At 36.0% G+C, this 54,575-nt stretch overlaps 1 protein-coding gene across 2 annotated transcripts; it reads left to right on the forward strand.

The window, feature by feature from the left end:
- Positions 1-13,349: 13,349 nt before the first annotated feature.
- LOC120330225 (BMP-binding endothelial regulator protein-like) lies at positions 13,350-42,722 on the forward strand. Of its 2 annotated transcripts, XM_078118587.1 has the most exons (18): positions 13,350-13,703; positions 16,593-16,678; positions 29,024-29,117; positions 29,679-29,764; positions 31,141-31,234; positions 32,036-32,118; positions 33,410-33,509; positions 34,847-34,956; positions 35,254-35,403; positions 35,980-36,093; positions 36,348-36,399; positions 36,873-36,954; positions 37,215-37,333; positions 38,462-38,640; positions 38,882-39,057; positions 40,041-40,163; positions 40,683-40,813; positions 42,063-42,722. In XM_078118587.1, exons 1-18 carry the CDS (start codon positions 13,370-13,372, stop codon positions 42,368-42,370), a joined length of 2,421 nt encoding a protein of 806 aa, XP_077974713.1. In that variant the 5' UTR covers positions 13,350-13,369; the 3' UTR covers positions 42,371-42,722. The 2 variants fall into 2 exon arrangements, 1 of the variants encoding a protein (XP_077974713.1); XR_013479612.1 differs by lacking the exon at positions 42,063-42,722 and having other exon boundaries at positions 38,882-39,061; positions 40,683-40,694.
- Positions 42,723-54,575: the final 11,853 nt, after the last annotated feature.

The raw sequence follows: 54,575 nt of genomic DNA on the forward strand, positions 1-54,575 counted from the left end.
TGCGAACATATAAATCCAGGTTGTGATTATTACATAATGCGGTGCGACAGTCAGGCAACAGTTTCGTCCGGATAACGCTCAATTAGGTTGGTTTATCGACAGTACGTGATTATGTAGAAAAACACGCTTACGGTTCCGGATAGTCTATAAGTTGACTCCCGACACCGAGAAATTTGAAAACATTCAACGAAGGATGCTCTTCCTCATCGGCGTAATGTTATCTATATTCTGGTTTCCGTGTCGCGAACCCTAATGGGTCTCATACTGTTTACTAATATGATAAGTCTTGTGTAAGCACTTAATATGACATATTAAACATATCTAAGCACGGCTGGTTTGATGTTTGACTGTATGAGTTATTGCTGCAAAACGGTGTCCGATATTTGTGTTGGTGAATTTTTGTTTTACGAATAAGGAATGGTCTTTTCGGCCCTTGTTAGAAATTTTCTTGCCTGGCTTACCTTGGCACAGCTTTAACACAGGGTAAGTGTGCAGATAGGGACGATATAATGGCAAGGTATGTCTGCGTAGTTAAAATCTGGAGATCTTAACCACGTACACAAAGTGAACCCATGTATGAAATCTTTATCATTTTGTATTTTTTTTTTCGTTTTGTTGTGAATAATCGCTTTTCTCTTTAACTACAGAATCAACTGTTTGATTGGGATCTATTGAATTTGTTTTTAACTTCAAATTTCTGTGTGATGACGTCGGCAAAAATAAAAAAATAAAAATTTTGACGTGGTTCCGTGACCTCATTTCAGCGATCTCGTCAGAATACCTTACTGTTAGAGATTTGATGCTAGTTCGTTTTTGGCGTGGCTTGAGATTGCTCTATCTTGTAGAATTTTCTCTAAGCAAGGAAATCCGTAGATAACTCAAAAGCACGGATACTGGAGGCCATTGAAGTGCCATGAGATACCGAATCTGTGAGAAATACAGGGTATCAATAAATAAATTCCATTTGCAATTTAAAAAATTTAGGACTTTATGGCCAAAGTATATAAAAATGATTAAGTGCGCATCCAACCTAGCATAAGAAAATCAGGATTTTTCGGATAAATTGCTCAAATTTAGACTAAAAGTAGTCACTTTTGAGCAAAGTTACGGACAATCGCCAAATGTTAGGGGAACGATAATCGTTACAATATAAGTTTTGTTTCGGCTCATTTGCATTCTAAACCGGGCGAGACGGCAAATGGGGTGAAATACTCGTAAGTAGTTCGCGATCGACGTGAAACTTGAATCAGTTCAGTATGGTCAAGGAAACAGCTATGAAATGCTAAATTCGTATCTTTTGTACAAAGGCCCCGACACTAATGCAAAAATGCAAGATTTGAGTATTAAATAACACGCTTTAAATAACAAATTAATGATTATCCAGTTGAGGTTAAAAATAATTTAAAAATTTCAAGCGCAACCTGCATTCCTAACCAAAACCTAAACTGGGTTGTACAACAAATATGTCACAATTGCATTTTACAATAACCAAATTACGAATTCACCTCCTGCCTTCGGCGAACAAAAAAAAGATGGCGGCCATTCAAAATTTTCATTTGAACCGATTCGAATCATTTACTATTCGAATCGAAATGACTAGCCCTATGGGTAACAAAAGGGAAAAGCTATACGGTGTTACATATTAACTTGTATGCAAGTGGGTAATTCTACAGACTCCTGTACGGAATGAAAACGTAGAAATCTGGAAACTACCTTATCCCCACCTGCGTATAAGTCATTGTTTAGAATAGATATTCCCATATTTGTTTAAAATTGCCCTAATTCATATATGTCTATTATCATATTATGTCTTTTTCAGATTTTTTCTTTCCTACACTCTATATATTTACGATAGTGTGCTTTCCATATCATTCCCTGATGGAGTTTTTCTGTAAAGAACTTTGAAACGTCGGCAATTACATCGTTTTGCTAACACCGGTTGCGCTGTACATATCCTCAACATAAATATACCTGGTGGCAATTATGCGCTATGTGAAAATTTATTGTCGGGAAACACTATTACTAATATTAAAGCAATCCTAGTAGCATGGCAAGATAACAGTAAATTTTCCGCTTTTCTTAACAGTATATAAGTACCATCGGAGAAGGATTTTTGGTGAAACCGTTAGAAATGAGTTATGAGACCGCGGGTACGGGTGCAGATATATGGAAGGTGTGTAATCTATTTTTAGCGCTATTTTGATTCCAAGTTTATGTATTTTGGAGTGCTTTGCGGTTTTGAAATTGTGTAACGTTGAAAAATAGACGCGGTTCACTGGTAAAATGTTTGTTAATAAAATTAATCTTCGATAAGTACTTATATGCTGTAAAAAATCTGAAAAATATAATTTAAGTTTGCATTGATTTAGTATAGCCCAGTAGCGCTCATTGTTAGTCTTACTGTATTAGAAGAGCGAGAGACATTGGTTTATCATATAATTGCGCCGCCTATCGGCTTTTTTCTCCCCAAAATAAACATGCTTATTCTAACTTTATCGCGGATTTTCTAAAAAGTGTTCTGTGGTCGTATTGTTGCACACCGAGATTCAACGAAATAACACTAAATAAGCCGTTTTATCGGCTTTCCTTTCCTCAACAAGGATTAATGTGGAAAATGGATAAGTGAGATTAATCACTTCTTATACAAATTTTGCAACGGTATAGCTTTAGATATGTCGTTTCAACGGAAAACACTGAATGCGCCATCCTATTGACTTCCCTTCCGCTAGATCAGTACATATGATAATCCCATCAGGGTTTCAATAAAGTCCCTTTACAATTTCAATTCTTGTATGAAGTTTCCAGTATATCATAACCAGGTTTGTTGTTTTTAATCAGTAATTGTTCAATTATTTTTACTTCATTCGATACAATTGTGAGGGCTGAGATATATGGTATTGATAAATTTCCTCTGCAATTTTAAAAATATTCAAGATTTTGAGGACACTCTAAGCTATTTATTTTAGGTTTAGGCTGTTGATGCTTCCATTCACTCCTTTCCGTTTTTTTTTTACTAGCATTTGCTGCTGCCTTGGTTACTTTCTTTTATATAACTAACACAAAGTAGGATTTCAGTTAAATAACACTAATTTAAACGTTATTTTTAATAGTATAATACAGAAATAAAGAGTTGGTAAAACTTAGATCAACTTCTCTCGTTCCAGCCCACCCAGTTTAGCTGAAAAAAAAAAGAAATAATTGTTCGCCATTTCTTTAGAGTGGTTTACGCGTGAGGGTCTTGTCAGGGTTTACTTAGGCTTTATGTAGTGGGTAAGCAAGGTTATTTTGACGTAATAATCAGTATAAAAGCAATACATGAATGATGAAAATAAGAATAAAAGCATGATTTATGGAGACAGAAAAGCTCACAGAAGTTTTAATTAAAGTTAAATTTGCAAGGTAGATTTTGTGAAAAAATTTTGAAATGCAAACAGGAACGTTATTGCTCACAACATGCGTGGTGATATTGAAATAAGAGAACCTATAATATTTCTTATTCATTTTTATGAAAATGAGGAAAACAGCCATCAAATTTAGCACTCGAACTTCTGTGTGTGTAGGATCGTTCCCGAAAGTTATAGTAATGTAGAACGCTTTACACAAAAGTTATGTTCTCTCTCGAATAAATTCGAAATGTCCTGGGTGCTGTTTGTTTGGCCTCCATGTATATATGTTATATATATGAAATACTGCTTTGTTTTTATTTATATATTTTAGAAATTTTGCAATTTTTGCAATGCGTAGAAAGTGTTGTGATGGGTATCAAAATTGCGTCGAGCATTTTGTTTCGTCTTGAGGTCGGTGGTTTTTGTTATTTTTTGCCTATAAAAAAGGTTTGTTTTTCGGGAAAAATGAATTTAAAACACCGATGTGGAATTGGTATCCCACATGTTAAATTTTATTGTGCATGTATTATTTAAGTCGGTTATGAGCCATTTTTTGTGTGTTGGAGTAATTTTTATATTTTTTTGAAAATTCATCATTATAAACTTTATAATTTTTATATTTTATTATAATATAAATGGTGCACTTGAACAAGAAGATAAACTAGGGAGGGGGATTTCCCGCAAATTCAAATTCAATATTCGTAGCAAATACTGTTTCTCATTGATGAGTGAGGCTTTGTCAGTTTATCATCGCGCAATACAAAATACATGAAATTAACATTCGGCCTGCTTGGAGGATAATAGGGTATTCCCCGATTAAACAGGATTACAAGAAGTAAAAATACTGAACTGAGTAAATTAAACGAAAGAGCTTAGGTTGCAAGTTATCGCAATTAACTTAGTGTCTGCTTCGAGGGGAGGTCACGACCTGTAACCCCTTTGGATACGACCCTGGCGGCTAAGTCGGGGTTGTCAGGAGTCGTATTTTCAATCTCTCTGAAGTCAGAGTTAAATTGTTTAACCCACAGGAAAAAAAATTGGGATGTCGAATTTGGATGTCTAAATCGATTTATGTAAATCGATCGTAAATTTGGTTCGATACCGCATCTTCGTGTTGAATGATGCGGATATAATGATACCTTTATGATTTTTTTAACAGTGTAATTATTGATATTCAGGATCTGAGTCACAATTGACTTTTCCACTCTCGACTGTTTGCAAACAATGAGTTTAATATTAGTATTTGTGATGTCATAAATTTATAGCTTCCTATTTTGTGGGCGTTACCCGTAATACGAAGATGCATTTTTAGCGATTTTAAATTGTAGAATAAAATATTAATATTTTTTTTTCATGATCTTTTTTTTTTTGCGTTTTATTTATAAGAGTTAGTGCAAGATAGCATATGTAAGAAAATTCAGTCATGGCTTCCATTACCATTTTACTTACATACACTTTACTTAGTCTTGCACCAGACTTACACCAATTTTATATAAAATCATATACCGGAATAGCTATATATACTGATCTTTTCTTTCTGTTTGTTCATTATGGGATCCGTACACACTGACTCCATGTATACCAGGGGTCGGCAACCTTTTGTCGCTCGCGGGCCAAAATAAAGGTTGCACGTCATTGGCGGGCCGCACATATTTTTAGAAAGTTTAAAACCGAGCAGATGGCCGATGAATGATATTTTTTCACGCAGATCAGAAGTTAAATTTTAATCAGCGCGCGAAGACTGACCATTTGAATATTTTTTGCGCCATCAACTCATTTGTACTTAGCATCAACTTTGCCGCGTTTTGTTGCCATTTGTCTAGTTATAATTAAATTATAGGCCCATTAAGCTAGTAATTGTGAATTATATATACTTGTTAGGTTATAATATAATTTAGTCTACACGCGTCTCAAAATAAATTCTGCTACGTAAAGAATATAATCGTCAAAACAGCAGTTTTGTTACTATAATGAAGTGAAGCTTCGCGGGCCGGATTATAGTACTCCGCGGGCCGGATCCGGCCCGCGGGCCGTAGGCTGCCGACCTCTGATGTACACCGTAGCAAGTATCGTAAAGGCTATTTTGAGTGTTTGAATACATATCTTTGTGTTAGTTCGTGAATCTGGCTTTGATCAGACCCAAGGTTACGGAGTAAAAATTGTGAAACAATGATACAATTCATTTGGAACAGTCAATACAGTATTTCGAAACTTATTACTCGTGCTTATCCTATACGATTGCTCAGAGTTGCGTGTGTCTAACTATGCTATGTTTTCACTCTGCCTTAGTGTTAGAGAATGGGTGTACACTGAGTGCAAACATCATGTATCAAGAATCAAAGCGGTTTTATTGAAGGGTTTAAACGTCTTGCATCCTACTTTTACAAAATCTATTCTATTACGCAAAGTGTAACCAACGTCAGACTTTTTTCATATAATCAGTTTACAGCGGTAATGGGAAAGAATATATATTGGGGGAATGGAAATAAATAACAGACGTTCATACCACCCAGAAATCTTATAAACGGCTATAAATCGTTTTGCGTCTTATTTTATCGCTTTTTCCTTATCTGAATAGAAGTTTCCAATATGGCGCCAGAATAGCTATATCCGTGTAAACATTGATGTCGCGTGTCGCTGAAATTTACAATTTTCACATTTCCGAGGCGGACATGATGAAATAAAAAGTGAATTCGGAATAAGACTTGCAAGCATACATTTGCAATTTTTCTAATTTCATTTAAAAATTAAATTTGCATGTATAACGAGATTGCACTAACACTGGTAGTCGTTTTGGCGTGCTACTAATATTCATATTTTTTATTGTGCCGAAGTTGCAAATGTTTCTTTTAAATCAAAAATCAAAACATAATCAAAAATGCTCTTAAATCCAATCAAACTTGACAAAAATTAGTTTCTTTTTGAACCTTCCACGAACGCAAGTAATGTTTGAAATACTAAGCGGAAAATTTTAGAGAATTTTTAAGAAAACATTTAATGTCTCTGAAAAATTTTAATTTTTATTCTCATTTTGCTTCAATATTTTATAAGAAAATACAACTTGAAACCTTTTTTCGAAATTCTTTTTTCTACGATGCGGCGTTACCAAATATAATAGCGAAATTTCCGCAAGATTGAAAAAATGACAAATTCTAAAAAAAAATGCGTTTGTTAATTGCTTTTTCATACTTCAATTTTCAAATATGCACCAAATTACAATTTATTTAAACTATATATAATAAAAAAAACTTGGACGTTTTTCATAAAGATACAAATTTCAACAAATATCATTATTTGAAATTTGATAATGAAATAATTTAAAAATCATAAAAAATGAAGACAACAAATATTATAATTGAGCACCGGAAATTTAGGAAAATGGATATTCCATAAAAAGTGTTATTTTTGCAATAAAAATTTAAAAATTGCACTAAAATATACTTTTTTTTAAATTCCTTTGAACGGAAAAAGGGGACGTTTTCCATAAAAACACAAAACGAAATGATTATGATAATATATTAATAGGAAATCGACTTTAAAGCCGCGAAACATTATACAAATACAGATAACCATCAATAGATATAATGGTCACACACACCGGCGCCATTCCTGTTTGCAAGACGGCGTCGAAGGGAATGTAGCTTTAAACTCACAACCTAACATGTATGGGCCGATGATACCCAGCGCGTTAAACGCGCTGGTTATCATAGGCCCGTACATGTTAGATTCTGAGTTCCGATGCCAGTCAAAAAAGCCGGCTCTTCGTTGGCGTCTATAACCCGGCGCCGTCTGTACGAGTAATAACATACAAAAACATAGCTTGGCTTTCGCCCAAATAAGGATCCGTGTGCTTATGGTTGTAACATTAGGCTTTGAATTGTAAACGCAGATTTGTGGCTTTTTATGGCATTTAAAAAAATCTGAGACATTCCGTTTTTTTTTAGTAAAAAATTCTAAAAATTGCATTTTTTATGTGGATTTTTATGACTTTGAACACGGTAAAATTCCATTTTTGAACAAATTCAAGTTTTATAATTAAATATTTGTCTACGGAGGAAATATTTGAAATTTAAAAATATAATTTTTTCCAAATTTGAAAGGAGTCTATGGAATTTTTTTTCAAATAAAAATAGAAAATTTTGGGTCAAATTAATTACTTATTTTCAAGTTCGTAGATTTGTTGATTTTATAACATTTGGATAAAACAGTTGGAAAACTCGTTTAATAACAAAAACTTGGTTAGAGATCATATTTTCGGCAAATTATCTAGAAGAAATGAAATAATACAGTTCAGAATACAAACAGGCCACTGGCGTTTGAACTATCATCTTCATAAAATCGGACTCCACGACAATGGACTTTGTGACACGTGCTTGGAAAACGAAACCATCGAGCATTCAATATTACATTATCCCCGGTATGATTCCTCAAGATCTTTTTCAATTAATCATTGCAAAGAACTGAATATATGCCCCATAAGTATTATCAATTTTCTAACAAATCTCAGAATTATATCTTTTGTTATAGGATACGTCCTCATATCGGGTCGAAGCAATTGAACACCCAAAACGAGATATCATAGTCAGGGTACACAAAACTATGCCAGTTATATGCATCATTAAAAGAATAATAATAATATTAAACACGTTATAAAAACAGAGCTATATATATTAAACTAAATTCTGCGAATGACAAGCTAAGCTTTTAATCATTTGGCAAGACACAAGATAAACTATATCTCTAATCAGGGATAATTACCCGAATCAAATCGCCGCTTTGTCACGTACCTGTTGTCAGACCTCAAATATACATTGTTTGATGTGGCTTGAGTGTTACATTTATGTCCCTTTGCATTTTTCCGCTGGTATCCAGTCTTGCCCGATATCCTGTAACCCTATTATAATAGTCGTCTCATATATAGGAGGTTGGTGCATAATCCTTGTCCGGCTCTTCGGAAGTATGTGTACAAAGATGACGCACAACGTGAACCCTAATCTGGTACACATACTATGTTCAGGTTGTGCGCCATCTTGGTTCACTTACTTCGGAAGCGCCCTTTGTTCTCGGAGATCTGGCTTCTGTGAATCAAAGTGGTCAGTTTATTTTAGAAGCAGGAAGCATTCTTTGAAATGCGAGGGGACACAGGGGATTTCACGTTCTAAGTCGCAAGCGCTAAAAATCGCATTCGCATTAAAAAAATTTAAGTTTGTGAAAACTTTTTTTTTCAAGTTTTAATTTGGTTTCATTTAGCCATAGACTGAATTATTGCATTAATGCATCATTCGTATTTCATTCAGTTTCTTTTTAGTGTAAACAGGATTATTGCATCATAGTGACTTTCTGAAAGTTTTATTAGTCACTGACATTAGAGTAGATGTGCGGCTCCGTGTAGGTTTGAGTTTGATTGAATGGAAGCTAAATAGCGCTTTCAATGCTAAAGGTTGTTGAACATTGGGTTAGGGCACGAGGTTGACCATGGAGGACACTCAGCATAGAAAAGAGAGCGAGAGAGCTAGAAAAAAGAGGTCACATGAAGAACATCGCGATAACTTCCACATCCTTCAATAAATAAATTTTAAAAATTTGTTTAAAGCAAGACCACGATCTGTAAAAGCTTCAATAGACCGTCATGTTGTGACGTTATACTATCTGGGACATGAATAATTACTCCCCTTTTCCCCCGCCACCAGCCGTCCTGGTTTAGATTTATGGTGATGCAACACATCTCTGTAAATACCCATTGATGTAACAATTGTAGCGAACGAATTTAGCAAAAGTCACGTTTTGGATGTTGGAGGAACAAATACAAACAGATCACGATAACAGGTTTTATATGCAGATTATTTTATAATGACAAACCACAAACAGTGCTTCTGTTTAGCTGAGGAGTTTAGATTGCGCTGTGTCGATATGGTAGACATGGAGACGCCGAATTATAATGAGTTTCATTTAAAGTCCTTTGCAGAGCATTCGTGTATATCTGTTAACGATGTAAAATTAGATCACAGAAAGTGGTTCAGCAAAAGCGATACGAGCGGAGCCTATTCTTTCCTATCCCTATTATCTCATTCATGACAATTTCGTGAAACCAGGGACGCCACGCATGCGCGCAACCGGCATTTCTAGATCCGCTCGAGTAAGCAATCGATTGTGCTAGTTAATATATGTAAAATAAGTGGTAATATATGGGGAGACGGAAGCCGATAGGACGACCTAATCACATAGCGAGCTTTTTACCATTCACTGAACAAAATATATTAGCTCCTCGCTCAAGGTGTACTAAATCAGAGGCATAGCTAGGGGTTCTAAATTTTTTAATCATCAAGTTAGATCGTAACAGGTATCGGGTCCGGCCGGGCCTGAAAAAGCCTGTCTGCATCAGCCATGAGGGTCTAAAGAGCATTTCTGGCTACGAAAATTGATATTTATGATAAAAGAAAATCATTTTTTTACATTTTAAAAAGGGGAAGGTTGGTTCCTGCCCCCAAACCCCATGGGTACGCCCCTGTATTCAATGGGTTGCAGGACTGAGGTGCCTTTCAAATTATGAGCATTTGCACCGGTAGTGGGGAGGATTCGATTTATTGACTCGACTTGAATTGAACTCGAGTCATAAATTAGCAAACACTCGAGTTATCTGAATGGAATAGCTCTAGCGAAACTAACCGTCAGTGAGTCTCAGCCATTGACTCGACTAGGGTTTTGATAATTAATCTTATGACATGCGCTGTTCGCTTCGCACAAGCTATCTGTTGGGGCGTTGTAACGTCATATGCGTAGATAATTACTCAGATATAAGCTTCGCAAAGCAAAGGCATTGGAGTTACCCACACGTACCATATTAAACTAAAATAAAAAAAACTCGTTTCATTGGCCGCCCGCCATTCGAAATTGGCACTTCTTCGCGGGCCACACAATTTTAATTGTGGCAGTTTGTAATGCTTATGCTTTATATGATCACCATTAAATGACTAATATGAAACAAACATTTCTATATAAAATTCATTTCCCCATGAATTTATCCAAAGTGGGAAACTACGTTTATTTGCCATAAGCACGATTTTGAAATCGTGGCGTGCTTTATTTGAGCAAAATAAATGCTTACAAGTTTTTATGCGGAGATACTTCCCACAATATACACTTACTACTGAGTAACAGTTCAATAAAAGGCGCTCCCGAAGTATGAAGGCGCACCTGAATCTTAACCTGGTACACATACTATGTTCAGGTTGTGCGTCATCTTGGTGCATATACTTCGGGAGCTCCGAATAAAAATAAACTTGGGAAAAAAAGCAGTAACTTTTAGTTTTTTGTTGGAAAAACAATCAACCCAAGAAAATTTCCAGACGAATCAAAACTTCGGGTCGCGACTAGGGCTGGGCACTTGGAATCGAATATTCGAATCCATTCGAATAGTAAACTATTCGAATCTGTCCAGAGCAAAATTTCGAATCGCCGCCTTCTTGTTTTTTTCTCTCCGCCAATGGTTGAGATGGATTACCCAGTTTTTTTATTGTAGCCATATTTTTTCAATGCAATCCTGACATATGACTATTTTCGGTATTGAGATATTAATAAATAAGTGTTTTGTTATTGTGTGTTAACGCCCAGCAATCTGTCCTAGTGATGCATTCTATGTTTTTAGTAATTCATTTGTTGACAGGACCAATTACAATAAAAAATTGCATACAATTACATACCTCCCATCGACTATCGAGTATTCGAGATTCGATTCGATTCGAAAAAAATATTCAATTCGATTTTGAAATCATCAGGTATTCGAAAATGCCCGCCCCTAGTCGCGACTCATTGGCTGGGGAACACAGCTACAGTGCTTTTACCTGGTACAGTGCCTTCTGAGTGAGTTCGAATAGAATAAAGTATATAAAAGTTAAACAAACAGAACGGAAGCCGCCAATAAAACAGGTCAAATCAGAGATGAAAGAAGTCGCAAAATATTATTTGGTTAATATTTGCTGAAGTATAGTTTTATAGACTTCTGAAACAGCGTGGTAAAATATACTAAAATTGATGATAATTTTGAGCCTCCCTTGACGGGACTGTTTGAATTTATAGCTGACATTCGCAAACTACGGCCTGTGGGCCAAATTCAGCCTGTTTGGTAATTTAATTTGACCCGCCTGATGCTGCCAAAATCAAACTAAAACTAATTTTAATGTTTAAGCTAATACTAACTCAAGAATTTGTTAACATTGCTATTAAATTTAGTTTTGACACCAGGCTTATTGTTTTCGATTTTTGCTTTTGTAACACTGTAAATATTGTTCGTAGGTATAGATGCCCAGACCACAGGTCCAAAACCTTGCTCACCTCTGGTTTATAGGGTTATCCAAAAAAAAATTCATCTAAATATACCAAGACTGAATGGTAATTGAGTTAAACAGCAAAAGCGAAAATTTGGACCTCCTGAAGTATGCGCACCAAGATGGCGCACAACCTGAACTCGGGTTGTGTATCAGGTTAGGGTTCAGGTTATGCGACATCTTGGTGCGCATACTTCAGGAGTTCCGAAAATTTTGTAACGTTACGAGTACACATATAACTAACTACACGGTTATAATGAACTGGTTTACCGTCGTGAACCTTAAAATGTTTACTCAGTGGATAAACTGACTGGTAATCCGTAAACTTTTATCCTTACAATAAAAATGTGAATTTTTAACTTTTGACCGGATAACCGGTACGCGAACTAAAGTTTCAGAAATATTTATATTCTCTTTAAAATTTAAATACAAACAGTATCTCGCGATAACTCGAAGATTGAAAGGAAACTATAAAACGTTATGAATAAAGTATTATTTTGGGTGAATGGCTGTAGTGATAGTGGAGTTTAATGATGCTTCTTTGACCATTAACTATGTGGTTAATTGGTAGCGTTACTTGACCATTTAACCGTTACCTTTAACTAAGCAAAATCAAATAATTTATAACAATAACAGAAGTGGTGATAATTTGAATGTCATTTGACAATTATCGAGCCTAATTAAATGGTTAACCGTTATGGATAAATTTGAAAGCAGAGGTTGAAATGTCTTTTACCCATTACCTAAATATAATTTACCACTTAATCGTTAATTATTAATCCTAGAACAGAGGAAGGTGGACATTTAGAATGCATTTCAACTTTTCCCCAAACATAGCAGCCCGTATGCAGTGCAAACAGTAGCTCACAATAAAATATACATCGAACATCGAAAGAAAACTGTAAAAAGTTATAAATCAAATATTATTGGAGGTTTGATAGTGAAGTTGGGCGTTTGGTGACGATTTGCCGGTTGCTGTTTTCAGCCGTTATCTGGAAGAATATGACCGACTCAACCGTTACCGTTACGTAACTGGCTAGCCATTACCGTTTTAAAGTTGAAGATATTTCTTCGACCATTAAATGAGCAACATCATTTACAGGGAATGGTAGAAATTTGAAAATGTTTTTTTAATCCTTACTTGCGCAGAAGAACGCCTATTGTGGGTGCTCGAGACAGGAACGTAGACAGGAATTTTCAGAGCGGGAGGGGGCTATAATATTTCTACCTGCCAGGTTAGACTGTAACAGCTAGCAGGTCTGACCAGAGACCTGAAATCGTGAGTTCTTAATAGTCTTGAGGGTCGGATCAGCGTTTCAAGCTGCGAAAAATTGCTATTTATGATACAGAAAAATGTTTTATTTTACATTTCAAGTTGGTGTTCCGACCCGCAAACCTTCTCGCCTTGGGTAAGCCCATGACTCGAGACCTTGCTTTGGTGACATTTACAAAAAATCTTATTTATAGCTTTTTACCGAGTTAGTAGTTGCATTTGAAACTTGCGCCAGTGCTCTTTCTATGTTCTGTTGAAGGTTCAGAACCTTACTTTGCCTTAACTTATTATGTTTAATTTAATAATAACAATTTTTTTAATCTTTCACTCTCTTTGTAACATTCAAGAAATAGAACGTTTCAATGGTATAACTATATACTCTTAATATGGAATTATCTTCCCACACGGACAAAAGTGTGCACATAAACTCTCATATATGTGCACATGGGAAATATACGCATAGGAATGGAATATATTTAACAACAAAGCATATCGGACTTGGATTATGTAAAAACTGCAGGTCAAAACAGCGACCGGGACATATTACACATTCTGCGGGAAATTACCTCACTTCCCAGCGGCGGAAATTGTTTTCGTCATCGGCCTTATCTACCTCAAAAAATCAATTCTTTCGTCACAATATTTCTACATTTGTATTATTATTCAGCATTATTCATTTGAGCCAGTCATCTAGACAGATATTCGGACAATTAGTTGTCGGTAAGTCGTTATGCTTATTTTTACCCCTTCGGTCAAATTGCTATTTGACTCACGCTATAATGAGAATAGGATACACTCTTTGATCTTACACTCCGGAAAATCACTAATTATCCTACCAGGGGGGTCGTGATGTTAATTAGGAAAATTAATATTGGACCGACCTATGGAAATTGGTTTTAGTTATTTCTTGTTTATGTGGTTGCATGTGGTTGTGAAAAAATTGCCTTTTTTTACAATTATTGAACTAATCCAAGGGTGTGCAACAGACGGCCCGCGGGACACATATCGTCCCGCTAAGCTATTTAGTGAAGCCCTCGTCAAAGCTCAGATTTCCCCCCATCAAGTATAAAATCCTAATCCGGCAGTTTATGTTTAAAAAGGCGTTCACGTGAATAAAAAATGAATAATACTTTTGGCTCTTTTCGCTGCGTTAAATATTTCGCCGTTTTGCCGAGTGCATTTATTACTTTAAGGCTAAGCGATAGCAGCGTTCACATTTTTTGTGTGGCACAGCTAAATGTCTGAAGTTGGTTGTATGGCCTAACGACAAAAAACGTTGCACATCCCTGTAATCGATTCAAAATTATCAATGCTTGTAGATTAAAGCCGTCACTTTGTCGTCAGAGGCTCTGTGCACGTAGAACATAGGTGCCCTTTGTTCAAAAATAATAAAAAACTAGTGTTCTATGCCGTCTGAAATTTAATAAGTTTCAATATCCATTGCTAATTGAAGGCCAAGTTACAATTAGTTTGCATGACTTTTTGTTTTAAAAAAAGTTCCTATACAGTACTTACAGGTTCAAGATGATATACAAAAATTTTATTTTAAAGGCGCCAATATTAGGGTCTTTGTTGTCAGCAATGATTAGCTATGAAAATTTCTATGGTGCCGCTTTTCCCTTGGTGCCCAAAGCACGTGCTTATTTTCCTCAATGTTCAATATAGCACTGGCCTAATGGAAATGTTTTACCTGTCTCCCGCTATTCGCAACCATAATGTAACTTCTGAAAAGCAACTGTGGGTAAAGGTTCGACGCTGGGTCAAGTGCGGACAGATTTTACTCTGTTTTTAAAGTAAGTACATCCGCACGCAATGCGGTGTTCACTCAAGTTTATTTTTACTTTGAAATTTGAAGATTCATCAAAAACAAACTCGCTGTGGTTTTGTTGTATAGTTACTTTTGACTTTTCTGTCTTAAACCAAACTTTCAGTTTCTTGTATTTTACAATCAATCATTTTGTTTCGGTCTCTCTGGCTTGAAACAGCAACAAACAGACAAACTAACAGCAAAGATGTACCTGGAAGGCGAGCAAAACTTAGAACAAATTTGAAACGTACGCGCATGTCAACCGAAAACTCAATCTGTTACATCCTGTGTGTGAGGTGGTTCGCATGAACAGTGAAACCTGACCTGCAAAACCAACACATTCAAGTCGTTTGTAAAAGTCTTTTTGCACACCCTGTAAATCAAAGTGGATCAGTTTACGGCCCGCGGGACGGATTCGGTCCATCGAAGTGTTTTATCCGGCCCACTTGTGTCTGTTGAAATTATGACTATAATTTTTATGAATATAAATTTCCGTTGAGAATATCGATGAAAATAACGTCATAATGACCACGATTGCTACTCTGTGATTCTCATTGTTATATAAACGTTAGCCTAGCTGTTGTAAATGAATTTTTTTATACACAGTTTGTCATATTCAGTTTCGATCTTCCGGTCCAGTAGCCAAGTCTATTATCTGCAACTGACGAGCTCAGAAAAGTAAATTCCCACCTTACTGTAAATTTACTTCTATTCAACTATTCGATTCGCTTCGGCTCCAAAATGTCGAACAAAAAAATTGTTAAAATTCAACGATCACTCAACGGTGCTCAAAATATCCCATTTCCTATTTGTATTGTTATGTAACAATACACCCCATTTATTGACTCAAATGAGAACAAATCGAAGGTCTCCCCACAAATTTGTGACACAATCGTTTACTAACTGACCCAGAAAATCAAACAAAAGTTTCTTAGGTAAATGATTTCGAAACTTGATATGTTTTGGAAACAAAATACGACTTCAAATTGTCTAAAAACCTGTTTTTTGACCCAAAAATGACTTTTCGTTTTTAGATTTTCATTGCATTCGGCATGCTTCAAATCCAAAAATTTTTGAAAAATTACCCAACTTTTGATTTTTTACGCCATACTTTAAATGCATCTGAAAACAGCTTCATAAATTAGGGCAAACTGACTCAAAATTGTATAAAAACCTGTTTCAGGCTCAAAAATGGCTTTTCGTTTTTTGATTTTTATTCATATGCCATGCTTGAAACGAATCCCAAATTGAAAATTTTTTACAAATCACCCAAAATTACATTTTTGAATATATTTATTTTGCCAAACAATGCCTAAATAACACTCCATTTGCGTAAATTCGACTCAAAATTTGCCCTAATTCGCAAAAAGAACATTCTTCTATGACTTGCTTGATTGAATTCTGAAGATCTTAGAAAATATTACAAAAATTAAATTTTCAAAATTTAAGGTTTGGTATTTGCAAGAATTTGTTGAAATTTGAAACATTTGATAGGATAAGGACAGGGGTTCTCAAACTTTTGGTGTTATGGAGCCCCTGAAAAAGTTGACTATTATTTCCGGATTCCCATAATAAATTTATAAAAATAAAAACAAGAAAACACATTGTTTTTACTGATTAATCTTCCCGAGTAAATTAAAATTGAATGGTAACCTTTAGATAATGTCTGATAATATAGATAATATCTGAATTACCAGCCTGATGCCACATTCCATACACATTTTTGCTTTGCCTATTGAGACCAAAACACTTGATCTTTTTAAACCTCGCAAATCATTAATTTTGTTCTTTTTTTCACTCAGGAGAAGAAACAAATTGCACGAACGAGGGCGAGAAAGTTGAAGTAGATTTAATAAAAGATAACCCTTGTTTTCAATGTGTGTGTAAGGTGGGTACATGTGTATGTTAAATCTTTATGTGTATGTGTGGGATATATTTATATGTGTATGTGTATATAGGTAGCACTTGTATGTGTAATTGATATGTGTATATGTAGGTAACGCTTGTATGTGTATTTGTACACATATATGTGTGGGTATATGTGAATATAGATGTAGATTTATATATTTAGAAGATTTTCGTGTTGAATAGTATTTCGAATCATAGCAACCAAATTAAATTTATTTTCCAAAATGCAAGATCTAAAAAGAGGGACAGCATGAAAACCCTGTATTGTTACGCCAGATTTTTTTTTACAAAAGGGCTCCATCATTCTGTCATCGTGCTGTTTATGACCCCTGACCCATCCGTCATTGTAGCGGTTTTACATAAATGTATCGGTTTTACGCCAATTAGGCACTGCAGGCATTGATTTATCGAGAAGGGGAGTTGGGTTGTTTTTACAGGCGGTCACGAAAAATTAGAAACTTCGTCTTGTGATATATATATATAGAAAATATGGCGAATTCAGTGGAATTTTTATGTGATTAGGTTAGATTGAAATTTTAATTGAAGAATGTCTCTATTATTATTATATATATATATATATGTGTGATTAAATATAACCAATATACCCTAATTTGCAAGTGTATGCGTATAACGCAAGGATTCTGTAGCAGGAGTAAACATGACTATTCGATTTAATTCAAGAGTTCAGCTGCACACTAACACAAATATATTTCTACAAAAAAATACTTTTGAATTAAAAGAATATTCTGTTTTGTGATATGAAGGAATGAATATGTAATTCAAGTAAAATTTTGCTTCGATTTTGGGAGTGGGGTCTGACCCCCAAATCAAGGCCTTAGAAACTCCCTGGTGCCCGTCACCTCGTGGATGCCGAGCCTTTTTTTTAAACTATAGGAGCTTGCTTTATATCAGTGACATCTGGAAGATTTCCTTTGTTTATACAGGCGTTCACGAAGAATCAGCCATAAATTAGTTGGCCGATCAATCAGTCCAAGGTCTGGGTGTCCAGTTTAGTGGATCAGCCATTTTCTGTGTTTACGGTACACTAATCAAAACCCGGGTGGTCTAACCTCATTTTAATGTAACAAAATATTAAATCATCAATCAGTGACATCTTTGTCGATGTCGTCATTATTTTCATAACAAAAATTTCTTGAGATATATTGATAGAGTCCACGCGAAAATGATAGAATTAGAATCGCATAAAAAATATTCGATTCGAATCAAAAATCATCAGGCACTCGAAAATGCCCAGCGCTAACTGCAATGCCAACTTAGTTATTCACTACGGCCAATAAAACGTGGACATCGTAAGGTGGGAACTATGTCCCGTGAATCCTTTACTTGTTCATAAACATAATATTATTTTATCGTTTGGCCAAACAAGGGAATTAACGCCGATCAATAGGTAGAGAACGCACTATACATCAAAGTAATGTGATTAAAAATAAACGTAAAATTATCTTAAATTTTATGTTGTCAACCAGTCATTTTGAATTCAATATTGGAGCTCTTGACACTTCACTGCTCAGAGACGAGTCTCTCTCAGTTGTTAAAGAGTGCGACTTTGCCGTGAGAATATCACTTTGGGGTCACATTACTATGGGGGCATGGACAGCGTTAAAAAGTGTAATAACTTTATTGAACAAATATTTTAAATTTTCCTTATTGCTATTGCGTTCCACATGTCTTTGGGTTCTTTTAATAATTTTAGTATTTTTATTTTTTCTAGTTGGTAAGTCTGAATATATGCCATTGTGCAAGGGGTTCTCAGTCCACTTTCTTTGCAATTTTCTATTAAAAAAAAAGATGTGGACTTCTGGATTTGTGGTAGTTTCCATAATCCATGCAAAAAGTCTATCTGAGCGAGTTCAATTTTTCTGAAAACTTGTAATACCTGGCACGTTGTACGTGGCCATATTTAAAGTAGGCAATAGGCGAAAAACGAATCATTGTTTACGAAACACACCCAAAATAGTTAAATTTGCGTCTTATTGTATCGTTTTTAAAACAAACAAACATTTATTCTCACGTCAGAATAGGGATTAAATGACAATTGACTCTTAGTACTACGAATTGTGACGACAGAATTTAAATTTATTTTGTTACGAATTGCTCGTAACTTTGCTCGGAGAAGAGTCTCATTTACTTCTGAGTGAGTGCCCATAACTTTGCTCAGAGATGAGTCGTCTTTACTTGTGAGTGAGTGCCCATAACTTTGCTCAGTGATGAGGCTCCTTTACTTCTGAGTGAGTGCCTGTAACTTTGTTCAGAAATGAGTCTCCTTTACTTCTGGGTGAGCACCTGTAACTTTGCTCAGAGATGAGTCGTCTTTACTTATGAGTGAGTGCCCATAACTTTGCTCAGAGATGAGTCGTCTTTACTTGTGAGTGAGTGCCCATAACTTTGCTCAGAGATGAGTCGTATTTACTTCTGAGTGAGTGCCCGTAACTTTGCTCAGTGATGAGTCTTCTTTACTTCTGAGTGAGTGCCTGTAACTTTGCTCAGTGATGAGTCTTCTTCACTTCTGAGTGAGTGCCCGTAACTTTGCTCAGTGATGAGTCTTCTTTACTTCTGAGTGAGTGCCCGTAACTTTGCTCATTGATGAGTCTTCTTTACTTCTGAGTGAGTGCCCGTAACTTTGCTCAGTGATGAGTCTTCTTTACTTCTGAGTGAGTGCCCGTAACTTTGCTCAGTGATGAGTCTTCTTTACTTCTGAGTGAGTGCCCGTAACTTTGCTCAGTGATGAGTCTTCTTTACTTCTGAGTGAGTGCCTGTAACTTTGCTCAGTGATGAGTCTTCTTCACTTCTGAGTGAGTGCCCGTAACTTTGCTCAGTGATGAGTCTTCTTTACTTCTGAGTGAGTGCCCGTAACTTTGCTCAGTGATGAGGCTCCTTTACTTCTGAATGAGTGCCCGTAACTTTGCTCAGTGATGAGTCTTCTTTACTTCTGAGTGAGTGCCCGTAACTTTGCTCAGTGATGAGGCTCCTTTACTTCTGAGTGAGTGCCTGTAACTTTGTTCAGAAATGAGTCTCCTTTACTTCTGGGTGAGTGCCCGTAATTTTGCTCAGTGATGAGGCTCCTTTACTTTTGAGTGAGTGCCTGTAACTTTGTTCAGAGATAAGTTACATTTACTTCTGATTGATTGAACGTTACTTTGCTCAGAGATGAGTCTCTTTTACTTCTGAGCTATTTCTTTGAGCAAATTTTTCATAATAAAATTATTAAAGAACTCGTGTTTGCGCTCCTTCATTTATAAAAATTAATTCTTTCCGTTAAATTCATCCAAGTCTCGACATCTCGGTCTGTCTCTCTTATTGTTTGAATTTCAATTAGTTCGATGGGATTGTCCATTTGTCCGATTATTTGCTCATAGATTATCTCTTGTAACATCATAATCCCTCTTAATGTGCTGTTAAGAAAATCGTAAAATTTGGAAATTTGATTCTACTCAGAGATGAGTCTCCTTTACTTCTGAGGTATTACGCACAATACACAACCATAATATCGTCATTTCCGTGGTCGCCCATAACTTTGCTCAGACATGAGTTTCATCTGTACTTTTGGGAACGTTTCCTAGCGACTGTTCCGGAGGTTTGACAGTGAAATAAATAATGTTACCATAATTGGTAGTCTTGTTTTTTAAATTATATATGCAACAAACCATACTATATTAGTAAACGACATAGGAATCTTTTTGTCGGCTGCGTACGCGCATACGTTTAAAATCTCGTCTTGATGTGTACGCGGATGTCTGCAATCAGAGGTTAGGGTTAGGGGAATTTCATTGTCTGCTCTGTGTTATTTCAGTGGTTGCCCGCACATTTTACTCACGCTAGAGTCGTATATGTAAACTTACATTAACTCCTGTTTTGGGCAAATGATGCGGCTTAAGACTGGACTGTAAAATTAATATTGTTACCACAAATGTTAGCATTTTCTTACATAATATATACAATGAGATGCATTCCCCGTCGTAAAGCGAAATTGGATTATTGTCAACTGCAACCGCGCGGTTCTCTTTTATCTTGAAGTTCGTAACGTGTGATAACATTGTTATGTAACAAAAGCCACTATGGTATTTTCACCCCAAGTTCCGTGTACAAAATAAGAATTACTGGAGCCCGCCCTTCCAGAGAATACCTGGATAAGGGGTGCTCCCGAAGTATGTGCACTGAGATGGCGCACAACCTGAACCTGATATGTGTATCAGGTTGGGCATCCTGGTACACATACTACCGGAGCGCTCGATAAAGACCGGATAACCGGACGAGAGATCGTCGTTCGCCCTATGGTTGAGCCATTTTATCGGATTTCCGCTCAAGAGGAATAGTAAATATGTAAATCCTGTTCCCATATTTTACTCTGCGAACAAAACTGCAAATGTACCGTTCAACAAAATACAAGAGCGATGCTCAATGTGTAGTAATACAATGAAATACCTCTGACTTAGAGCTTTATGGGTGTTTCCCCGATCATCGATTTCCTTGTTTATTTCCATACAATGACCAACCAGCAAAAAGTCAACGTTGACGTAACAATTGTAATTTTCGCAGCCACTCAGACATTTTGTTCGCTCAGATAGATATTCATGCATGACTGTAAACATTGCTTTTTTTCACAATTTTGCGTGTTATTTGTCAGTTTCCACTTGTGTTTCCAAAAATTAATTGTAAATTAAGTATTTTAATTGTCATTATGTCTTCCGATGAGCTTTAGTTTAGTTGCAATAATCAAAAATTATTCTCGCAAACGCTTAGATACACTAGGTTAAAACTTGCTATTAGTACATGTAAGCGGCACACGGTTGTTTATTTTGATGAAAATGTTGGTTCTGAACATGGAAACCAGTTTGTTAACGTCCACTCTCCAAAGCACTCAAAATACTTTGCAAATCGTAAAATTTGCAATTTTTCCTATTTTACGGCTTCGTAATATTTTCACCCCAAAAATTCCGCGGCCTCCCAAGCTGACACCCAAAATAAACGAGCAAATCACAGAGCTCAAAGGCTTAAGCAAATCCTATCAAACCAATTTAGCGTGAACGGCTGTTAGTTAGGGCAGCGGTGCGTGAATGAAACATCGGTAAGCGTGTATATATGTAACAATGTTGTTCGTTTGTAGCATTTTTATAAGTGAAAGAGGGAAATAAAAAGAAAAAAAACGGGACGTAATAAAAAAAAATTGGCGTCATAATACCGAAATTTGCGTCATAGCGTCATAATGTAAAAAGTTGTGCCATTATATAATAATCCTGACGTCACAATACAAAACATGACGTTTTAATAGAAAATCTTGTTGCCATAATATGAAAATTTGTGTCATTGTACAATAATCTCGACGTAAACATGTAAAAATTTGCGTCAATATACAATAATCTTGACGTCACAATACTAAACATAACTTCATAATTCCCAGAATTAGCACAATAATCCAAAAATGGCGCCATTTCACAAACCTTTTTTTTAAACATAACACGTCCAACACTCCCACTTATAATGACGTCATAACGTACTAAAATCAAATATAAATTTAAGCGCATAGTCGTATGAATGAATTGAAAGAAAAAACATTGCTAGCGTATACTTTTTGTGTGAAGTATAAAATTGTTGGGGGTGATACCGTTGGCTGCATTTCGACTTAACTTGAGGAGAAGAAACGATCAGGCGGACAGATTGCTGGAATTAATTACGATAACATGTTAGTAGATTTTCAGACCTCTAAAACTTGACTAGCTATGTAAATCCTTGTTAAGAATGAAGCCATGTAACTTCTATTGAAAAAGAGAAGCTTAACTACCTCATTCTGTATATCTAAATTGGGCGCTTCAGAGGTATGTTGTGCCAATATATAGGTAACTAATCTTGTTCGCCTACTTCACACCAAGTTGTGTGAAGGGATGGAAACCTATGGGCAGGGGGTATATTCACTTGGCTAACACAGACATTCCTCAAACTCGTAGTAGAACTAAAATAAGGAAAATCGGAATTATATATGGCGTAACCCTAACCGGGTACACATACTACGGGAGTACCCTAAATTATACTATGCGCCTTAGCGTACGAGTTTTCGTCAAAGAATTTTGAAATAAGACCTTCAGGTCGGGTTATCTCTGGGTTTAATCAAGAATACATAGACAATATGTCTGGTTTAAGCCAAACTATATTTATCTAACGTGGGGATTAACCATTTGGTAAACTTTACTTTAATCCTGGTAATGAGATTGACCTATTTAAAGCATGCTGTTAAGTGAATGAAGAAATTATACTGAAATCTTAGGGTTTTTTAATCAGCAAGTGATGGGTCATTCCATTATCAGAACTTATTGAATTACGGTCTCTCACTCAGAATTAGTGAAGGAGACTGGTTTACGAGCAAAGTTACGTGGATTCACTCAGATATGAAGGAGACTCATTTCTGAGCAAATGCATATTACGGGCACTCATTTAGAAGTAAAGAAGACTCATCTAAGAGCAAAGTTATGAGGACTTGCTCAGAAGTAAAGGAAAAATATCTCTGAGCAAAGTTACGTGGACTCAGTCAGAAGTAAAGGAGACTCATTTCTGAGCAAAGTTACGGGCACTCATTTAGAAGTAAAGAAGACTCATCTAAAAGCAAAGTTATGGGCACTTGCTCAGAAGTAAAGGAAAAATATGTCTGAGCAAAGTTACGTGGACTCAGTCAGAAGTAAAGGAGACTCATTTCTGAGCAAAGTTACGGGCACTCATTTAGAAGTAAAGAAGACTCATCTAAGAGCAAAGTTATGGGCACTTGCTCAGAAGTAAAGAAGAAATATCTCTGAGCAAAGTTACGTGGACTCAGTCAGAAGTAAAGGAGACTCATTTCTGAGCAAAGTTACGGGCACTCATTTAGAAGTAAAGAAGACTCATCTAGGAGCAAAGTTATGGGCACTTGCTCAGAAGTAAAGAAGAAATATCTCTGAGCAAAGTTACGTGGACTCAGTCAGAAGTAAAGGAGACTCATTTCTGAGCAAAGTTACGGGCACTCATTTAGAAGTAAAGAAGACTCATCTAGGAGCAAAGTTATGGGCACTTGCTCAGAAGTAAAGAAGAAATATCTCTGAGCAAAGTTACGTGGACTCAGTCAGAAGTAAAGGAGACTCTTTTCTGAGCAAAGTTACGGGCACTCATTTAGAAGTAAAGAAGACTCATCTAAGAGCAAAGTTATGAGGACTTGCTCAGAAGTAAAGAAGAAATATCTCTGAGCAAAGTTACGTGGACTCATTTAGAAGTAAAGAAGACTCATCTAAGAGCAAAGTTATGGGCACTTGCTCAGAAGTAAAAGAGAAATATCTCTGAGCAAAGTTACGTGGACTCAGTCAGAAGTAAAGGTGACTTATCTCTCGGCCATTCAAATGGCGGTTGGGAACATATATTGATCCCTATTTCCAACCGTCTCTAAACACGGATATGTTTCAGCTATACTCGGCCACGGTTGGATCTCTTAGAAAGCCAAAGTAAAAACAAAAAAGCAATGCTTTAATACGTATGCACAAAAGTTGGATTGCAACATGGTGTCACTATTTTTCTAAATAAACAAAGTTTGTAAATCTTCCTCCAGAAGAGTAAAAATGAAAATAATAGTGACAGTGACTAGAAAACAGTCACAAACTGTAAATGCGACATACTAAAAATGTACACCTAATCAATCCAGTAATTGAAGAGAAAATCACTTTATGCACCAACAACAGCAACCCAAATTTAGCCAAACCGCTGTGATTTATGATTTTATGCACCGCAAATGTTTAGAAATTTCAAGCCGACTTTTAACTCGACAAAACATAAACTAATAACCTTTGTTATCTATAATTCTTCAGTCAAATATTTTCTCATTAGCCGGGATGTTTCGAATGAGTTACTTATCTCTGTTCTTGATGCCTTTGATTGGTATATCCAGGGCAAAGTTTTGGGACCAAAGTCCTGAAAATTTTGCCCACTCATTCTGGCGGGCCATGTCAGTGTGACGTAAAAAGTTACATTTTATGAACAATATTTACAGTGTAGCAAAAGCAATAAGGAAAAACAATAAGCCTCGTGCCAATACTAAATCTAATCTCAACTAATTCCTTGAGCTATTTTTTAGCTGAAACATCAAAGTTGGGTTTTAGTTAGTTTGTGACAACATTAGGTGGGACAAATTGAATTACTCTTTATGTACTCTCTTTTGTATCTTTATTGTATTTCTGGAAACTAGCATTTCTCAGATGACTGATCATGACCAACCAGCCGTGAAGGTGACGTAGCCATGAGCTTTCTGTACTTGAAGGCTGATTCCTGTTGGTGTGTCTTGGGAGTTACTTTGGTTATGTTTATGTTTACTAAATATACGTTTTTACTGAGTTAACATTATGGGCCGAAAAAATCCACAGTGGCGTTCCAAGTCAAAATATGCATTTTTGTCAATTTCTCCCTTAGCCTATGTTGGAATCTTTTATTCCTCATCAATGGGCATATACTACTTTATTTATTCAATTTTCATAGTATCTTTATCCAGTGATATGTGCAAGCCGCACTTCGGTTTTTATACAATTTTATACAATTAGGTATTATAGTAACATTAAAAAATATTAGAAATACTATAGCAAAGACAAAACAAATTCGAATTAGCGACATTTATGGCCCGCGGCTACGTTACCCCTTTAACCCCCATCTCTACCTAATAAGTCGCAGAGGAAACCGGCGCCTACGTTTGGTATCGCTTTATATTTTCTTTCTACTTTTAGTTGATTGTTTGGGTATTGCTTTGAGCAAATTTGGATGAAAAAAATATATAATATAGAGCTGTTAGCACGTTATTGGTATAATCGAATAGGGTTTACATATTTTTCCCAGGGGAGAGAGAGGTAAGCCAATAACATGGCTTAATCATATGGTGAACCGCGGCCTCTCGTCCGGCTATCAGTCCATGTCGGGTATGGGATTAGTTAGCCAGTTATTTTTCTCAGATGCACGGACTTGTTTAGCACGATTCGCCACACCGCCGAGCTTGGAACCCATTCTTCTTCTAGTTGATGACCCGAGAAGTTGCGTTAGGAGAAAAGGATTCTGTAAAAGTTCATTTCGAGTACTCGAACCACTTCGCCGTGCTTAAATTTGTGTACTTTAGAAATAGCAAAACCGCTATCGGAATAATTTTACAAATTGACTAAAACAACAAACTAATGGAAATATGTAAAGGAACCGCTTAACCTTATCATAATGGTAACTTTTGATCTTCAAGTGTGTTAAGTTCTAACGAACCAAAGAATGATAAAAATGTTTTTTTTATAAAAATAAATTGTAAAATCAACATTGATATTATGAAATTTGTCTAATAATAGCGGAAAACGCAGAAATATGTATTTTAAAATAAATTTTTTCCAACGAATGAAAGAATGATAAAAATGTTTGTTTTTCCAGTAAAAACGTAAATTCAATCTGAGAATATTGTAAAATTTGTCAAAGTTATAATCCAAAATACCGAAATAACGGTTTGACATCAAATTTTTAGAAAATTACGATTTAACATTTTAAAATTGCATTTTTAGTAAAAAAGCTAAATTCGAATTTTACTACAAAATGTAATATTTACCTTTAATATTATATCAAAACGTAAAATTCTACAGGAATTTTTTTTGTAAAATCAGAAAATTTTACAGGAAATTTTTAGAAAAAAAAAAATTAAAAAAATATGTAAATTCAATCCTAATACTAAGAAATTTGCCAAAAAAAGTTACCGAAAATGACAAAACGTTTAGGCGTTCCAGACACGAAACCGAAGTATACACCACAGTTTTTGTCAAAAATAGAAAAAATCACATTTTTGTGGTAAAAAAAGAAACAAAAATCCACGAACTCGAAGTTTAGCAGCTAAATTTATCATTAAGTTTACAAAATCCTTAAAGATCTTTAAAATCTGCCTAAAATTGCAGATTGATGGCGCCAAAATTTGTCGTCTACAGACAGTTCACCCAAATATTGTCTGCAGTCGCGACATATTGAAAACAAACATAAAAGTTCGGAAACGAAATTCTACAAAGAAAACGATGTTATTTTTATCGCCGATTTAAAAAACTAAAAACACATTTTTTCAGTTTTTTTCACCTATTTTGTTTCTGCACGTTTATTTAAAATTAACGCTGGTACATTTGTCAGTAACCCTGGCCTCCTTCAGTTAGTGCGTTCAGCATCACAATGTCAGCGTAAGCGAGTAGAACATTTCGGCTTCTAACCTCGGGTCAAAGGTCATATTCGGGATGCAATAAATTGGGTTGGCAATGCCGAAATAGAAAGTGACCGATCTTTCCAAAACCGGTTTAACGACATCTTAAACCAAGATAACCGCTGGTGTTTTACAGTTGTTTTTATTTTTTGTTATTATACGACCTCTAACCTATAACTTATGACCAGTTAGTCCAGGAAGTTATTGTTTCCTGGAACAATACCGGAAGTATGCAATCTGCGGGACAGGCGCCAAGTCGTGTTTAAACTTTGACCTCTAGTTAACATAAAGAATATCTTTGTTTATACGACGCTTTTTTGACGTATCCCACTTCGAACGAAGCACAAACAACAACTGATAGTAAAAAGCTACTACAAATTCAAGAACAAGAAACTTTCCTGCTGGGCATTGCCTAACCAATTCATAACACCATGAGTGAAGTGGTCAGCGTCGGATTTGATTTAAATTGAGATCTGAAACAGCTGATTTCATGGTTGAATGATTTTTGGACATAATTGTTTTCATTGTGGTTGTTAGTGCATTTACGACACACACACACACACGACAGAAATTTCTTCACGCACAATTGATATACCATGAAAAATTAATAATGCAATTTGATAGGTAATGAGTTTTGTACGCGTTTTGCCTAAAGGCTAACTCGGGACAAAATGGCCAGAATTTAGACACGCATCAGTGATATGATATAAAAATTAGCTGCGGAAAATGTGATTTTTACTGGATCTCATAATTTACTCTAAATGTTGCTGGCCAAAGTAATAATCTGAGCCTAAATACCTATTTGCCAGACTTGCAGAGTTTCAATAGTCAGAATTCAAAAGTTTCTACTAAATCTTAAAATGTATCCACGATCAAAGGAAATGGCGTATATTCTCACTTGTTTAAAAAATGATTACAATTGAACAGATCCGCCTATATATCTGTGTATTTAAGCGAATTTAGCGAAATTTTTCAATTTGAAAATAGAAAACATTTTAATTTTAGTAGAAAACGTGGATTGACAAAATTTGTTAATAATGGAAAAAAGTAACATTTTGAGGTTTTTAGAACGAATTTATGAATCGCTTTGCTATATTGTTGTTCCTGATAAAAAAAAAACGCTTTTTTTCCGTAACTAAGAACTATTCAATATTAAATTTCCAGTACTTTAAACCGAGGAAATCTCTAAATAACCATTTTTTTACTATATTTTTTCTGTACATATTTAATTTAAAATTTAGCTGTTTAATTTTAATTCATGGGAACAATTTTATCTAATATATGGGAACACTTTGTATGACATTCATTCGCCAAAATTTGTTCTGTTATTATACTTAACTACAGGGTAACACTTCACATGACATATGGGAACACTTTATAGGAAGTACAGAAACACTTTTTTTATATTGAACACTTCATTATGGCATACGGGAACATTTTGATATGATATTCGGCCTCAGTGTCCATGACATACCGGAGCCTTTAATATGATATTCGGCCTTAGTGCCCATGACATATTGGAACATTTTGATACAATATTCGACCTTGGTGACTCTATATTTAGCTCTCTTATTTAGAAAACCGAAAGATTTAAATCACAATTATGGCGTCGCGTGTGCGATCGTTCATAGCGATAAATCAAAGATTACAAATGACAGTTTTGTCTGTTTATATGTTTTATTGTTTTGTGTAAACAACGCCGGCACCGCTTTGGCGAGAGGCAAATCAGACAATATGGCGCGCGCTCAGTCGAGAAATAAGTATGAGTTTAACTTTATTTTGACTCCATAATCAGCATAAAAGACAATAAAATAATTGATAAAGCAAAATAAATAAAACTGATTGAAGAATCAGGAAAGAAGAGATAAAAAACATCGGAAAAATATGTTTATTGCTGATGACGAATCCACTGGCATTTACTAACGCATTCATCGCTATAAATCTATATAGTTTGTCTTGGTATTTCAGCGTCAGTCTTCAGGGCCGTATCCAGTCTGCCTTCACGTGTGCCTTCTTACGTGGCAGCAACACAGAGCGATAACATATTCGCCAAAAAGCTGAAAATTTAACTAAACAACTAAACACTACTTTTTCGTTGTTCAGGATCAGAAAGTCCAGTGCAAATTCAGATGCGATAAAGATCCGGTTTGTGCGTCTCCGGTGAACAAAGATGGAGAATGTTGCCCCGTTTGCAAAGGTAGGCTCTAATTGTTTTCTGTGCTTAGTAATGAAGTGTTTCTCATGGTTTCCTTTTTATAAATATTTTTCTGTTTGCCTATTTTTGAGCGATGTTACTCAACCTTTATCAATTTATTTCTTCCTTTCTTCCTTTGCCTATTTTAGATCCCTTTATTCCTCAAGTTCTCGAAAAGTATTAAAGAGATTCATGGACAGGACCGTAGCCAGCGGGCAGAGTGGGTCGGGGTGGAGTGTCGCCCCACCCCCTTTTCAAAACGTTAAAAAAAAACATTTTTTCTGTATCCTACATATCAATTTTCGTAGCTTGAAAGGCTTTTATGGACCCTCAAGACTTGAGTACCCACCCGGAAAACCGCTAGCTGATACACGGTTTACCATGGCAATTATAAATTCCATACCCCCACCACGGAAAATGTCTGGCTATGCTTCTGTTTCTGATTCTTTTCCTTGTTGGATCAGCTTGTACCATCACGAATAAACAGAAATACGTATTCAAACATACTGTAATGACATTCTGGGCAATCCTAAGCAATTATAAGTTGTACAACTATGTTTCCAGAATGTTACTACAGACGGAAAACCTTTCAAACCTCAACAGAGTGGATTGAGGGAGAGAAGAACCCGTGTGAGAGGCTTTTTTGTAGAGTGAGTTATTTTAGTTGGAGCATTGTTTTTGTAAACCAAATACTTTGTGCAAAGCCGCCGCCCCTAATGCAACAATGTGAGATTTGGGAAGAACACGCCCGACACATATTTGAATAAAAAATTAGTAATAAGCAAGTTAGGGTTAGGATGATTTAAAAATATGAATTTCCAGCGCAATCTGCGTCCTTAACCCTAACTGAATAATTACTAGTTTTCTTATTTTACTTGGTGGCGGGGATGTTTTTCCTTCGGGGGTTTCGTACGAAAGATTCTTACTAACTACATCGCGACACTCGTGATTAGGTCTAACAGTAACTATATTGTTAAATGATGTTATCCCGATTGGTTCTCAGGAGCGTAGACAGGGGGGGGGGGGGGAGTAAAAAATCCGTTTCAAAATGTGTGAATAAAAAGACCGGCTGGCTAATACGAGTAAACTTATCAAAATTAGAAAATTCAGAACCAATCTTTTTTTTTTTAATTGGCCTACGCCCGCTTTGGTACCCATAAAAGACCAATGTCCATGGCTTCTAAAGAACCACCCAAATGAAAAAAAAGAAGAATAGCTTCCATGGTGGTCTGTTGTAAAACGCCATTTAACTCGCCTCCAATCAAATCTGTCATAAACATCCTGTTACTCATCCTAATAGGCAAACACTGTTAAAAATATGCAGAATATTAAGTAACATCTTCTGTCAACAAAAAGTACGGTAAAAAGGCGAATATTTTAGAATAGCAGGCTACAGGGCTCAAGTTCAACCTTTATTTATACCACCACATCCGAAGTGCAGGCCCTGTTGCCCATCAACGGGCGGAATTCAAAGTCGCAATTTCGAGTATTCGATTAGGAACTCTTCTGTTTTCTTATATTCATAAAATTGATAAAGATACGCAAGGGTTTGGAGCACATTGATTTCCACACACTCATCCTGTAGGGAGTGAACACAGCCCTACCCCCTAAAATTTCAAGCACAGCTTCAATTTAGAGGCTTTGGGACGCAATTCAATTCTCAGCGTAAATAGAATTGTATTTGAATATACACAAAGTAGGTGCAGATGATGATTCAACCACACACCACATTTTATTAAGTTACTAGTTCTATCACTGATACGAAAATATCTACCATCCATTTGGCACATGCACGCCTTTTTAATAGACTGTTAACAAGGTTGAGTATATTCACTGCTTCTGTAGGTATATTCGATTTTTTATCACCATTGGAATTCTCAAGTTTCGACTCCAGCAAAAACTACGGAGTTGTTGCCTAACTTAGACTGTACTGGCCTGTTCTGAACCTCTACTATTATGCCAATGTCCACCCATAAATTTGTTCAATATTTAGTCGGAAAACTAACTATTTCCTATTTCACCACAGGACGGTATAATCACTCGTGCAAAACTACAATGTCACACAACCTGTAAAGACCCTCTACCTCCATCTCCCGGACAGTGTTGCCCATCTTGTCAAGGTGACTATATATTTAGTTCAATTTTTTAATTCATTAATCAAATGCATGTTCTGGAATGAAGAAACGGCAAACTATCCCCGTATTCGACCGAGACTGGTGGTCGGACGCAACTGGTTGTAAAATGCTTGAAACCTTTCGTGGGGTCAGAGTCGAAGTTTTTAGACATAACACGAGAGCCCAAATATATACCCCAAAAATATAAAGTATAGTATTTATAGTGTTGTTTTAATTGGTAGATTCCAATTTCCATTATGTTCAAACAATTCATATACAACAAAGTGAGAACACTCTGTGAAATAACCTCATCAAGCAATGAAAGTAGGAAGAACAGGGAGTTTCCTTGTAAAGAGAAGAGGAAAATCATTTTTGCGCCAAGCATTGTGGCCTTCCTCCAACTGCTCTGTGCCCACTCCCTTGGAGAGACCCTTGGTGGTTAGGAACCGCTGGTATATGACTCAATTGTTCCAGCAGCTTGTCACAACAACAACACACACTTGGCAAAATGATTGGAATTCGTGCCCAAAAAATATCACAATGCAGATTAGAGTTCCGATTACTTACGTCTGGGTGGTAAATTTAATAATGCAAGCCAGTTTTTGTCTCTAACTATATCAACAAGAGAAGCGTAAAAGTCATATAAAACAAAATTATTGAAAGATTGCTATTCGATTTATACAAAATTTTGGTGCCATTTTGTTTTTGCACCGTCACTTTTTGTATATTTCATACCAAGCTCCATTCACTAATGCAAAAATGTGAAATTTGAGAAAAATGTATTTCAAACTTTATTTTTCTTTTCAGGCTGTCTTTATCAAGGCGCAGCATACAGAGAAGGGGAGACTTTTCAGCTACCTCAAGATATGTGCGCAAGGTGTACATGTACGGTGAGATTTTTGGGCACAAATTTTACATATAAATTGTTTTTTCTGGGGTTGTTGTCAAAATCGCCTTCTCTACTAATATTAAATTAGTTGTTAATTTGTTTTAGTTTTGAATTCCTATTCTTGACAGTTAGGAAGCTATTGCTTTTATTTTTATGTTTTCAAAATTTCTATTCCATTTGTCGTTTATTTTATTTTTTTAACATTTTTACATTTGATCTTTACGTCTATATATATATGAGCCTGTTGTCTGATACAATTTGGTCAAAACAAGGCGATTACCGCAAAAATAAAGCAAATTCAACTCTGAGCAAAAGAAATGTTTGGCTAAAGTATTTTTCAAACAAAGTTCGATTCATTTTCAGACAAATTCACGAAGGATTGTAACTTTCGACTTTAAAAATACCTCCCAAGTCTTCACCACGCCTTTATACATAATGCCTTTATTTATTTACAACCGCTGGCATTTACAAAGTAAAACCGCATTTTATGGCAATTATTTGTGCTATGTTAGTCTATAAATTATATTGCCAGGCTTCTAAAAAAGATGCCGCCCTTCTTAACTAAATAATATATAGCGCACCCTTTATACAAATAAAGAATACTCTCCGGGACTATGCGGCGCGTAATGAAGGGTTATGTTTGTATATAGTTACAGTACAGTGGTCACCCGTAACCTTGTTCAAATATGAGTCTCCTTTACTCCTGAGTGAATGCCCGTAACTTTGCTAAAATATGAGTCTTCTTTACTTCCATGTGAGTAATCGTAACTTTGCTCAGAGATGAGGCTTCTTGCTACTGAGTGAGTGCCCGTAACTCTTTTCAGTGATGAGTCTTCTTTACTTCTGAGTGAATGCCCATAACTTTGCTCAGAAATGAGTCTCCTTTACTCCTGAGTGAGTGACCGTAACTTTGTTGGGAGACGAGTCTCCTTTACTTCTGAATGATTGTCCGTAAGTTTGCTCGCAGATGAGTCTCCTTTAATTCTGTGTGAGTACTTGTAACTTTGCTCAGAGATGAGTCTCTTTTACTTCTGTGTGGGTGCGCATGGTGCACCGCAATGAACCTATATGATTCCAGCGGTCGATCGCCAGTTTTCTTCGAGATGATTACCCTTCATTAATGCGTGAATGCGCGTAGCTTTTTGCGTTTGGTTGACATTGTATATGACTTTACTCAGAGATCAGTCACCTCCCCCATATACCTGACAGAATGATTTATTTTTACCTTCTTTTCTTGGGTGATATTTGATACTCTACCCATATATATAAACACTATAAATGTACCTTTACAGAACGGTACCATCAGCTGCTCAAAAGATCCTTGTCCTGTATTGGCTTGCAAGAGAGAAGACTACAGTATGAGAGAGGATGGCTGCTGTTTGGAGTGTGTAGGTACTTGCAATGTACTCGAATCAAAGTATGTTTTACTTTTGTGAGTGCGATGGCCATTGCAGTGATTCTCAGCCTTTTTTGTTAAAATTTGACGCTTCCGATGTATGTGCACCAAGATGGCACACAACCTGATTACCCTAACCTGGTACACATACTTTGTTCAGGTTGTGCGCCATCTTGGTGTACATACTACGCGAGCACCTGAAATACTCTCTTGGCCTATTTTAAGCTTCTAATTACTAACACCCCAAGTGAACGGACACAAAATAATTGTTGGATAATGATTCGTGGACTAGTGCAAGGGTTCGCAAACTTCCGATGTTTTGGTGCTCGTAAAGAGGTTGACTATTATTAATGGAGCACAATGAATTTATAAAAGTGGAAAAAAAAAATAAAAATAAAACGGTACTCCTGAAGTATGCGCACCAAGATGTCGCATAACCTGAACCCTGGTATACAACCTAAGTTCAGGTTGTGCGCCATCTTGGTGCGCATACTTCAGGAGGTCAAAAAAACATTGTTACTTACCGATTAATATTCCTGGGTGGATTAAAATTGTGTTATTTACTGATTTATTTGCTTTGTATTAAATATTCAATATTTCAATTAAGTAAATAAATTCCTAGCGGAGCCTCTGTAGATGTTTTTTCACCGAGCACGGGGCTCCGTATGGGGCACTTTGAGAACTTACAGACAAGTGAAACGCAATTGAAGGTCGTTACTGCGACAAAAGAAAAACCGTCAAAAAATCATTAAAACGTGTCAAACGTTAAAACGTTGCCCAAACTCGCAAAAACAGTGAAAAACCGTCGAGTAAAATTCTTACTGACTAAAACAGTTTTATTACTAACAGAAAAATCGTCATAAACCAAACCTTGCCAAAACGTGCAAAAACAATGAAAACTCGTCAAATACCACTAGAATCTTGCACAAACTCGCAAAAACAGTGAAAAAAGGGTCAAAAACCACCAGAAACTTTGTCAAAACGCGCAAAAACAGTGAAAAACCGTAAAAATCGTCACTTTGAGAACTTATGAACTAGTGAAACGCAATAGGTAATTGTTCCTGCTGCAAAAAGGAATGAATTGGGTAAAGATCTGACTAAATAAAACTGTTTTATTACTGACAGCAAGACCGTCAAAAATCACTAGAAACTTTGCTAAAACGTGCAAAAACAGTAATAAACCGTCAAAAACCACTGAAAATCTTGCCAAAACGTGCAAAAACAGTGAAAAACGGTCAAAACCGTCATTTTGAAATTATAGGGACTAGTGATACGCAATTGTAGGGCGTTCGAGTAAAAATCCTACTAAATAAGCCTATTTTAATACTGACAGGTCACCGAATCCAACCCGAACTTGATGGAGGGAGATGTCGAATGCCGGAACGAATTCTACTTCCCGACGAAGCGGTTAGTGAGGATGAATGTACGCGATGTAGATGCAAGGCAAGTAATTTGTCCTTCTTCTTATTGGATTTGTTTTTCATCCTCAATGCTTCTTTTTTATCTCTCTCTCCCATTTTCTTACTATCTCTCTCTGTAACAATCTTTTCTCACCCTTTCTCTTTTTTTTGCTCTTCTCTTTACTCCTATTTTCTCTCGTATTCTCTTCTTGTATCTTTCTGATGTGGCAATGCTTTCTAAATTTATTTACACCCTGTTTGAGGTAGTGGGGGGTAAAAATTGAAGCCGAGATGTATGTTATCATAGCTAAGTTAACGTTTTTATCTTTTGCTTTCGCAGAATGGCACTCTGATTTGCGACACGAAAACTTGCCCTATATCTCTGAGATGTCCAATGACAGAGTGGGTTTACAGACCTGGGGAATGCTGCCCTCTCTGTCCTGAGGATGTGCCGAGGAAATGCGTGGATTCGAAAGGAAGAACAAGAAAGGTGGGTGTCTAAGACACAAGTTTATATGAATTCCATCTCTTCCCCGCGATAAATAAATTCTATCGCAATTTTTTTTAGACTAGACCAGACCATCAGCTCCCCGGGAAACACATATTTACGCCAAGTTCTCTTCTCTCGTGGGATAGATAGATAATTTTACCCCGGCGCTACTAAAACTAAATAGAAATTTTTGATAGTAGTGGGATAAAACGTAAACTATATCCCAGGCATATTTGAACCAGGTCTTAGCTTCTAAGAAGCCACGGGAGGATTCTCTGGGTGTCACGTGAAATGGTTTTTACAAGTACCTTTTGCGAAGACAGCATTGATTTAAAAAAATATGATAATGATATAATCAATTCTTGTCTTTAATGCATTTATTCTCTCACTCCCGCTTATTGACTTCATATTATTACTCAAGGCTCCGGATATGTTTCAAAGTCTTTTATATCCAAATATCAACAGATAGTTTTATATGACATCATGGTGTTCGTGACGTTATTATCAAGAAAAATATCCCACCCCCCACTCTTTCTTCAAAAAGTATTGTAACGAACTGACACATTTTACTTCCAGCATGGAGCTACGTGGCAAGAGGGGCGTGACTATTGTCGAAACTGCCTATGCGTGAACGCGTCAATCACATGTGAAATCAACCGTTGCCAAGATGAACCTAAAACGTGCCCTGAAGTAAGAACAAATGTATTATTTTATTTTTACTAATATTTTACATGAAGCAATAAATTGCAGCACTAGTAGTTGTTTAGTGAGAGGGGAATATACTGACCAGTCACGCTTGAATAATTCGCTCTGGTACAGATGTCAGAATAACTTCCTATTCTAAAGTGTGGTTAACTAATGAAAGGATGTGATGTTGTATAAAATTTAGCGATTATTCACGTGATTAATAAGTATTAATAGATTTATTTTTTTTCATATTTCAGGGCAAGACACTGGAACTTGTTCCTGGGAACTGCTGCAAGATGTGCATAGATGGTAAAAATCCATGTTTGAAGCTTTTAGGTTCAAGGAAATCAAACTGAAAAGGCACCGAAACGTAGTATGTGTACCAGGTTAGGGTTAGACCATAATTTCAGGTACAAATACTACGAGAGTCACTTGGCTAGTCCCCGAACTCGTGATAGAACTAAAATAAGAAAAATTGGAATAAAATTATGGCCTAACCCTAACCTGATACACATACTACGTTCTGGTTTCCGCAATCTTGGTTCACATACTTCGAGAGTACCACTAAAAAACGTCAAAACCAGACCCAATTTTACCATTGACCCGATTCAAAATTAAGTTCTTATTTGAATACAGAAGAATTTAAACATTCAAGTTAATATTAAGCTGAAATCATTAGGTTATTCTAATTCAATTTTGCTTCTATTTCTTACTCGACGTGAAGAGAAAGCTTTTCAATTTACTATAGAGTATGGGTAACATTCATATTTTTTCTTCCTCAGAACCAGGAGTTTGTGCCGTGTTTGGAGACCCGCACTACAGAACATTCGATGGAAGGCCGTTCAATTATCAAGGAGATTGCCGGTAAGTGTTTGTGTTAGCCTAGCGTTGACCTCAACTGGCGCAGGTGCGTAGCCAGGGAGCGTCCCTACTGCAAGAACATGAATTACATTCAACGTGTGACCCCGCCAAATTGACCGGTTTGCCGTTCCCATACCTAGTTGCAAATGTATTTATGAACTTAAATAAGATATCGCCAAATTTCATTGAAAACATTCAACCCTTAACTATACAAAAGATTCCGGTTAACCGTTTTCAGTTTTATAGTTTTTTTTATTTCACAGATATGTCATCGCTAAAGACTGCAAGAGCATGAATTTCTCCGTAGTTGTGGAAAACGACGCCAAGACTTCGAGATCTTTTGCCTGGACGAAAGCGGTTTATATGACACTTATGGGGTCCGGTAAGAATTGCTTCATTATTGGACACATAGTGGACATAGCGATCGTTCCAATAATATGTTGTTGTTCTTGTTCTTGTTCTTTGACACTTTTTTGGACATCCAGTAGAAAATCTAAAAAGTCGCTTTTCTCTTTGATTACTGGACCAATTGATTTGAAATTTTCAGTAGTTGAAGATGGAATTTTTTTCTAGAAGGCTGTTACTTTTATTTATTTCTAAATTTTGTATGAATTCTATTAAATATGATATTTCGTGCAAAATTCCTCTGTATTTTTTTATCCATGAGAACACGGATTATAGTCCGCGTGAAAACTGACTGTACGTTTTGATTCTGCAAAATTCCTGCTAATGAAAATCTAGAATTTTCTTGATGGTTCCGGTAGCATCAAAGGTACCGGTAAGGACTGATTCGCTCTCGTCTGCGTGTCCATATATTTGAGCGTTGCTCTCTTGTTTGCTTGTCTGAACGAGGTCGTTTGAATCCTGGTTTTTGGCAGTGGATAATTTGGGTATCAAAATCCTGATACGTCACTACTGATGACGTCATTTGTTTAGTAAAATAATGCATTAGATACTCGAAGTGTCTCTTATGGGGTCCGGCAAGACTAGACCTCTATATAATTCCTTTTATTTAAAAATATAAAATGATATTCACCGTGTTTTTATGCGTTCAAAACGTACTTTCACGACAAAGTTTTATTTCCAAAATTAGAAATTGGTGTATAAAATAATATAATTCAAAATGTAAGCGTAAATAGGGTAAATAAAAAACGTAATGTTCAATTTATTATTTAGCACTGCCACCCCGAAAAGGGCGCTGTACAAGTAGTTACCAGAAATTTGAAAGGCGCTTGAATGATTGGAATCTTTCCATTCCAGTACAGCTTGCGCTACTCGATTGTTTTTATCGGTTTACGAAACTTCAAAATTGCCATGTTCCGATCAGAAACTTTTTTAACAATCTTGCAAACAAATATTCAAATGGATTAGTTCGCTGACAAGCGCCAATCAAGACATGAATACCTATCGCGCACTCTCCGCAGGAAACACGAAACACGCAGTCCGCAGAAATGAGTGCTTGAAATTCTGAGGCATACAAATTTAAGATTTAATTTTTAAATATTTTCAGGCAGCAATGGCGAAACTACAGTCTCTCTTCATCAGCGATTAGTTACCAAAGTGAATGATCGAAAAGTATCCTTGCCTTACATATCAAGGGCAGTCTACATCACTATGGAGCGATACATCGTCAAAGTTCGGACAAAAACTGGCGTTTCTCTGAACTGGGATGGTGATAGCTTCTTAGAGGTGACTATATTTATGACGTCATTATACATTATTGCGTCATGAAAATGTGTAACCATTGAAAAATTCATATAACCATTGTGATGTCATATTATATCATATAGACTTTGGTCTCATTAGATGTTCATACCAGTAATCATACCAAGCTTTTCAAAATGTATGACATCATCTAAAAGTATTTGTTACGTCATTATTACGTCATACCTAGAAGTAGTCATCAAATACTATTACGTCATTATTCTAGATCGGAGCAACCAGTGCATATAAAGGCCTTCTTTGCGGATTATGCGGCAATTATAACGGCTTTCCAAGAGATGATTTTATTGGTGGAGACGGGTCGTTCAAAGTTGATGAAAATTCTTTTGCTGAATCGTGGAAATCTGAGACTGGAAGATGTTCAAGACCGGATTATAGTAAAGGGTTGGTGAGAACAATCTATTGAGTTATTAACGCCCTCTTTGACCCGCATTCGGCGTTATAAGACTACTTTTCCCCGTACCAAATGCGCGAATATAACACGGGGAGTCTCGGTAAAACGGCATTATTGAAGTGTCTCATTATTAAAGTACGGCTCAATATGTATTTACTGAGGACTGAGATGTTCATGCATGGGCCACAGACATGTAGAAATCAACTATTTTTCGGCGGACCGTAATCTCCCGGTGAAATATTCTTGTGAAGCTTGGCTTGGAGTTTTAATTTGATATCTGTATCATGCGATGCCAAAATTGCTAGGTTTGACGCATCGGGAAAATACTGCTAAATTGACCATGGAAACGGAAACACAAGCGTATTTTGTTGATCTCACGTTCAGGGTCACAGCCAGAAATTTTAAAATCCGGGGAGGGGGGGGGTCTGAAATTTTTGTTTGCCAAGTTAGATCAAAACAGCTAGCGGGTCTGGCCGGACGCCGGAAAACATGTCTAAAAAACGTTTTATGCTACGAAAAATTGCTATATATGATACAGATACGTTATGGACGTAGTAGTTCATGTGATAAATATAAAAAAAAAATTTCCCTAGAGCCCATATTACTAGGCGATTGATCCATCGTGCTTGGTGTTTCGAACACACGTGCAATCGCACCTTTGATTACATTCTCTGGTTTGCGGGTTTAATCTTATGAGGTAAATTTATGTGCGAGAAGATTGCTGGACTCCTCGCCTTCATATGTGGCAACGCTGGTTGGTTACGACTCCTTACACTATCAAATCCATGCACCTAATACAGACAACTAGTTAACTATTCTTTACGATTCAACTATTCCATGCATGTAACCGGCATAGTACATCATATGATAAGCGCCTCGTCGACTTTCTCCTCATATGACAATCTTATCTTACTTTTTTCGAATTAGAAAGTCTTTTTGTACATTAGTTCAATTAAATATTTCAATTTTTTAGACCCAGTGAACCGTGCAGTCAGAGCATTATGATGAAACTCGAAGCAAAGAAAAAATGTCAAGTTTTCAAATCAGAGGCTTTCAGAGGATGCTACGATAAAGTGGACCCGCGGGATTATTACAGGTCAATAGACTTTATTATTGTACACAAAGTACAAAAATGAATCATTTTGTTAAGTTATTGTTGATGCGTTAATTCGCTTTACTTGGCTTTACATAACTTGACAATGGTTGGAACTTCTAGGAAGCTATTACATTCATTTTCCCAATTAACTCCGAGTTTAATTGGACTCAATTTATTAACCAGAAGTTCGCTGATTGCACGCTGTATACCGCGACATTCGGACACTCAATATTTTGATATGGTTACATTCCAACATTCAGATATTCCGACATCCCAACTTTATGACCGGTAATTCGAAATTTCGACATTTCGCATCGCCTAATTCCGATTTTCCGATATTTCGACATTCCGAATCGTTGATATTACGATATTCGTTATTCTATATTGCGTAATTCGACATTTAACTCATTGGCATCAGGACATTTTGAAATCCGGACATGGCGACACCACGACATCCCGACATTGCGGCACCCCAACAATCTTTTCCCCATCACAAATAAACCTTGAATACTGTTATAGGTCCTGTCTCACAGACACATGCGAATGCCCGCCGAATCACAAATGTTCCTGCGAATCCATCCTTGCCTATACTTCAGCGTGTGAGCGAAAAGGAGTCGTCGTGAAATGGGATAGACCAATGTATTGCAGAAGTAAGTGTTTGAATATATTTATGAATATTAGGAGTTTTGCGGACTCAACTTAATTAAGAAAGTTTGCTCAAACAAGATTACGACTTTATGTTCATTAGCCAACGATAAATACCGATGGGCACGAGACTTGAGGCAGTTCTGACGTGAAAACGGCACTTACTCAACACGTAACAAAAGTCTTGAAAATTAATTTTCGGCATAAGAGTTTCATCAGATGCCCTGGTAGTTAACGATTTGGCACTTTTTCATCCACTGTTTCTTTATCTTTGCTTTTGTGTTGGTAAATCCATATGTAATTACTACAATGATACTGTAGTAGGAATTAAAACGGCTCAGCTGAGTGGCTTCACTTACTCTTGTTGTAAAAAATTTGAGGAACGTTTACTTTTTTAGACAAACCGCTACAGAATACAATTTGTAAAAGTGCGATTTGTGATTTTTGTCTTGTTTTGTTTCAACTAACAAATTTTATGTCACGTTCTAAACACGACAGACAAGGGACCTCCAAAAGTATGCGCACCAAGATGGCGCACAACCTGAACATAGTAAATGTGTACTGGTTAGGATTCAGGTTGTGAGACATCGACTTGAACCCATTATTACAATCTAGTATGAGGTAGGAGCCCCCAATTCATAATTCGTGAATCAAATCTAGTCACGGGTGATCTGTGTCCTAAGTCGAATTCGAATCTGAAGTCGAATCAAGTCTATGGCCTCGGACTTCCTCAACACTAGAAGCAATACGGCTCTTTGAGTTTAACTTTTTCAACATTTTCAGAAACTTGTAAACGAGGTAGACGTACGAAATTATTTTCGGCCTAAATGGGTTTCTCGAATTGCAATTTAAGGTTGAGTGTGAATGTTTGATGATTTCAGAATCGAATCGTATCGCGAATATTTGAAAGATATTTATTGGGACAGCTCCTCTAAGCATAAAAAATACTAAAAACATGAATCCATCTCTCAGACACGTTGCTCAGAGTTCACATTAAAAAACATGTTTCATCAATACCTCCCAAGAAAGAAAAGCGCATTGCAAAATATGGCTTCGATAAAAATATTGGCATTTGTGCGTCCAGATAAATAAAACGCGATTCAAAATTTCGTTTTGAACCGATTCGGGTAACTTACTATTTGGTTCGATTCAAATATGCGATTACAAATGCCCAGTTTTAATTGAAATACATCGTCGAAATTCAATTAATTAAATAACTTGGAATTAATTGTACAATCTTTTTATTATTTTCAGAAACCTGCAAACGGGGCAAAGTTTACTCTCAATGCGGTCCCGCGTGCAAGCCAACCTGCACGAATTATAAACGATCACACACACGGAACTGTTCTAAGATGTGCGTAGCTGGGTGTCACTGCCCCGCTGGATACGCCATACATCGGAAGAGATGTATTCGAATCAGCCAGTGTGAAAGCGCTCTTAGATCGGCAGAGTTGAGAGTAATTCATCGGTCTTTGAATTCAAGGCGACGAAGAAAGCGGACTCAAATTAAAATGAAAAATGACGTTTTTAAAGATAATCCCAATTTTAATGCAGAGACGTGATATTTTGACAAAAAAAAATGATTTAGTCAATTTTTTCAAATTTTTATGACTCAATCTACCTCTTTGAAAACGTTTTTCGTTTAATGTGCAGACTGGAAGTGTCGTCCAAGCTGGTTAGCGCACGGCTTATTCGGTGGCAGCATATTCAGTAGTGATGAATTCTTAAGAAATCTGTTCATCTTACCCAGGGGTATGCTACAGCCCGCGCCACAACCCAGCCCGCCAAGTCAATTATTGTGGTCAACACTCGGATTTTCAAGCTGCAAATAATTTTCTTTCAAAATGAATCTCACCGAAAACGTGACGTAGAGGTCTTCTGACCAACCAATTGCTGCATTAAGCCTATAAAATATGACTCTCAAAAATCCAAACACAAAATTTGTACTTCTGAAGTATGCGCATCAAGATGTCGCATAACCTGAAATACAACCTGGTACACAGCCTGAGTTCAGGTTGTGCGCCATCTTGGTGCGCATACTTCAGGAGTTCCCAAAATTTTCTTGAAAACTTGGCTCCCTCACTCTGATTAACGATCTGTAACCGGCCGATATGACTACAAGAAAGATTCATCTTAGGGGTGGGCAAGCACTTTCCTAAGTGGGCCACACTTACAGATAATAGGCTTGGTTCCTGGCCGGAAGGTCGAACCCAGTATGAATTTATGAATGTGGAACTTACATAGCGTCGATAACAATTACCTGAACACAGTATGTGTACCAGGTTAGGGTTCAGGTTGTGCGCCATCTTGGTGCGGATACTCCGAGAGCGCCAAAATTTCTATTCATAAAAACTATAGTCGTAATTTCAACAGGTGGGATCTGGCCCGCGGGCTGTAGTATGCTTGCCCACCCCTGAATTATAACTGACAACAATGCGTTTTGAAATGATAAATATTTTTAAATATAAAACTTTGTCCGAAAAGAAATTTTACTATTTCATTTTGTTGGTCGATTTTATCAGCATTTAAAATAATTCAGCATATTTCCCTATTTTATTGTTTTTTTTTTTTAATTTTTGTTTTATTCAATTTCGGACCGTGATTCGGGCAACGCAAACGCCAATTCGAATAGGACAATTCACGTTTTATCAGTAAGATATTTATTTTACTCTGTTTATCTCAAGAAAGATTACCATAAATTGGGCTGATATATATACACTTTGAGCATATTATTTTTGGAAATTTAGGAATTTGAATATGCCCTGAATAAACTATAAAGTTAAGTAATTGGGCAATAAGGGGATAATTCTAAAGAAAGAATCAATTTTATCCAAATCGATTGTGGTCCAAAATTGTTTTGTTTTTTTTAATTTTTTTTCTTTTGTATTCTTGATTCAGCATATTATTTTTGCATTCTATTTATTATCACAATAGTCCCAGTTTATCACTTAATGAAATGACTTGGATGATTAGAAATTGCTTCGAACGAATTTTTTGTAGTCTACAGGAGACCACTGTGAAGCTAGTAGCAAACCTTCTTCTAATTTTGCGCAGCGGTGCGTTAAATCTCGTTTTTGTGCTCATTGAAGCGCGATATTGCAGTTTTGTGCTTATTGAAGGGCGTTGGTGTAAATCATGGGCGAGTCCTAAATTCCACACTGAGAATAACACTTAGTTTACAGATACAGAAGAAATACATTGCGATAAGCAGTAAATTCAAATATATTTACGGCAACTTGCGAATGAGTGGAGATCATCCCGGCGGTTCGATCGACTTTGGCGTTTCATTTGTTAAATTACATTGGCGAAAAGTTTATATACTCGCCTGATAAAATGGGAACAGGAAAGATCCGTTGACAAAATGTTGGATTACGTATTCATATGTGTTATAAAAAAAATAAAACAAAAATAATGAAACTAGTCTTCCATGTCATCTGCATATGTTTAAGTATTTACTACTAATTAAAAGTTATGATTCTTTTACATGACATTTTGGGGTAATAGTTCTCATGACCGCAAACCTTTATACGGGGGTGTTAGATGGCACTCCAAGGAGAGAAATTATTAATTTCAACCGATCCAATGTTGAGGTCTAAATCATATGACCATCTAGACCAGTGGTTCTTAACCTTTTTTGCATATTTTACCCCTTCATCAAACAGGATTACAAAATTTACCCCTAAAACATCATTAATTAAAAGTTATCAAGTAAAGTATAAAGGGCCCTAACTGTAGACGCGAAGCCTTTTTTTACTCTCTTTTTTAATCCATATTCGCTTCTGTATTGAAAAAAGGACCGGTTTTTACTTAATCATGCTAAGTGCTGTTTTAGTTGGACAGGTTTCATGATACTATTTGAAAAGATTTCCATGCACAGAAGATACGTATACGTAAACTCAAAATCTAAATATTCGTCCTGATCAGGGGCGCAGCCAAGATTTTAAAGAAAGGGGGGAGGGGATCGAAATCTAAAAATCTCATTCACTGTTGAAACAGTGGTCGCGATTACGCGCTCGTTAAAAGAACCGTCTCCCCTCCAATCCCTGAGAATTTCTGTGCTATTTTTAGTAGCATTTTGTTTCAACAACTTTTAGTGTGCTATTTTGGGGACAACATTTAATGGAATGGTTAAAATAACAAAGAACACCACTTAATTGAAGGTGTTGGTTTTCGGTTTCGTTTGAAATATAAGACTACTGTTAATAATACGATAACACTGATTTATCGCAACATAACGAGCCGTGGTTTATGTATGTTCATAATCATTTTTTACAATAACCAAATTTACCCCCAAGAACAAAGAAATTTACCCCCAGGGGTAAATTTACCCCAGGTTAAGAAGTGCTGATCTAGACTTAATTTACTAAACACTAAGATACCGTTGGAAAATCGTCTATGAAAATTTACACGGTTCCCCATTTGCATGTGCTTATTTTCCTCAAGTGTTAATCCAACAATGAGATGGACAAATGAATGACTTAGAATGCTTCAAAGCCTAGTAAATTATTAAAAAATTTGATTGCCGTACACGAGTTATTACTTCGTATGAAATTGTGTATTGTATGACGTAACAATGGTTGAATTTCATTATTATATCTTGGTTATTTCAGAATTTTCACATGCATTTTGTGGTATATAGGCAGTAATCAGAGCGTAAAGGAGTTATTGTTATTTCAATATGTCTCGATTACGTGAATTCAAAAGTTGGTTTATTTTACGTCGTATGACGTATAATATCCAAGCAGCATGCCCTTCCGCTCAATAGTTGTCAAGTTTCAATATTTAATAGAAAAAAGGGCTAACTGAAGTATTTCTCGCAACTTGGACAAAGCTTTTCGAATTTTAGAATTTAGAGTATTCTCACAGCGAAAATGGATTCATTTGTTAAAATCACATATGTCAAAAAATGGTAAAGATTACCATTTACAAATCCAAGCAGCCAAAAAGAGGGTAAAATTACCATTTTCAAATCCTAATACAAAGCCATTCCGCCCAAGAGGCACGAGATTCAACTATTCAATAATTAAGAGGGTTACCTTAAGTTTTTCATACAACTCGAAACAATCCCTGCAAAATTTTAGAAATTCGAGTATTGTCACAGACAAAATGCCCTTATGTCAAAATACTTATAGCGAAAAAATCTGATTTAGCCAAATTTCAAAGCCTAGCAGCACACTCTTCCGCCCAAGAGGCATCCGATTTGATTATTTATTATTAAAGATGTTTATCTGAAGTTTTTCACACAACTCGAACCTAAGCCTTGTTTTTATTAGAATCTAGGGTATTATCGAAGCGAAAATGGCCTTATTTGGAAAAATTACTTATAGCGAAAAAAGCTGATTCAATCAAATTTCAAAGCCTAGCAGCACACCCTTCCGCCCAAGAGGCATCCGATTTGATTATTTATTATTAAAGGTGTTTATCTGAAGTTTTTCACACAGTTCGAACCTAAGCCTTGTTTTTATTAGAATCTAGGGTATTATCGAAGCGAAAATGGCCTTATTTGGAAAAATTACTTATAGCGAAAAAAGCTGATTTAGCCAAATTTCAAAGCCTAGCAGCACACCCTTCCGCCCAAGAGGCATCCGATTTGATTATTTATTATTAAAGATGTTTATCTGAAGTTTTTCACACAACTCGAAGCTAAGCCTTATTTTTATTAGAATCTAGGGTATTATCGAAGCGAAAATGGCCCATTTTTGAAAAATTACTTATAGCGGAAAAAGCTGATTCAATCAAATTTCAAAGCCTAGCAGCACACCCTTCCGCCCAAGAGGCATCCGATTTGATTATTTATTATTAAAGAGGTTTATCTGAAGTTTTTCACACAACTCGAACCTAAGCCTTGTTTTTATTAGAATCTAGGGTATTATCGAAGCGAAAATTGCCCATTTTGGAAAAATTACGTATAGCGAAAAAAGCTGATTCAATCAAATTTCAAACCCTAGCAGCACACCCTTCCGCCCAAGAGGCATCCGATTTGATTATTTATTATTAAAGATGTTTATCTGAAGTTTTTCACACAGTTCGAACCTAAGCCTTGTTTTTATTAGAATCTAGGGTATTATCGAAGCGAAAATGGCCTTATTTGGAAAAATTACTTATAGCGAAAAAAGCTGATTTAGCCAAATTTCAAAGCCTAGCAGCACACCCTTCCGCCCAAGAGGCATCCGATTTGATTATTTATTATTAAAGAGGTTTATCTGAAGTTTTTCACACAACTCGAACCTAAGCCTTGTTTTTATTAGAATCTAGGGTATTATCGAAGCGAAAATGGCCCATTTTTGAAAAATTACTTATAGCGAAAAAAGCTGATTCAATCAAATTTCAAAGCCTAGCAGCACACCCTTCCGCCCAAGAGGCATCCGATTTGATTATTTATTATTAAAGATGTTTATCTGAAGTTTTTCACACAACTCGAACCTAAGCCTTGTTTTTACTAGAATCTAGGGTATTATCGAAGCGAAAATGGCCCATTTTGAAAAAATTACGTATAGCGAAAAAAGCTGATTCAATCAAATTTCAAAGCCTAGCAGCACACCCTTCCGCCCAAGAGGCATCCGATTTGATTATTTATTATTAAAGATGTTGATCTGAAGTTTTTCACACAGTTCGAACCTAAGCCTTGTTTTTATTAGAATCTAGGGTATTATCGAAGCGAAAATGGCCCATTTTTGAAAAATTACTTATAGCGAAAAAAGCTGATTCAATCAAATTTCAAAGCCTAGCAGCACACCCTTCCGCCCAAGAGGCATCCGATTTGATTATTTATTATTAAAGATGTTTATCTGAAGTTTTTCACACAACTCGAACCTAAGCCTTGTTTTTATTAGAATCTAGGGTATTATCGAAGCGAAAATGGCCCATTTTGAAAAAATTACGTATAGCGAAAAAAGCTGATTCAATCAAATTTCAAAGCCTAGCAGCACACCCTTCCGCCCAAGAGGCATCCGATTTGATTATTTATTATTAAAGATGTTGATCTGAAGTTTTTCACACAGTTCGAACCTAAGCCTTGTTTTTATTAGAATCTAGGGTATTATCGAAGCGAAAATGGCCCATTTTTGAAAAATTACTTATAGCGAAAAAAGCTGATTCAATCAAATTTCAAAGCCTAGCAGCACACCCTTCCGCCCAAGAGGCATCCGATTTGATTATTTACTATTAAAGATGTTTATCTGAAGTTTTTCACACAGTTCGAACCTAAGCCTTGTTTTTATTAGAATCTAGGGTATTATCGAAGCGAAAATGGCCTTATTTGGAAAAATTACTTATAGCGAAAAAAGCTGATTTAACCAAATTTCAAAGCCTAGCAGCACACCCTTCCGCCCAAGAGGCATCCGATTTGATTATTTATTATTAAAGAGGTTTATCTAAAGTTTTTCACACATCTTGAACCTAAGCCTTATTGTTTTTACAATCTAGGGTATTCTCGAAGCGAAAATGGCTTTTTTTGGAAAAATTACGTATAGCGAATCTTTCCCCCCGATGTAATCAATTGCTATGAATACCTTATTCGAAGTTTAATAGTTTAAATTGTATTATAGAAATTAAATATGTATGATTCTGAACACATCAAAGCATTTGTTAAATATGCGATATTACGACACTGCAATATAAAACACAAGAAGTAACATTGTCTTGAAAAGTATCCTTCAGACTTCATGTTGCAAAATTCAACTGTTACCCCAGTTTGGGAGGTTTAGGGGGTGCTGTCACTTACCCAAGGTGAGCGCCCGGGCTAGTGGACGGATGGAGATGCCTTAAAACTCCATTCTTTACTGAAACCTCTAGTAACAGTAAAGCCACGACCCATTCCTGACGTTGACTCGATTTCTAAAAATAATAATCTTGTGATAAGTTGACTAATTCAAGTACAATTTATTATTTATATATTTCTATTAATTAATGGGCTATCAAAATTCACACCTCATTCATTGAGATTTTGGTGAAAAACTGACTGTGTCTAATACGGTTCACATTTACCTCTAATTTGCAATGCAAGGATTACAACGATAATATGTAAGACATAAGAATAAAACATATAATACAAATTAAGTTTTCAAGTCCCAAATTTTTTCCAAAATTAATAAACTTAGTTAAACATACAACTTACATCAGTGAAACAGGACTTCAAGCATAATGTGATGACAAGTAATGCTTCTGCATATTGGCGAAATAACAAGCTTCATGAAAAATATCCTTCCTTAAAAAAACATAGCATTTTTATTTTGTACTAACATAAATCTATCATAATAGTGAGGGTTGGTGCCTTCAAACTTCACTCATTATGTAGTCTCAACATTTTAAATACGATTATGAGAGTGGTGAATTCTAAGTTTTAAAATCTTTGACAAGTAATCACAGAGGTGTAATCTATTGAAACTTTTCAGCCTATCTACCTCAAAGAATAAATGTACCACCAATTCTATGATGGGAAGAAGCAAACATTTCGAAAGTATAGATTTGGATAGTTATTCTCAAGCTATAGCAGTGAGTTGTTCGGGGAAGAGTACATTTTGGCTGTTGAATAGAAATTCACTGAAGTTTATGAAATTATTTAAATGGATCATAAGTTGAATACGCAAAATCTCAACATTGTTATTGAATTTTGGGGTAAAAACATACGATCTGGGGCACAGCCAGGATTTTTCAACGGGGGTTACAGTTAAATTAAATAAAAAATATTTAATTAGGAATAGTTATTAACCCTCTACTAGACACACTAATTGTTACGTTCAAGACTTTTCTACAAATTTTTGCTCAATTTTCGTTGAAGTGAAAATCTCCGTTAGTTTGGCGTTTAAAATCGGCGAATCAGTTGGAATATTTTGAGAATGAAAGGTAGTGCAATGTAAGCCCTAGGGTTAATCTCCAGGGTCTGGAAGAGTTAATAAACTAAAAAGTATACATTGTTCACAGCGAAATTCCACAGTTACGTGTAGCCCGCCTCTCTTTGCCTGGCGGTGTTTGGTGAATATTTTGCAAGTCCTATTTCAAACATGGACCATTAATCCGTAATCCGCGGATACCCGCATTTAGAAATAAAACCTTAAAAATCGCGAAAAATAAATTTTGGAGAGAACTATAACTCGCAGATGTCAGTAGCGTCATAAGTGTTTATATGTACAAAAACACGTTCGCATGTATCGTCGATCAAATTCATGAAATGTGAAACTAATACTTGGAATTTAATGTTAATGAAGTTGATTTTTTATTGCCATTCATTGATTATTTACATGCGCCATGATGAGTGGCGGGCACAATCGTATTTTTTATATTGAGTTATTCGAATATTTTTAACAAACACCGAATAATGAATATTGTCATTTTAAACAACACTAATTGGGATATAGGCCGCCGAAACGATGCTGTGACAATAATTTTTTTTTCTTTTTCGGATTTTACTAGATGGCTGAAAACTCCATAACAATGCTGCTTTTTTATTTCATAATTTTGTCATAATCGAAGGCTGCAGTAAATGTTGTCACCACGATCGTTTCGGAGGCTGACATTCCAATTAATGTTGTTAAACTATATCAAAGCACTTTATTATTCACTAGCAAACATTAATGATCGTAGTTTGGTTTTTATATTTCGGACAGAATTCTGAGTTCACATCGGCGAAGATGTTAAAGACAACTATTGAGGAGTGCATTTACAACACAAATTAATTTTATTGTGATTTTTATATTCTGTGTAAGATTTGCAACACAATTTGTAAATAACGGTCCCAATTTTAGACCAACAATATTATTATTACTGACCCCGGGATGCGATATTTGTGAAGCGTATTGTTCACATTTCTATGCTTTTAATTTTAGATCGTGTCCGTGTTACTTTCGTATTAAATAATAATCAATAAACGCAAATTGGTAATCTTTAGAATACTCAATGTTCAGTATTCACGTAACTCAGATTTGGGTTTGGGTTAAAACACTGATACTAAACACGTGAATAAATAGGCAATAATGACATTTCTACATGGTCAAAATAATATTTCTCCCCAATACCTCAAGAAATTTCCACAAAATACTATGTTCACTTGTCTTACTTATCTGTTTCGACGTTTCTAAATTTACAAAAACGGTGATGATGCGCTTTTTGCGAAAACGTTTCTACCTGTTAGTGATAGCCGTCGGTTAATTTTTACCCGTAACTCGTTGTAAATTAATGTTAATAAATCCTATGTTACTTTCCAATGCGCTGTAATAAAAGTGATTGAGTCGGGTAGAGAAAGTCCCATAAACGCGGCTAAATTCGTTTCATGGAGAGAAAGGAAAATACGCCTTCCGGAATTGCAATCAACAATTACACATTCTTATTTATCATTACCAGCGCCGAATAAAAAAAATAACATATCGTAGAGACGAAAAAGTCTGGCGATGATAATTGCGTTACACTGATGCACAGAATAATATCGAAATTTCAAAACATCGAAATTTTTTCTCGAACGGGGGTGTTACGACTCATGATAGCCCCCCCCCCCCCTCCCCTCCCTGGCTGCGCCCCTGCATTTGATACATAATTGTCAAATATTTTGAAAATTGGTGATAACATATTCCAAGTTTGTGCATTAGTTTTCTTAGTTTACCATAAGAAAAGCTGCAGTAAGCCCTTAATTTACATTTCAGACAAATATAACAATCACTCACAATTGCCATACAAACTTCCCTAATTCTTTTTAAAGTATGCTATTGATATGCCTGACTTGAATTTAGAGATGTACCGATACCACTTTTGTCTCCGATACCGATCCGATACCAACTAAAACGCCGATACCGATACACCGATATTACAAAAAGGCCGATATTGCCGATACCGATACTATGTAATATTTACCTGAATTAATTGTGATGTGTGGGGTAGACGCTTAAACAATGGTCTTTGAGTCGTATTCATAATACACATTATTTCAGATTGAAAAAGAGATATATCACATAATAAGAAATGGATGTTTAAAAAAAAGCAATTTACAAATATTTTATTTTGTGTTCAATCGTAATCGTGGCGGCAATAAATAACAGCCAACATAAGAGGATATCAATCTGCGACGACTATAGAAGTGCCTATGATACGCCGATGATGTTTTTTATTTTATTATTTGATAATATTTTACAATTACTATCGCATATTCTGAAACAGTCTAGGCGGCCACGTCAATAAATCTATAAAGAAATTGTGTAGTTAGACAAAATTAAAATTGATGAAATCACAATATTTAATACTTGTGCAGGGGGATAATTGTGTCGGAATTTGGTTTAACGTCGTTCATTGTCGATAAATGACACTCGCGTTTGACCATAAAATATCAGAATTTATAGCCGTGCCAAAAAGTGCATGTACTGTAAAAAGAACCCCGATTCCACTGTATGATTTATAGCGCCTAGTTGATCTTTTTTCTGTGCCGTTTTGATATATTTTTTCATAATTAATATGTAATATTAAAAATGTCAATATAAAAATTTGGCAGCGAATATAGTCAAATTAGTTGAGCTAGTTCGGCCAGTAAATCGTTAAAAAAGGTGATATCTATTCCCGGCCTAGATTCTAAAATAAAAAAGGCTTAGGTTTTGATTGTGTGAAAAACTTCAGGTAAACCTCTTTAAAGTGAAATAATCAAATCGAATGCCTCTTGGGCGGAAGGGTGTGCTGCTAGACTTTGAAATTTGGCTGAATCAGCTTTTTTCGCTATACGTAATTTTTCACTAATAGGCCTCGTCGCGTAAGTAGTTCATAACTATTTCGAGAATACCCTAGATTCTAAAAAAAACAAGGCTTAGGTTCGAACTGTGTGAAAAACTTCAGATAAACACCTTTAATAATAAATAATCAAATCGGATGCCTCTTGGGCGGAAGGGTGTGCTGCTAGGCATTGAAATTTGGTTAAATCAGCTTTTTTCGCTATACGTAATTTTTCAAAAATGGGCCATTTTCGCTTCGATAATACCCTAGATTCTAATAAAAACAAGGCTTAGGTTCGTGTTGTGTGAAAAACTTCAGATAAACCTCTTTAATAATAAATAATCAAATCGGATGCCTCTTGGGCGGAAGGGTGTGCTGCTAGGCTTTGAAATTTGGTTAAATCGGCTTTTTTCGCTATACGTAATTTTTCAAAAATGGGCCATTTTCGCTTCGATAATACCCTAGATTCTAATAAAAAACAAGGCTTAGGTTCGAACTGTGTGAAAAACTTCAGATAAACCTCTTTAATAATAAACAATCAAATCGGATGCCTCTTGGGCGGAAGGGTGTGCTGCTAGGCTTTGAAATTTGGTTAAATCAGCTTTTTTCGCTATACGTAATTTTTTCAAAATGGGACATTTTCGCTTCGATAATACCCTAGATTCTAATAAAAACAAGGCTTAGGTTCGAGTTGTGTGAAAAACTTCAGATAAACCTCTTTAATAATAAACAATCAAATCGGATGCCTCTTGGGCGGAAGGGTGTGCTGCTAGGCTTTGAAATTTGGTTAAATCAGCTTTTTTCGCTATACGTAATTTTTTCAAAATGGGCCATTTTCGCTTCGATAATACCCTAGATTCTAATAAAAACAAGGCTTAGGTTCGAGTTGTGTGAAAAACTTCAGATAAACATCTTTAATAATAAATAATCAAATCGGATGCCTCTTGGGCGGAAGGGTGTGCTGCTAGGCTTTGAAATTTGGCTAAATCAGCTTTTTTCGCTATAAGTAATTTTTCCAAATAAGGCCATTTTCGCTTCGATAATACCCTAAATTCTAATAAAAACAAGGCTTAGGTTCAAGATGTGTGAAAAACTTCAGATAAACATCTTTAATAATAAATAATCAAATCGGATGCCTCTTGGGCGGAAGGGCGTGCTGCTAGGCTTTGAAATTTGGCTAAATCAGCTTTTTTCGCTATACGCAATTTTTCAAAAATAGGCCATTTTCGCTTCGATAATACCCTAGATTCTAATAAAAACAAGACTTAGGTTCGAGTTGTGTGAATAACTTCAGATAAACCTCTTCAATAATAAATAATCAAATCGGATGCCTCTTGGGCGGAAGGATGTGCTGCTAGGCTTTGAAATTTGGTTAAATCAGCTTTTTTCGCTATACGTAATTTTTCAAAATGGGCCATTTTCGCTTCGATAATACCCTAGATTCTAATAAAAACAAGGCTTAGGTTCGAGTTGTGTGAAAAACTTCAGATAAACCTCTTTAATAATAAATAATCAAATCGGATGCCTCTTGGGCGGAAGGGTGTGCTGCTAGGCTTTGAAATTTGGCTAAATCAGCTTTTTTCGCCATAAGTAATTTTTCCAAATAAGGCCATTTTCGCTTCGATAATACCCTAGATTCTAATAAAAACAAGGCTTAGGTTCGAACTGTGTAAAAAACTTCAGATCAACATCTTTAATAATAAATAATCAAATCGGATGCCTCTTGGGCGGAAGGGTGTGCTGCTAGGCTTTGAAATTTGATTGAATCAGCTTTTTTCGCTATACGTAATTTTTCAAAAATGGGCAATTTTCGCTTCGATAATACCCTAGATTCTAATAAAAACAAGGCTTAGGTTCGAGTTGTGTGAAAAACTTCAGATAAACCTCTTTAATAATAAACAATCAAATCGGATGCCTCTTGGGCGGAAGGGTGTGCTGCTAGGCTTTGAAATTTGGTTAAATCAGCTTTTTTCGCTATACGTAATTTTTCAAAATGGGCCATTTTCGCTTCGATAATACCCTAGATTCTAATAAAAACAAGGCTTAGGTTCGAGTTGTGTGAAAAACTTCAGATAAACCTCT

Source organism: Styela clava, chromosome 12 (assembly GCF_964204865.1).
Source record: "Styela clava chromosome 12, kaStyClav1.hap1.2, whole genome shotgun sequence".
NCBI classification, from domain to species: Eukaryota; Metazoa; Chordata; class Ascidiacea; order Stolidobranchia; family Styelidae; genus Styela; species Styela clava.

Excerpts from the sequence above, each read along its gene's own strand:
- LOC120330225 (XM_078118587.1), top strand. The coding sequence starts at position 13,370 with ATGGAATTATCTTCCCACACGGACAAAAGTGTGCACATAAACTCTCAT. Across the intron at positions 29,118-29,678 it reads ATGTTGCCCCGTTTGCAAAG|AATGTTACTACAGACGGAAA; the intron begins GTAGGCTCTAAT and ends CTATGTTTCCAG. Across the intron at positions 35,404-35,979 it reads CGAAAGGAAGAACAAGAAAG|CATGGAGCTACGTGGCAAGA; the intron begins GTGGGTGTCTAA and ends TTTTACTTCCAG.